The sequence below is a fragment of the Pagrus major genome, chromosome 7, assembly GCF_040436345.1.
Source record: "Pagrus major chromosome 7, Pma_NU_1.0".
Classification (NCBI taxonomy): domain Eukaryota; kingdom Metazoa; phylum Chordata; class Actinopteri; order Spariformes; family Sparidae; genus Pagrus; species Pagrus major.
Window position 1 is genome coordinate 11,322,753 of NC_133221.1, and position 62,672 is coordinate 11,385,424.

Sequence of the window (62,672 nt, forward strand, 5' to 3'; positions counted from 1 at the left end):
CAGCGAAGCAGATTATTAGGACCGAAGTGGCCATATCAGTATCTTCTTCTAAATCACTTGTGAAGACTTATTTTTATTGAAAGACTTTCTCTTACTTTTTAGGTTTATTTTTATTCTTTACTTTATACTTGATGTTGCGCTTGTGTCTTGCGCTGCTCTATTTTAATTCATCCATTGTTTTTACATTTTTATATAGGGTGTTTATTATCCATTGTTCTTAGTCTTCTTCTGCTTTTATTCCTTGTGCTGGCTTCTTTATCCATACACTACTGCGTATTTTATTGTTATAAAGCACTTTGTAACGTGGGTTTTGACAAGTGCTATGGAAAATACACTCTTTTGTTATTATAATTATAAAATGGAGAGTTGTGTTGGGATACCTGCCAGAGAACATTTTGTGTGGCTTGCCTGTTATTAAAAGGCAACTCGAGTCAAGTTTTATCAGGGTCCAATGGACATGTCTCAACAGCAAACATTTCTAAACAACTGTTGACAGACATGAGCTACACACAAACACAAACACACACACACACACACACACACACACACACACACACACACACACACACACACACACACATACATAAAAAGGTAAGTTTATTACGTATAAGATTAAGATTAGTTTTATTTATCCCACAACGGGGAAATTCACTTGTTACAACAGCTCGAGAGGCAACAGTACAGTAAAAAGTTAAATAGAAAATAAATAGAAACAAAAACAAGAGATTTACAAAAAACAAACAAGTGAGTGGAAAGTGATTGTTCAGGTAGTGCTTGAGTTAAACAGTCTGATGGCTGTGGGGATGAATGATCTCGGTAGCGCTCCTTCTTACACAGTGGGTGTAAGAGTCTGCTGCTGAAAGAGCTGCTCAAGGCTTCCACAGTCTGGTGCAGGGGGTGAGAGGTGTTGTCCATGATTGACATCAGCTTGGCTAACATCCTCCTCTCACCCACCACCTCTATGGAGTCCAGTGGACAGTCCAGGACAGAGCTGGCCCTCCTAACCAGTTTGTTTAGTCTCTTCCTGTCCCTGTCCGTGCTGCTACCTCCCCAGCAGACCACTGCGTAAAGGAGCACTGATGCCACCACAGTGTCATAAAATGTTCGAAGTAACCCCAAAGGACCTCAGTCTCCTCAGCAGATGGAGGCGACTTTGGCCCTTCTTGTACAGGGCATCTGTGTTATCAGTCCAGTCCAGTTTATTGTTAAGGTGAACACCCAGGTATTTGTATTTTGCCAACATCTCTACGTCCAAACCCTGGATGTTCACTGGTGTGATCTGTAGTGTCTTCCTCTGGAAGTTGATTACCATCTCCTTTGTTTTACTGGTGTTTATATGCAGGTGGTTGCATTCACACCAGTTAAGAAAGTCGTTGACGACCCCCCTATATTCCTGTTCGTTCCCCTCAGACACACATCCAACAATGGCTGTATCATCATATACATGTTTCAGTCAGTTGATAACTTCTTTTAAGAAGTTTGTCAAACTTAAAATACAGAAATCTGCATTAACTCAGTAATGTATCAGTTTTGAATGGACATTTCTGTCTCCACTCAACAAGAGAAAGTATTAAGTTAGTCCAACTTGTAAATTTAGTAAGCATCCTTTAAAAGCTGAGTAAGACTGGATTTGCCCGTACTTGCTTGCCATGCCTGCTGCCTGGAAAGTGGAGGGGGAGAAACGGAGGTTGCATCATTTCAGGGTAAATTTACTGGGTGAGTGCTAGTTTTGCTTTGTTTAATTTGCAGCTCCTTATGACTGTTTTAACACAGTGCAAGGGATCTTTTTTTACACAATACTAAAAGCAGGTGTTTTTGTTTTAGAGCATGAGTGCAAGTCATTATGAAATGTTATTTCATCACACACTTTCACAATTGCAAAGTTCAGAGCGGGTCATTTAGAGTCTGCCGTAACTGCTTCTGTCCTGTTTATCCTGACTGAAAAAAGACGCTGTGATGAATTCTGGCGATCAACCATCAAAAAACAGTCACGGTCAAACAGCATTATGAAAGTGCCAGTGCGTCATAATCGTTTCCCCATAAACCTCCCCTGGAAACTTATGGAAATTCATATCATATTACATAAATATTAAAAATGTCATCGTTACATTACTTGATGTATTTTATTATAAATTTTGTCTGTATTTAATAATTATTTACAGTGTATCATAATGCTTTATTCCCTTACGTGGATATTTGTATTTAAAATCAAAGAGTTTGTGTTTCTGCTTTTATACTATGAAAGCACACAGGAGGACCTATCTAAATAAAGATAATCATCGTCAATAAATCCGGTAACATACAGTAACATGAGAAACTGCATTCTCACTATATATTTGTATACTTTGTACACACCCAGCTGCTATGAAGATTTCCTAACTTCCAGGCTGAACCTATAAGAATGATTTAAACGATTAATTAAGACACCTCCCTCTCACAGGTTATTAGTGCCAGACCTGGCATTGGCAAGACATTCATTCAGGTGCATTCCAGGTGGAGTCTCTTATCTAAGGGAGTAACTTCTCACACGCACAATCTGAAAACAAAATGGAGGCGATACACTTCAGTCTCTTTGTGATCCTGGTAAGATTTTTTCTTTCTGGACATAAGTGATATAATACATCTGCACAATGCTAACATGATGATTACTTCTTAGCCTTAGATTCTGAAATGATGTATTGCTTTTAAGAAAACTGCTGTTTCATCCGATCGATTGCAACAAAATGAATGACAGAATGGGAATTCTTTAGTTTTTGTACATGTAACAAAAAAAAAAAGGCACAGGTACAGGTACAGGAAAGATCTCTCCAGACTGTATACTGCTGAAGGATGATTCTAGGCAGAACTAACACCGTACTCAAAGGCAGCTTTGACTATCAGCATGCACTGTTGCTAAAAATATGTTGTTGGTTAGGTGGCAGCCGAATCATTCTGTGATAGAGATTTTATATATGGAGTGCTCTGTTGCTTGGATGAATGGGGCATGTCAGGTCATGCTCGAGGCTAGGACGGAGGTAATTAGATGGAAACATGATATGAACTTTTATTCCATTTCGTTTTCATTTTTACGCTGCAATGCACCATTGAGTAAATTCTCTGCATGTACAGTGGAATTTAGAGAAAGACCCATGGGTTGTTGCTGTCTTTGTCAAAACTGTCAGGCTGTATTGTGATTAATATGTACATTAACACATTTATTTAGAGAGGGTGAAACGATTTTATGTTTTGTTTATTTAGTGGTCTATAAATGTCTTGATTAATGCCTTGATATTTATATAAGTTGACAGAGGTAACTTGATGTGTACCTGCAAATCGTGTAGAAAAGGGGTAGGTTATAAATACAAAATTGGTCACCCAAAAGAAAACTTGCACAGGTATATGACAAGATGTTTTATTCTGATGGTCAAGAAACTAACAGCTAAGACAATTTCAAAATTACAAATTAGATATTCATCAGTAATATTGACAACCAATGCATCAGATGCAGATTACGCCTGTCTACACTTTCCTATTTCTTAACTTGTTTTAATGTTTTTGTTTTAATGGTGTTTTTTAAAAAAAATGCTTTTACTGTAATTGTATGCGCCTGTAAAGCACTTTGAGTTGCCTTGTGTCTGAATTGTGCTATACAAATAAACTTGCCTTGCCTTGCCTAGATGAAATAATAATAATAGTAATAATAATAATAATAATAATAATGATAATAATAATCAATTCTCAAATGTACTTAATCCAATGTAGATAATGCATTTCTTTTTGCAGTGCTTGGGAGTTCACAGGTCATCTTCGGAAATTTTACAGCGACAAAAAAGAAACTGGATCATTGATTCCTTTAAGATTAATGAAGGTTATAAAGGACCTTTTCCATATTCCCTTGGCGTAGTGAGTATTTACTGAGAGTCATGATGCATGTATAGCACGTATGACAAGTTGAAGGAAGATCATTACAAAATTTTGCTGCTGTTCTGAATTTACTCCCTACAGATTAAAATCGAAAAGGACCTGAAAATTTTCAAGATAATGGGTCAAGGTGTTGATAAGGAACCCATAGGCGTATTAGAAATCAACAAATATACGGGGAACATAATTGTCAAAAAGCCAGTGGACTATGAACAATACCGAGTTTTGAAGGTAAGAAGGAATTTACTGAAACAACATTATTACTGTGATCTCCTGAAAAGCATAAAGGATGTGTTTTGTTTGTGTGTGTGTGTGTGTGTGTGTGTGTGTGTGCGCGCGCGCGCCGTTACAGCTATAATTGTGAGAATCAACCTGAATTTTAGACCGTGGGAGTGACAACATCTTGAGTGTTGAATACTTTGGCTCACTTTCAGACAGACCTAGATTTAAAGGATTAAGATATGGTTTTAGAAATTAGGTTAGAATTAGGTATGGCTTACAGTAAGGGTTGGGGTTAGGCTGTGTTGTGTTGTGTGATGATGGTTACGTTAGGGTAAGGGGCCGGGGAATGCATTATGTCAACTAGGTTGCGCAACGTAATAGACGTACTGTGTTTGTTTCATATTCCACAATTCTTTCCTTTCCACTACAGCTAGTGTTTCAGGCCTACAAAACAGAAGAACATGATATAGACATGCAGCTGGGAATTGAGATTCAGATTATCGACGTAAATGACAACGCTCCCAAGTTTGATCACGAAAAGTACAATGTCACCATACACGAGTCAACAAAACAAGGTAACCCACTCATTTTTAACAATTTCCTGATATAATCTTTACCACTACTGTTATGAAATTTCATTTACATTAAATGAAATTGTTGTGGATCTCACCTTGACCAAAAGCAAACCAAAAACTTTTCCTCTGATACTAACAGGCACTGCACTGATTACCATTAGGGCAAGTGATCTTGACACCTATAAGAAGGATGGAAAGTTTGACCTAAAAATAGTCTCCATCCACCCTGAACCACATGATCTGGAGTTCACCTTAGAACACATCAAGGATACTGAAACAGGAACCATTTCATTCAAAGGGTGTCTGGACCATGAGGTGAGAAGACTGAAGGATTGCTTGATAGCATAAATTTAAAATAAATTGTTGTTCTTGGAATTTCAATCTCCTTATACCTAAATAATATAATATGCCAAAATTAAATATGTTTGATTCAAAACGACTATTCTTATAACCAATCAGAGGGCAGCGCAATACACGATTATAGTGGAGGCCAAAGACCGTGGAGAAAAGACACAGCTCTCCAGCTCCTGCACCGTCATAATCAACATAGAAGATGGCAATAACCACCTCCCTGTGATCACAGGACAAAATGTGAGCAATTACTTCTTTCAATTATCTTGAGGAAGGCAATGGCAGTCATTGTCTATAATATAACAGTCTATTTAATTTTCTTTTTTTTTTATCTCAGGGTCCTGGGAGAGTGAAAGAAGGAGAGAAAAATGTTCTTGTTTCACGTCTGCAAGTTTCAGACGAAGACACCAAGGGTACTGACGCCTGGAGAGCGAAATTTCAAATCCATGGAGACACAGACAACAACTTCAAAATCACAACTGATCCTGAGACAAACGAGGGGCTACTGTATGTGGAAAAGGTATTTTGTTTGTGACCGAACATACATGTTTTTTCAAGCTACAGTCCAATAATTATTTTGTGATAACACACACATGCATATATATATATATATTTCACCACCACAAGCTCTTAGAACCTCGGTGCAGATATCATTTTCATAAACCAGTTTAACAGAAAAAAAATTGCTCTCAAACTTGTTATTTGTACTAGTCTATTAATTTCCTAAACTTAACCCTAAAATAGTGAGGGAAAGCTACACTGGCGGCAACAATATAAATAGACAAATTCTCAAAACTATGCTGCTCTGCTACTCCTTGCAATTTGCATTTGGCGTTTAAGAGTTTTGGGGCATTTCCATCAGTTTGGGATTTTTGCCCGAAGACTGAACTTAGTAGCATTGGGTGGAGAATTTTGCTGGGTGTGTTTGGCACACGTATCAGTAGCTTTGTGCATTCTGGCACTACTCTGGTGTCGAAGCCATATTTTATGCATGATTTATCGCTTGCCGTTTGAAAACACCAATCAAAGTCAGACGCCAACACTTTGGTTTGGCCAGCTGCCAACCGAAAGTGTTGACAATCACACATACCCCTGAATGTTATGTTTGGTTGTTTAATAAAAAATAATGATTTGAACTTATGTGTGTACTGGGTTAAGGAGTGGCAGTATCTATCCTAGCTGCATGTAGATCATGAAAATGAGTAATGACTGATGATGTTATCAGTCACTACTCATTTTCATCCAAATATGCCAGGGAGCAAGTGCCTGGGTCTACCCCTTTGTAAGAGGTCTCCTAAAATAAGCTCCTGAAGCATCATGTTTTTATTTCCAACAGAGAAAGGCCCATGGCTGTGATGAATACATCTTTCTCTTTCTCACACTACCATTGTGTTAGGAACTTAATAGATCATAAAACGCTATGTGAAGTATGATGTGAAGTTGCATTAAAGCATGGATTTCAAACCAACATTTGGTCTTAACTTCTTTGACAGTCTCTGGACTATGAAGACGGTTCTCTGAAGAATGTGACAATTACTGTAGAGAACAAAATCCCCTTCCACTTATGCAAAGTGGAGAGTCGCAGCTCTACTGGTTTGTGGAAAGTAGTCACAACTGGTGCAGCTGGTGCTGGTGGTGTTGCAGTTACTACAGCCGGTGGAGATGGTGCTGGTGGTGTTGCAGTTGCTACAGCCGGTGGAGATGGTGGTGTGACTGGGACAGGGATGCTAACTCTGTCCAGCCGCCTGGTGACAGTGGCTGTGGAGGATGTCAATGAGGCTCCATTCTTCGACAAATCTCCAAAAACAGTTACACTGAGGGAGAATGTTGGAGCAGGACACTATCTGGAGACATTCACAGCTAAAGACCCTGACATTGCCAGCGCAAATAAATTTATGTAAGTCATGAAGATGCTAGCTACATGTCCATCTTACAGGACTACAACATCTTATGTTAGTATGTCGATAGATAATTTGAAAATGTCTAACACTGCACATATGTGTGTCTTTCAGATACCGAATAGGATACGATCCAGCGGGTTGGGTCAAACTGGACCCTGCAACAGGAAAAATAACCACAAAAGGGTCCTTGGACCGAGAGTCAAAATTTGTGAAAAACAACATGTATAATGTCACAATACTTGCTATTGACGATGGTATGACCTGGAGCTGTTTATACATTCTGTGCATACTATTAATCACATTTTATTAATCACGTTACTGATACTGTACAACATGTGTTCTTGGTCCCCAGGCAAACCTCAAATGACAGGTACTGCAACCCTCAACATCAATGTTATCGATGAGAATGACAATTCTCCAACCGTGAATGTAAGTAAAGTTGACATGTGCCAATTGGATGGAGCCTTTAGAACCAACATCACTGCCTTTGACTTGGATGACGAGCCCTACGGTGGACCTTTCAGGTTCAGACTCCTTGGAGAGAATGAGGGCAAGTGGAAGCTTGAACCTCGTGGAAGTAGTCAAGGTCAGGCTCTAAATGTTACTGCTATGAAATCAACCTCTCACTCTGGCTTATATGTCACAATTATTTTTCATGATATGACAATTTGTTTTGGATTTACAGTGTACTCAGTCAACCTGGTGAAAGAGAGCACAGTTCATTCAGGGATATTTCAGTTGATGCTCGAAGTATCTGACCTTCAGCACAAGGCCACTGTCCACAACTTGACAGTTACTGTGTGTCAGTGTTTAAACCAAGCAATGCCAGATTGTAGCATCCGCAAAGCTTCTGGGTCGACTGTGGGAGGAGGCGCGATTGGGATTGCTTTTTTTGGTTTACTACTGCTTGCAGGTAAGATATATTCCCAACACACTTTGATCATTGTGCACAATATCACATTTTTTTCCCCTTCAATTTTCACAGATATACATTATCTTTTATGTTGAGCGTATAAAATAAAGATAAAATAACAATAGTTTCATATTTTCATCATGAGCCTTCCTTAAAAAGATAAATAGCCCCATTAACGACACAATGTATGATTTGATCATCTTCTGTGGTCTTTCTATCTAAGGTCTGCTGCTTTTGGCTTTTCTGGTGTCCTGTCAGCGAGAGATACCAATATTTCCAGAGGAACCAGATGGTTCAAATCAACATATAATGGAGTGCAACACTGAAATACCAGGAACTGACTGCTCAGTAAATACTTTTATTACAAAATTGCCTGTATTTGATAATTACTATAGGCTAATACAAAGACAAACACAGTTTTATTTCCATCACTCCACTGACTAACATTCATTTCTTGGAGACGTAACCCCTCATCCTAACCTTAATCTAAACCTAGCCCAAGACTTGTACACAAAAATCTATGATTTGCATCTTTAAATGATTATGTTGTTGTTTTTAATTTTCTCCAAGTTGAATTTAAAGTGTAAAATTAGATGTGCTAGGGCTTATTGACATAAAAATATATATACATATGTATATATATATATATATATTTATTTATCTATTTTAGTAATTGCCATAAGCAATGTCATTTTGCTTTCCTAAATCCTACAGCTGTAGTATTGTACACACTAAAATAATTGTGACTTGGTGCTGTAAAGACTGATTCTGCATTCAAATTTTCCACAGGTGTTTATTAAGCCAGTGTACGAAGTAAAAGGTCAGGAACCAATCCAAAAAATACCTCCAGTTCAAGTGATTGTAAGTGCTGAAAAATATACAGTCATTTTGGCATTATAAAATACCTTTTTTTCCCCAGTTCATTACATGTGATCATGACTTGACTTAAAAATGCCTTTTTTTTGCAGAACATTGGCAACACTGCGATGTTGGAATCAGCCAATTCAGATCTCAACGTGTCTCTAACTGACCAAAGGCAAAGGGACAATCGGAAATGGGTATGGGTTATATATTTATTTTGTCAAAAATTGCACCCTGCTGATCCTACTAACAAGTACTGTCTGTGTACTGTATCCACAGCCTGATATAGCTTATCCCCCTTTGCCATAGAACTCCATTGTTCATATCTAATATTCAACACTGCACTGAGAAGCATGCTCTGCCACTACAATGCACACGGGCACCTTGCTGGTGAATACTCACAGCACACCAAACCCCAACTGAAATTAGTCTTAAATAAATGATTTACTGTTTACTACTGTTCATGTATGTTTGCTACAGTACCCTGCTGTTCTAGTGAACCTTTGGATTTTTCAAAATGACAGCACATATTCATGAAAGATTTGAAACATTTTTTATTTATATTTTCATTCAGAATACGTGAGCCTGGGCTTAATTTACAGATTGGGCTAGGAAAGTCAAAAAGACAGACTAACACACTCTTGGCTTTGGTGTTTTCCTTTGTTGACAACCAGAAAAATATGGAATAAATTGCCAGCCTTATTCTAACAAATGGACACTAATGAAAATTATTTTATAAGTAGGTGGTTTGTCATGGTATGACATTAATTATATTTGCTTTCCTCAGCAACAAACTGTAAATCTGAGATCACAAGACCAGTACCTGGGCTTCGGGGGACAACATTTCTCACGACGGGATGGGTTGCGCTGGGTACTGATATTACTATTATCATTATTGTTGTTGTTGTTGTTATAATTATTTTTATTATTACTATTAAATCTGAGTAATACTGAGAAATTTGAAGAAAGCTGCCGTTTTGGTACCATATTAACCACTGAAATGTTTGAATTTCTAGTCAACAGGTACATCATCAACCATAAGAACAAATCAGAGCAGAAACTCATTTATGCGCAAGGTACTACAATCTACACTACTATGAGCCCTTTTCCTGTTTAATTTTTCATTATCTAATGTTTTTATATCCATTGTGTTAAAACATACTACAAGGAACTTTCAACTGGTTATCAAACTGCCTCAATTTAACAATGATGCCTCCATATGGCCTACATGCAAGACCATCAGCAAGAAGACTGGCTATTTCTGCATAGTTATTATAGTTATTCTTATGCCTGCCGTTGGGTAGGATTCCAACTTATTCGGGTTGGATAAGTAAAACTTTGTTTCCAAATGGTCATATTACATTTATTAATCTTACATAGCTACAAATAGATACAGACCCTCATCTCCATGCAACAGCATTGTTTAAGAAAGAAAAATTGTGTCAAAAATACATTGCATCTTTCTTTCACTTGCTCCTTGTAGCAGCTTTAACTATGAAATGTTATAGTAGACTTCTGATGTTATTTACTGAATAACTAAAAAACATACAACTAACTGCTTCTTAATTTCCCAGATGAAAGCCATGAAATATACTACAGAATATGAAATCGGTGTCCACCGTGAATTTCTGTCCCAAGCACTATATACGGTAATGACAGAATTTAATCAACCCTACCAAGCTAGAGTAAGTTTGTTTCTTTCTTTAAAAAAAAAAATTAAAAACTTCTCATTTTCTTTTTTCCCCTCTGTATAATGTAGAAGATGCTCAATCTTCAGACACTCGAAGAGGAGCTGGGTGATTATGATCCTCATGTGTATGCTGATGAGGAAGACACAGAGACCAGAACTCAGCTTGATGCCATCTCCATGTCTGACTTCACCTTTGAAGCCGACTGGGACCAGAAGTTGGATTTCAAGTTCAGAACTCTGGCCTCAATCTGCATGCCATGTGAAAGCACTGCCTACAGTGCAAAAACCTCCTACGTGACAGAGAACCTTGAGACAGCGACTCAGCTCCAAATGGAAAGCCAAAACTCTACCATGAACACTCTATCACACATCTATCAATTGGATGATTCGCATTATCTTTCTGGTGACTCACACCTAGTCATTCCACCTTTGAGCAACACTGAAAGGGTTTGTTTCTCTTCTGTAGATGCTGTGTCTGTCAACGATTGGCAAGAAAAACAAATTTTTGTCTGTGAAAGTTCTTCGTTAACACCAGGCACACATTACCACTGATCATTGGTCATGTTACACAAACCATCAGATTGTCTACTTTGTGATGTATGCACATATGTTACATCTATTTGGGTTTGACGAGTGTTTACGTTTTGGTATGTTTTTCATTTTGTATATTTTCTATTGTATGCAACAGCACTACCTTTCTTGACTAAGATTATTTTTGGACGTTTAGGCTTTCTTATTTCATACAAGCAATGGTGATGGTGGATAAGGAATTGGCCACTGATCTTTAATCACTAGACAGAATTAAATGGCTCTGGTAAATGGTATATAACTGGACTAAACTGGGAATATCTTGGGCATCTCTATTGCGATACTTTTAGACTAACTGCGTCTGACTTTGAACACACAGGGCTCATCAGAAGCCATGAATAAAAATCTGTATGTTCAAAGGTGCCCTAACAGGGACCGCATTGTCTAGAAGGCACAAAGAGTAATAAAAGCACAGAGAGTAAGAGAAAGACACACATCTCATCAGGCAACCTCAGTGGAAAAATTGCTTTGGCCTCTGATTTCCTGCAGAAGTCCATGTCAATAATTAATGTGATCACTGTGTTGAAACTGTATTCCATGACATGACAGACAGTTCAGTGTTCAGCAGCTGTAGAGACTTAAAAAAGACGATACAAATCAAGGGTGAGGGTTAATGCATGATTACATAGAAGGGTGTGTAGTGTGGCAGAGTCATGGTATGAGAAGATGGAATCTTGTAACACAGCACTTATAATGAAGACCGGGTATTGTGGGAACGGTTGAGTTAAGTCAAAACTTTATATAAAGCACTTAAAGGGTCAATGTGGTGTATTTATAAAATTAAAAAAAAAAAGTTTTTTAGCCTTTTCTAAAATATAGTTAAGCTTGTCATTTACTCACTGAGTCCATTAGAAATGCTGTTAATGTTTTTTAGGGGGCAAAAAAATGTGTAAATGTCAGATATACAGGGGTGTGTCATTGTGTCAATAAAGCACTTCCATGGAAGCTTGATAATTACTGTTCCAGCATCACAACTTCACAGCAGTTCCAGTGAACTGCAAACAGCTTGACAAACTGGTTTTGTGTTGTTGTTTTAGGTGTGGGTTTGGGTGTGTGCGTCATGCATGAGTCTCTGTGTGAGTACATCGCCACACGTTTATGACATAAAAAACATAACAAACAATTTTCCGCATAACTAAAGATTCAGAGGAAGACGTGTTTATTTCACTAACATTAAATGGTTGGCATATAAAATATATAATGATTAGAAGCTGCACGAATCAGAAGTGATTTTGTTACTTCGTAAACTTTCTAAAAGTGCATATATCCAAAGCCATTTACTGTAGACATGAAGATATGCCTTCTCATAAACATATATCTATATATATTTACATTTTAATATGTTAAATACAGATATTAATATATATATATATATATATATATATATATATATATATATATATATATATATATATATATATATATATATATATATATAATTAAGGTGCTCTAACTAGGAGTGACCTTATGAATTCACCAATCTGGAAAAACGAGGTATTCACAGTGAATATGTTGCTCACCTATTTTTTGAGTAATTTCTTGAACCTGATTTAGGTTTAAATTCATGCTCATGGCTGCAAACATAGCTAAAATTATTATTATTATTATGAAGGGTAATTAATTGTTTCAAAATTATCGTGGAAAGATTGGTATATATGAACTGTCCTGGGTCACAAAAACAATATGGAATTCCTTATGTACTGTGTTTCTAATAACTAAAATGTTTGGATGTTTCTCTCATGGTGTGGGCCTCTCTGAATGATATCCAAACCTCATTTAGTTATAGCTGCACCAACACTGGAAGCAAAAAAAAATGTAATAGTGTAGGGGTCTCAATGATGTGATAAATCACTGCAATCTTTGCTCCAGTAAATACAGTATGTGTGGTTTACTTGGGGCTGCAGCCAGCCAGGAGGATCCAGAGGTACGCAGACAGGACACTGGGCTGGAGCTGCTGTTCTACCTGGAAGCCTTTACGAGGAAAGTCCCAAATTGTCTTCATCACAACTGGACAAGGAAGCTGTAAGAAAAATAAATAAATAAATAAATAAATGAAATAAAAGACAAGAGCCCAGGCATTGATTAGCATATAACAGCTAACAGCAGACCATTTTGATCACACACAGTGATGACATTAAAAGATGAGTGACAGAAAGCAGCAAGCACGTAACAGATGAGATCAGAGGCTGTGCTGACATTTGGGTGAGGATATTCAAAGGGAAGAAGTCAGATTTGAGTGTGTGAGCTCTACCTCATCAGGCCAGTGACGCACAAAGATGGCATAAACCCCTCCGCTCCATGTAGGACTGCTGCACAGAGATCACCCTGGAGACTGTGGTGGAGGTGGAAAATATGACAACTGCTAACTGAACAAACAAAGCTGAAAAATGAGAAAGCATCTATTTGTGAAGTCAGGACAATTATAATAATTAAACATGACTTTTAGTGTATGGCAGGTGGTTATATTCTACTGCTTCGTTTGATATGAAAAATGCTATATCACTAATTAACAGGCACAGCTACAGATCTCCCACCTGGAGCTTTCTTCTCCTCAAGGACACTTTGGGATGAGCGAATATTCTCTCCAGTGTATTTTGCTTCAGACTTCAGAGCACAATGTTCCTCCTGGGATCCCCATCCTGAGAAATGCTCAAAATGGATCATGGAAATGGGATCATTTTGAACTCAAGTTGAGTCTGTTTAAAGAGGAATCAGTCATGTAGTCGTGATCAGATGCTTCAGGGTTTGTTTGGGGTCTTGTTTTGACTGACGTTAGTGCTGTGTGTTGTTTGCGTTTTCCTGCTGAGTTGTGTTTCCTTCCATGGCGGTTGCAGACTAGCTTAGACTATACAAATGTTGTGGTATATGGCACTGGTCCATGCTACTAACTACCAGAAAAGAGGGATATGCTCTCACTGACCTCTGGTCTGGAGCTGCGAGGTGCAGAGAGAGGGGAGCATCCTTCCAAACAGAGAGCAGCTGACCTCTCGGCAACCTGCAGGTTATGATATCCCAGACAACAAATATGTATGCTACTGTAAACAAAAAATATATTATATCAGTTGGAATAATTCATTCACTAGTAGTAACTTCAACACAACTGCCACAATAAATGTTAGCAAAGTATGGATTTGTTGAATCTATGCATTTCTTTATGCTGCGACATAATGCTTCTATAAGTTCAGGTCTCAATTTTATGTTGTGACAACCCTGTGCTTCAGGTCTGCTGATGTTTAGGCACAAAAACCAATTGGTTAGGGTTAGGAAAAGATCATGTTTTGGATTAAAATAGTTTTTTTGTCACCACAAACAAGGTTGGAAATTGTCCCGAGGTCTCCTTAAATATCCAGTGGTTTCACACTTACCAATGTTCAAATGCAGGGCAGCCCCCACACCTAGCTGTGACTCCACCACCATCCCCTCAAAGTCATGTCATAAACATGTAGCTAATGTTAACATGATAAGACACACTGTGAAATTTTCAATATGGTATGTATGACAAATGTTACAAATGTCAATGTGTTAGTGGCTTGCTAAAATGGCAACTGCCAACATTTTATTCTGGTGACTGGGCTAACTGTTAGCTTACCAACAGAGAATTATAATGTTACCCTGAAGTAACGTCATACTGAAGCTAAAGACATAATTATACTAATAAGTACACAAACATCTCTGCCATATGACAGTCCATCCATACTTTTTTTCCAAACAACGGTGCTGACAAAAGTTGTCCCACAGGATTCTGGCCCATTTCTCACTCTTTTTGTCCATTCCTCTCACGTTCTGAGCTGTGAAGTCAGGGAGGGATATTTCATAATCATAAGCCACACTCCAAAAATCAAACTAAACTTGATGCAAGAGCAGCTCGCTTTAGTATTAATTGCATCCCAATGCAGTTTCATGTGAAAGCACAAAGCACAGCACTTGTCACAATATCAGTGAAGCTGATCACTGATCAGTCATGTAAAGCAATAGAAAAAACAGTATGTGACAGCAGCAGTTCACAACAGTGGCTTTCCACTCAAGCTTTAACCTCTTCAGCATAAAGGTACAGCAGTTCAAGCCATTTATACATCTATTTATCTGATGTGTATCCAAAATGTATGAACCATTTCTTCTGATAGCTGTTTAATATTAGTTTAACCAGTCTAATCAGAAAGCAGTACAACACTGACTATTCTATCATTCTTTTGTTAGTTTGAGCAGAAGCAGTACCTATTAAATATCCAAAACCTGCTGCAGACACAACAGTGACAAGAGGTCAGACAGCAGTTTTGACTCACCTTACTCCTGTTGTTATTCAGCCTTGAAGGAAACATCTCCCTCGACCCTCTGGATTGACAGCAAATGCACAATCATAACAGTTTGCTTCTGATTTGCGTATCTACCAACTTACTGCATTCATTTCAATGTTCAGTTTTCTCCTATTACTTTAATAAGCAAGATTAGCTGAATTACTCTACAGGCACTGATTGGATAAGGGACATCAAACCTCACCAATGTCATTATTTGGACTCTACAGAGCTTTATTTACTAAACGTCTTAATTGAAAATGACACATGCCCTCTGCTGGTTCATTAAGGAATTGTTTACTCTCATTGCCAACCTATAGCCCTGATCCTTATCATGCTGTGGGGTTTCCCCAGTGAATTTCAATGTCCAGACCTTTTCTCAAAATAATCCTTAATCTCTTTATGCACCGAAATGTACTTTAATTAACTGAATTTTAATGATTTGTCTTAATAAATTGACTAAAGACAGGCATTTGTTAATCCTAACACGTACAAGTGTAAATCTACTGTCTATTCCAAAATGTAATGTCACCATCATCCAAAGCTGAACATGTTAAGCATCATAAAGCTGTTATAAGTTAAAATAAAGGTTTCAATAAATCCAAAAAATATTTCTGTGTATTTAGCAATATGCTGCAAGTCACTAAAATGAGATAAACATTGGATTTTGTTTCATTTATATATTTATTAAGAAATTTAAACACATTCACTATCTGCTAGTATAAAAAGACATAATAGAAAGTACAGCAAGAGGCAATGTTGCTACCACCTTGTGGGTTTCCTTTCCCCATTGTCTTCTCCTTGGAGGTAGCCATCATACAGCTCTCTGAGGTGAAGAATGAGTTCCTCTGTATTCTGTCCCGTGAGAGCTGACACGGGAATGACCCGATGCGTAACGAGGCCCTTTAGAGTCCCCAGCTTCTCCTGGGCCTCAGGTAGGTCCATTTTGTTGGCTATGATGGCCTGAGGCCGCTTGGAGAGACCAGGCTCATACTGGTCTAATTCATAGCGCAAGTGCTGGAGCTGGGTCCAGGGCTCCGGAGTCGACAGGTCCAGAACAAAGAGAAGGAAACGACAGCGCTCTATGTGACGCAAAAAAGAGATGCCCAGGCCTCGATTTAGATGGGCTCCTCGAATGATGCCTGGGATGTCAGCAACTACAGTCACAAGGATAAAAGTGGAAAATTATCCAGAGCAAGGTCGTATCAAAACTTTATTATAATGTTGTTAAACAATAATAAAAATTCCATAATATATTATTGGTTTGCTCAAAATCAACTACCTGCCACTTGCTCGTGATCCCTGTAGTTGACAATTCCCACATGTGGGTTCAGTGTTGTGAAGGGGTAAGCAGCCACAGCAGGTCTGGCATTGGAGATGGCTCTCAACAAAGATGATTTCCCGGCATTAGGAAACCCCACCTGATGGCATAAAGATAACTGTTACATCTGTGGTGTTGAAAAGCGATACACCAATGCTATTTTCAAACATAAGCAGCTTCTTCTCACCAGTCCAGCATGGGCCATGGTGCGGAGCTCCAGCTGAAGGACCCTCTCCTGGCCCTGCATTCCTGGGGTTGCCATCATCGGAGCCCGGTTCTCATTGGACAGATAAAATCTATTCCCCTTCCCACCTGCCCCTCCAAAAACAGCCATGTACTCCTGGCCATGCTCAGAAAGGTCCACAACTGCCTTTCCCTGTTCCTTCACCACAGTGCCCAATGGTACCTTTAAGAGAAAAAAAAGGAAAGGTTAGGTAGTAGGTTGGTGATGAAAACAGGACCAAAGTAAAAATAGATTACATGAAATGTAATGCATGGACTCACAGAAATATATTTTGGGCCGCCATTCCTGCCATAACAGTTCTTGCTGCCTCCTGATTGGCCATCTTCTCCATTGTAAACTGGATATATTTGCGCCAACGATTTGACAAACCGGTCAGCTGAAAGCATGCAAAAATAAAGGATGTAGAAGCCGTTTGGCGTGATGCAGCAGAATCGAGCTCTGTCGAAGACCGTGTTGACATGACACCTTCTTAAAACAAATTCTTGGTCAAAACCTGCCAAATTATTTCAGATTTTTTACAAAGTCTAACTATGTTCCAGCTAGTAGGGTGGGCAGTCCTCAATTTTAACATAATTTATGTTAATGGCTATTGCAGGATATATATGGCAAACAGACTAGAGTCAGTATACATTTCTTGAACCAAACAGAAACCCAACTTACCTTTTATAATAATGCTTCCTCCATCACCTCCATTCCCTCCATCCGGTCCACCCCACTCCTTTCGGGGCTCACTGTGAAAGCTGCAGGCCCCTTTACCTCCTGACCCTGCCACCAGCTTCACATTGCGGTGGTCTACAAAGTGCTTGGTCTATGGGCCAAACCAAGAATATTTATTTTTATTTACATCACTATTTATGACAAATATTGTTGAATACCTCTTTGATAATCTTTTTTCATTTTCTGAATATGTCTCCAAAGCATGGGATATAAGGACAGTAACATACAATAGATTAACTCCTCTCTTTTTGGACTGAAGACTGTATTTGCAGACTTGTGAACTGAATCAAATATACAGAGTTTGGCACTAATGGATGCAGGTGTAGTTTGTATTGACACACACCAGCTTCTTCTCGGACAGCTCCGTCTTCTTGGTGTTTCCTCGGACTTTGGCACACAGCACACAGGAGGTGCCGACACCTCTGACACCACCACCGGTGACTTTCCGCCTCCAGGCTGCCGGTACTGAAGAACAACTGGGACTGAACGAACTCAACTCGTTTCTTCTCACCTCTTGTCCTAGCGTGTATCCCAAAAATATGTCTGGAGAAAGCCAGCGAGGGCTTTTAACTCTCGTCAAAGTCGCCAACATTGCAACGTAAATAAAGCCAACGACGGTTTGACAATGTCACCTCGACCGTTTGCTTCAACACATCTCAACACACGTCACTGTTAGTACGCAAAAGGGTATTCTGTCGAGGAAATAACTACTAGACAGCTGGTAAGGTTATAATATCAAGTCATGGTGGACATACATTACTTGGATAATCGTGTAGGTATGTCCAGATCTACATTAAGTTCGTACTACTCAGCTCCATGCTGACAGGCAGCCCTAACAATACGGAAGCCGTGAAGGGACAGTGTGGAAACGCGATTGCCAGTTGCAGTAGCTTTGCTGCTGCGTTTTGGTCCTCTAGCGCCATCTTGTGTCCTGGAATGTGTGTTCAAGAAAAGAAAAGAAAAGAAAAGAAAAGAAACTTTTTTTAATTGACCTATTTCTGTATTACTTCATATAAGTTTGCAAAGTTTGAACACTTCTCAGGGGCAAATGTGCCAATGTCTACACTGATTAAGTTGACATTAACATTGAAACTTGGACTTAGTCATTGTTTTGATGACTTGCAACTTCACTTCACAATAGGACTCATGACTTGAGTTAACCCGATGACAGGCATAATGACTCAACTTGTCTGTGTTCATATCTTCAGTATCTTTCGGTGACTTGACAGGGCTTGACTTGACACAACCTGTGACTTGATGTGCCTGAGAGCAAATGACTTGGGACTAGTTCGAGACTTAGACCAAATGATTTGATTAACATGTCTAGTTACAACCCATCACAGTTTATAGGAATACAATACTAAAAGTGTGGTTGTTGTCCATACTATAACCATGCTCAGTATACTACTACTACTACTAATAATAATAATAATAATAATGATAATAATGAAAAGAAGAAGATGCAGAAGAATAAGTAATAATTTTCATTCTGATCCATAATAAATACACAAAATACAGACATACAAAAGGTGAATGTCAGTTTATTTTTATATAACAAACAGTAACAAAAGACAGCAGAAAAGATCAGGCAATGCAGTCTTACAATAGATAACTACATAACATTCATATTTGGATTATACACACCAAACTCTCACTCACTCTTTCTCTCTCCCTCTCTTTCTATTACACACTCACACACACACACACACACACGCACACACACACACACACACACACACACACACACACACACACACACACACACACACACACAAACACACACACACACGAACAAACAAGGTGCACCACCCACATCAGTGATGGCACACTACACAGAACTGGAAAAGATGTGTCATACATGTTCAGTTCACACTTAAATGAAACACTGATACAAATTCAATGTAGTATAGTGAATCCTGTGATTGTCACTGTTGAGTGGTACATAGTTATTTAGCTGTTTGACAGCCAGGTATCTCGCATTCTTGATTAACCCTGCAAAATGACTGCAAATATTGATTTACTTTACCCCTCTGAGTTAAGTTGAGTTACTTCAGGATATACTGCAAAGATGGACCCTTATAATCCGTATTACTGCTCAAACTGTAAGAAACAGTGCTTAGTGAAATGATGATGTTGTCTGACTCATTTTAAATAAATAAATCAATAAATAAACAACATAATATAGTATATATTAGATAGATAGATAGATAGATAGATAGATAGATAACATAAATACAGTAAATATGTAAAATAAGGCAAGTGTGCTTATGACATGTACACTTATCTAAAAATTTCCCTCCTACATCTCTTTAACACTTTAACACTTTCACTATTAACAGTATTTGGCAACACTTTATAATAAGCATAATGAATACATTTATAGTATATTAAACATTAGTCAATAGTTATATCACTGTCAACAAACAAAAATGCTTCATTAACTATTTATAAAGCAATTGTTTGTTTGTAAAGTTGCAACTGATGTTTTGTTTTGTAAATAGTTAATAAATACTGTGTAGTCCATCTACAAACATTATTTGGATGGCCGTAATCAAATTGCAACTGAATGATGAACTTCCTCAAAAACAGACCCCAGACAGTTCGGACTGGCGGTCACACGTCCTCCTGTCCACCCTCCTCTTCTCACTGTACACCCATGACTGCACTCCCAAGTATAGGGACGACACCACCATTGTCAGCCACATTACAAACAACAATGAGAGGTGTGTGCAATCCACTGCACACCGTCAGCAAAATCCAGGAGCTGATTGTTGATTTTAGAAAAAAAAGGAGGTGAAGACACACACCCCTGTCTACATCAGTGGAGGTGAGGAGGAGCATACAGCATTTCATTGTTTAACAGTCAAATAACTATTAAGTAAATATTAATTATGTATATTTTTCCTATTATTGATGGTTATTATAAAGTGTTACCCAGTATTTTCTCCATCTAATACAAAGTGTGATGGTACAGGTTTTCACTAAAAAAAGGACACGTGAGCTTGTGTCGGTGATGAAAGATTTCACATCACTCGTCCACAAGTCACGGAGATACAGAAAATAATTTTCTTAAATATGACTTGTCAGTTAAAACCTGCAGCATACCATGTAACAACATTAGACAAACCAACAGTTGTCTTTGCCACCATTGAAACTACAGATAAAGACATACAGGGTGAGTTCACCATGACAACCAATCTCAACATGACTGACTGAGTGTATTGCACTTAATGAAGTCGAGGTGCGGGACCCGTTACTGCTCTGTTTCTGTGTTGCTTTGGCTTTTTGAGGATCATTTGTTAAAAACAGCCTGAATTGCACTACAATACAAAATATCAGACAATACATACACTGTCACTGCAAAATAAAGTGCGAACAAAGTGGCGATATGTTTTTTTTTTAAGTAAAATCATTACTGATTGGCAACAGAGTAGTGTGACCCCTCATAACTCTGCACAATGCACGATATGTCTGTGCGTACCAATGCCACTGAAAATATAGTGTCAAAAATACTACCACGATGTATGATTATCATGGACAATGATACACACTTTTAAGTCTGGATCAGTCAGCTACCTATTGTGGCTATTACTTCAGTAAGACATATGTAGAGAGTGAACACACATAATGTTAGACCACACAGCAACACATCACAGTTTGACTAACACAGACAAACCCCCTGATCGAGTCAGGTTTAAGGACCAATGTTTTACCTTCATAAAATTAACCTCCCTTGTCGTACGATACAACAGTGTTTCAGCTAGGAATGAAAGGATGAGCTGGGCCTAGCCTATAAAATAAACATCAAGGAACATTTCCTTCAAAGCTAATTTGCTTTTTATAGCCAAAGTCAAAACCATGGACCTGCTCTGTGCATAAAAAGAAGAATGAAAAAGAGACTTGTAAAAATAAAACAAACAATAAAAGTCAAGTTCAGGATGAAGACAAGTGAAAAGCAAAGACAGAAAATAAAGAGAAGGATACAAGGAACATTCTCAGACTCGTCTAATAACTTTACAGCTCCTTTTTAGTATCATACTTAATCCATATGGAAGGTTTTATACTAACTGTCTTGATTCTACAAGCACCCTGACCTTTCGTAAGGGTGGCCTGTAACACTTCAACCCCTGTAGCCAGAACAGATAATGTTTCATATGTCTAAAATGGTTATTCTTACTGTAGCTAGACTGACGATTAATGTGAGGATAATAAATCTGATGAAGCCAGATCTTCTGCTCCACCGCTGAGCCAGCGCTTCACTGTTGAACCGTTCCTTTTTCATTTTTAAGGAAAACAGTGCAGTGCCTTATTGCTGATAATTCCCGTACTGACCCTGCAATGTAAAGACATATTTACACAGATTAGATTGTATTTCATACATTGTGTTGTTCACTTTTTATTTTGTTTTCTGTTATTGGTGAGACACACACAGCACAAAGGTATCTTTTAAAGTTTCCCAATTATTCATAGTACTGATTTTGTAAATGGAGTCTGGTGGACTTGGCGGGAGCAATATAGCAGCTGTTTCTGTATTTCTGTAATGTTGTCAGACACTAAGAATAACAATCTCAGCCTGTCAATTGAAAAAACAAGCACTTTGAGTAGATGTACTTTGACGGTTTGCCCACAAGGAATGCATTGCAGTGATTGTTGTCTTCCAAAACTACAGTGTGTCAAAGACATTTTAATCAGGTAAAATTAGCATCATTAGAAAAAAATCATGCATAGTATGAAGTACCTGTTGTGGCAAGTAAAAGATTAAAGCCATTATTTCTTACTGTTTTCAAATTTAATAATTAAAAAAATGGCTGCTGAGTTCCATTTAAAAATAAACCATTATTATAGATTATATGGGCAATTTCCCATATGTTAGATGGGTGGAAAAGTTCAGTCTTACATAACCAGTTTCAGAGAATCTGAGTAATCTTAGAAAGTATGCTCTAATGTGATGTACCTGTTCATATGCATAGGGCCTCTGCGTCTGTGCTCCAGGGCCTCCCTGGGAGGAGCGGTAGGAGCCGTACTGTTGGCTTTGACCCTGTTGATACTGAGAATACTGAGAGGATCCACCCTGGGCAGGACCTGTAGCGGAGCGGTTACATTCAGTTTATTAGTGTGTGTGTGTGTTATTGTGAATGCACAGAATAGATTGTATGATTGTTCTAACCGTAACCCTGTGGCTGTCCGCTGTAGCCTTGTTGAGAGGAGTACTGCTGCTGGCTGAAGGGCTGCTGCTGGCCAGAGCCTTGCTGATACTGGGCCTGCTGTTGACTGTACTGAGAGTTACCTGGAGGCATATATACACATGTACACATGTCAGTGACTAAATATATGAGGTAGTACTTTACTGCAGATATGGTTGGACATGTTTACACAAACTGAGGTTGCAGGAAAACATATTTAAAGGAGACTAGTTATGCTTTTTCATTTTTTTTTTTTTTTGCTTTTCTTCAGTGTTTTCTTGATTCTTGTGCATGTCAAAGATCTTGAACATTATAAAGGTCTGCACCAACAGAAGCTCCTCTCTCCCACAGAAAACACCGCTCCTGAAACGCCTCGTCAGCCCGCCTTTAATTCCGTGACTTTGTGACATCACACTACGTCACCATGTCACACTTGTGCATCATTTATGCCCAGCGACTAGTTTGGCACGTAAGAATTGATTTAGCACAGCTGCTCTATTGTTGGAGGTTCTGGGTCGGGCATGTGTTAGTTGACCAATCAGAGGAGACTGGATATTTTCTGGAGCGGGGGCCTTAAAGAGACAGGAGCTAAAACAGAGCGTTTCAGACAGAGGGTAAATACAGTGCCACAGCACTGGACTGTATGAGAAAACTGATGTGTTTTTTGAGTACTAAAGCATGTAAACCTATTCTCGCAGTAACCCAAACAAATTTTTGATCCTGAAAATGAGCATAATTTGTCTCCTTTAAACCACATGCTTTAAAATGACATAATGACAACTGTTACCTCCTTCATAGTAGTGCTGTGAAGATTCATCAAAGGACCTGTCATAGCCTTGCTCACCATATGAAGACTGTTGATACGAGTACTCCCCGTGACCTGTAGAGAACACATTTCAACACATGCAAAATCTCCCCCGCCAATGCAAAACCCACTTACATACAGAAGAGAAATAATTATTCAGTTTGAAGCCAAAGCATTCATAATACATGTGCAACGACAATGACAAGCACAAACAACATTTTCAAGGCTTCTCACTTCAGTATTATGCACAAAGAAACACCCTGGAGGAAGGTTGCGCTCTTTCCTCAGCACACTGCTTTAGCACTCTCTGAAATCTGAAATTTCGGCACACCGAAGGGGACAGTATGGACACAGACACACTGGGAGGAAACAGGATTGAGACCAATGTCAGCTTTTTTGTAATTTCTTTTCATCTCCCACAATAGGGGAACAAGACGATGACTGGGAGGAAGAGCTGAGGCCTCAGCACTGCAGTAAATCTGGCTCAGGCCTGTGAGATAGCACTAAAGGGAAATGGCATGTACTATAATGGGGGTTTGTGTGTTTGAGAGCTGTGTATGAAGTTTATGGATGTGCATGATTACCATCAGGGTAATACTTCTGGTTTATGGGCTCGCTGGAGCTCTGAGTGTGTCCATACTGCTCTCCGTAGAACTCGTCTTGTCCCATGTACTGCTGTGCAGATCCTGCAAGACAGGCGACACCACGATTGGTTAAACAGTTGGTTGGACGAATTGGCCGCTGAGTTGGGGGTAAAGGGGTCGTGCCAGGACACTTGGGAAATTTAGGCAACCTGAATAGGTGTGTGTGCATGCATCATGTGTGTAATAAAATATTTTAAAAGACAGCTTTTTTGGAAGTCGTCATTAAGTTATGATGTTATTATGAATAATTATGAACAGAGTGAATTAATATGACATGAATATGATTTTTTTTTTTAAGAATTATGTGTATTACAATTTCACAGGTGATGATTTTTTATGGGTTGAAATAATAATATGAAGGAAGCTATTTTGGGCCAACCAAAATTTTGGAAGCACTAATTAAAGTGGAGCAATTACAATGAATAATTCCAAGACAAATTACATGAGATGTAATTTTCTCTGAGAAAATGAGGATTAGAGAAAGCCAGTTATCAGGGAGAATCTGATCTCTGCTTGGTGGTGGTGTGCAGAAACTCCAGATTCCACTCCTTCCTTTTCCCTTTCAACTTTACCCAACAAACTCAGAAAACGAACACACAAAAACTCTCTGGAGGATGCATCGAAGAGCCATGCACAGTCTAATCGCCTTTACAAACCAAAATTGACCCAAACGTTTCCAAATATAGAGATGAGCTGTAGCATAGCAACATATCTGATTGTTTCCAAAATGACCAAAGAGCCCTAGCTGAAAGAGAAGCCCTCACAGCAGACCCACAACTAATGACTGGGGAGCGAGTCACCCATCTATGGACACAACAACTCCATAATACAGTTCTATCTGGAAATACTTCATCCAGTCATGCAAGGATACATGTGCAACAGGGGGAATGAGGACTTACAACCATGTCCTGTTGCCCTGGAAACAGTATCCCATCCTTTTTATATATCTGAGTCACTATGTGCCTTGTCGACACCCTTCAAAAGACATAACAGGACAGGATGGAGCTATTATTAGGTGCATGCTGACACAGCACAAGTTAAGTGATTCACAGAGACAGGAACCTAATGTGACACGAGTGATACATCTCCAGTCTGCTTGTAAAAGTTGCAGCCAGGAAGGCAACTGGGACAGACTAATTTGCAAGTCTTCAATATCACTCTCATTATGATCTTTGAAGGCAAAAACTAAAAACTGTGCATGCAATAATACTTCAGCAACAGACGTAAAGGAGACATATCATGTATTTTCAGGTTCATAATTTTATTCTTGGTTACTCCTAGAATAGTTTTACATGCTTTAATTATTCCCCCTCTGCCTGAGATGCTCTGTTTGAGCTCCTGTCTCTTTAAGACCCTCCTCCCGAATACGCAGTCCGCTCTGATTGGTCAGCTCAAACATGCCTGAGCCAGCACTGCTTACCGAGTCTCTAGTCATCTCTGTCTACTTATACTGTGAATAAAGGCAAAATTATGCAAATGTGCAACATGGTGACATAGTGATGTCAAGAAGTCACAGAATTAAAGGTGGGACTACTGACGAGGCATTTCAGGCACCTCAGCAGCAGTGTTTTCTGTGGGAGAGAGGAGCTCCTGTTGGCGATGGCTTTTTTAACTTTCAATATCTTGAACAAGCACCAGAACACACTGAAGGAAAGGAAAAAGCTGAGAAAGCATAATGTGTCTCCTTTAACATTTCTATCAATCTGGAAACTGTGAGACTGGCATCCAGAGCCAAAGTTAATGGAAACCTGTTGACTCTTTCAATCAAAACCATTAGTTTGTCAGTCCATCTATGTCCTCTATGCCCTATGAGCTCTAACAACCTCATTGAGCCCACTGCCACACCATATTAGCAAGAAGAAGTCTTACCACCTACCTTGCTGTGAGGAGCGGTAGGATCCCATGGGCCTCTGAGACATCATACTGTTTCCTTGACTGCCCTGACCCATCATGCCCATGGCCTGCTGTCCCTGATAGTGTTGACCTCCAGCCTGGGCTGAGGAGTAGTGTGCAGTGGCAGGCTGTTGGTGCATCATAGAGACTGGGAAGGAGGTGGGATTATGAGGAAGGGGAGAGATCTCATACATTAATATACACAGACACACTCTATGCACAGACCAGCATTAGCATTCAACAGCATTCTCAGAACTGGGACTGGCAGAATTGTGCATAACAAATGTCGTAGGAGGTACACGGAAAAAAGGGGGCAGGGTAAGGCCAAAAGGGGTCCATAGAAGTCTCTTAAAGAAAAATCTCTATGAGAAGATGCTGCTTTGGGATATAAATGCAAGCAAAGCCAGTGGAGTCAGTGCATAAACAGAGGTACATTCAGGGAGAGGAGGGCTGCATCTCAGGGTCAGGAGTTAGGGAGTAGGAAAGGTTAAGCCTGGAGAAGAAGGAAGATGAGAGGAGGCAGGACACCTCTCTGATGAACTGAATGTGTTTGCTTATTTTGTTGGTTACACTGAGTGCAGATATGCATGTGAGCAAATATTTTAAGCTAAATTAAGGAGGATGTTTGGTGTAAACACATTCACAGGTACTTCAGAAATCATCCAACTATTTTACCACTTTGTTTATACCTCATCCTGAACTCCTGAAAGGCATTACTTTTATCACTTCCTTCCTCTAAATGTAACAAAATAAAACCAAATGAGGCATTTTACAGTATAGTTTATGAGTGTTTTTGTGTTCAATTCATAACCCTGAAAGTATTCCCAAAAAGGCTCTTCTGTACCTGGCTCACCTTGGTTGGACTGCATGTTGAGGTTGCTGCGGGAGGAGGAAGAAGAGGATGAGGATGTGGAGGAAGAAGAGGAAGAAGACCCATAGCCGGGCCCAGGGCCCTGGATCATGCTGCCCTGGGAGGAGGGAGCAGCGTGGCTGTAGCCGGACGCCGAGCTACCGTAGCTGCTGGCTGGTAGGCTGAGGGATGCGGAGGGAATAGCCGACTGCACCTGACCAGACTGCTGCTGCATGGGGGCATGGCTGGGGCCTGACGACACACATGCACCAGTCAGAGCAGCCAGTTCCCATGTGGTGCCATGGCATGTTAATAATGGACCCACATTCAGTTCATCTTTACAGAAGGTTGCATGGTAGTAGAAGGATTGGGTAATGAGTGTTGATCATGTGTGTTAATTAGAAAAAGAAAGAAAGAAAGAAAAGGTTGCCTGCTGCAATCTGACTGTGACAGACAAGACTTGGTGTCTGCAGACAAACATGCAGCAAAGTCGGGATCAGAGGAGCACTCAAGACAGGCGACAGACAACAAGATGGAGCTGTGTGTGTGCACACCAAGTATGGGTTTGTGTGGAAAAAAATGTGGGCCAGAGTATATCTGAGAAATGCACATTTGTGTTCACATCTCACCATTGCTCATTTGACTCTGCATCATTGATGTGGGGGGCAGCCCTGGTGTCATGTTGTCATTGAGATTGCCTGGAGCGTGTCCCCCACTTTGTCCCATCCCTCCAGGAACCATGGACATGTTGGGAGTGGGAGGCTAGAAATGAAAAATACAGTTAATCAATTAAAATAATAATTAATCAACAATAATTGCTAACCTCTATGCCCTCATGCTGACTCCTATTTGTCTGCTAAATTGTATTATTTTTGTTGTGTGGCTATGTTCTCAAAATGAAATTATTATGAATACTTTCTTCAAAAAAAAACAGGGAACAAAGGTCAAGGAACTTAAAAAAGAAGGAAGGGTGCCAGACTGTGGTGACCTATGGGAGTAAATGGAGAAACACACTAAAACCCAACATATCTATGTCGTATGACTTCTGATAAAGAAATGCCTCCACAAAATGAAAGAAGACCCTTCAGGGCTTCAGATTTTTTTTTATCAGTGAGAAAGACTCCTGCTCACAGTGTGATTACAGTGTCATCAGCAATGTTTTGTCGGATTTGCCATTTCTCATCATATGACGTAGATATGTTGGGTTTTAGTGTGTTTCTCCATGCATCTCCCATAGACTTCAATACAGCTGTCACCGCAGTCTGGCACCGAAGCAAGATTCGGTGATGTAACAACCCTTCTTTCTTTTTGAGGTTCCTTGGCGAATGTGAGAAAATAGATGGGATGGCAGGAGCAGAATGCACCTGACGAAGATGAGAAATCTGCTTAATTGTTCCTGAAATCACATGAATGACTCACAGCAGGTAGTAGTGACTGCATGTTCTGATTCGAATCTGCTATTGTGGCCAAGTAAACAAGATTTCTGTGCAGGATCTGCTGATACCTGTCAAAAAAAAGGAGAAAATGACACAGAGCTTTTTTTTAATTTCACCTCAGTGTGACATTTACAAGGTACAAATCAGGGAAAGATCACTTACTGTGTGCATTCAGCTGTCTTGCCTTTGCTTTGGTAATCCATTATACATTGTATTAAATGGTGATTTTCATCCAGCATCTTTGGGAGACGACAGAACAAGCTTCAGTTCACAGTATCAAGTGCAGGCTGAATTATACACTGAAATATGCCCTATTAAGACATTGCAGTGATGCTGTCCTGGATTCTCAGAACTTCCACCAGCCTTGGAAAAAATTTCTAGGTCAGTTTTTTTCTTTTTTGTTCATAATAGAGTCTAATGAAGCAGCAGCTTCTCACAGTCTCTATGTAGGACATCGTTTGAAAGTCTCTAACTTCAGGATGGGAAGAGCATTTTATTCTTTTTTCATTTATTTATTTATTTTTACAAGAAACATCCATATAAACGGTTCAGCCAAGGATAAAAAACCAGCAGCAGTCAGGGTTGTCCAGGGTTGCTCAGTTTCCCTCCATCCTACTACTAACATGCATTTGGATGTTTATAAACCCAAATGGGACGCTCTCTGACAAGGAACCTGTACCTATAGGCTCATTAATAAAAACCGTGGCAAATGTGTTGAGCTTTAAAATTCTTGCAAACAAGTCACATCATCTAAATATGATTTCACACATTAGAAAATGCATGATTTGTCAGTGGTGGGGGGGATGATGACAGCATCACAAGGAAGCAGCGGCAGTAAAGCGGTCGCCTGCAGCCCCGTCATGGCTTTGTTTGGTTCGCACCTTCAGCTGACTGTAACGTTACAATACCAGTTGCCATTTCTTCTGATATTCACCACAGGCTACTTTCCCTGCACTGGCGGCGGAGACGCACACTCCCATCCAGACGAGAATATTCAATCACAAGCGCCGCGACCCGTCAAGACCTTTTTCTTTTTTGATTTCTTACCTTTTGAATCGTTTGCTGTGTCACCTCCCCTTTACTCCTGGGGCGAGCCGATGAAAACGCCACCGACATGTTCTCATATGGGAAATAAAAGCGCTTCTTTTATTCTAATATTTATTATCTTGAGCGCAGCCCTCTATTTGGTTGCATAGTTTGTCCATTGCCGAGAAACAGGGGGGGTGGTTTGACGATGCCCATCTCTCTGTCATCAAGGAAGGGGAAATACAAAACACTGGATTTCTCTGGATGTACCTCAACGTATCATTTTGCGAAACTGTTATTGATCATTTGCGTGCAAGCTATGACATAGATAGTAAAATATAACACAATGGGGGGAAAATCCCTCTCCCTCAGTTTTTGGTATAACCCAGACAGTGAGTAGCCTACCACTTACTGTAGACGGGGTATCCTTTGATTCATGAGAGCCAATCAGTCCACATTGTGTCTGTGAATCGCAATTGTGGAGAGAGGCTGCAAAAGTTCAGAAAAAACTGAATGCCACAGTGCAAAACCATGGTTTCATTGTCCGCGTGCATCTGACATCTGCACAGCATTTCCCTCCAGCCTAAAGGAGCAGTTTTCACATCGAGAGATATTTTCTTATTTGCGATATTGGCAACGTTAAAGGAATATTTAAGGATAAATTCACCCAAAAATTTAAATTCAGTCATTATCTACTCACCTTCATGGCAAAGAGGAAAAGTCGGGTGAAGTTTTGTAGTCCACAAAATATTTCTGGAGCTTCACAGCCAAAAAACAAATCCCTAATCAACTGAAGTCAATGGGTACTTATTTTGAAACGTCAAGAAAAAAATGAAATGAAAAAATAATATGGCTCCATCCAGGTTGTCTGGCGTAATCCAAGTCACATAAACCCTGAGATCCCAAATGGATTTGAAAAGACAATATTCAAACCACTGACATGCAGTTACGCTCATGCACACCTCAGCTACAGCGAAGATTTTGGCTTTAGAAAGGGTGTAAATAACAGCTTTTAAAAACAAATTGAGGTCTTGGGAATTTTGGAAACTTGGATTAGGCTGGATGAGCTGTCAGGAGTCATTTAATCCCTTTATTTTTAACGTTTTAAAGCAAGTCCCCATCTACTTCAGTTGTTTTGGGGATTGCTGCAATGCTATTTTACTGTGAAGCTCCAGAAATGTTTTGTTGACTTTGAAACTTTCCATCAGCATGAGGGTGAGTAGATGACTAAATCTTCCTTTTTGGGTGAACGTGTCTTTAAAACAAAAAACACCAATTCCTTATTAAAAGACAAGTGAGCTTAAAGGATACATTCACCCAAAAATCAAGATTCAGTCATTATCTTCTCACCCCAATGAGGGTAGAAAGAAAAAAGAAATCCCAAAGCAATTTGAGCAGATGTCATTTACACACATTTTAAAGCCCAAATGGTCACTGTAGTTGCTAAGCCAAGAGCATTAGCGAGCACTTGTCTCAAGTGGATGCACAACCTCGACCGTGCATCAAGGGTCTTTATAAAATCATCTGGGGATCTCAGGTCCTATGGAGACTTGGGTTACTCAAGACAAGCTGTAAGAAGTAATTTTAGTTTTTTCCAGTTGTGTATCCTTTAATACCTTTAAAACACAAATCAGGATAATTTAGCAACAATTGAACGTCAAATACTCCCAAAGACAACAAGACAAGCACATCAGCAGTTTCCAGTTTATTTACATTACACTTGTTGCTTCAGTATGACAGAAGCAAGCAATGCACAAGCTTGAGCTTTTAAATACATTCAAGTTCAGTTTTATACGTTTATAATAGTGTGTAGTTTGCAAAAGTTGAGAAATAAACTTACAAATTAGGATAAGTATTTACAAGAGGAAAAGCCAGACGCTTTAAACATGAAAGCAATACTTTTTAGGAGTGAAACTCTTCCAGGGAGCAGAAAACAAAACAGAACTTAAGCATTCACTTCCCCTTTACTTGGAAAAAATAAACTTCTGGCAAAGATTGGGGGGGAGGGAGGAAAAAAACTATAGTCACATACAGTGGACCCTTTAGTGAGCCATGCATCCATATTCAAAATGGGTGAAAAGGACAAATACAAGTACAATCTTGGTAATATGAGGGCAGGACAAAAAACAAATAAAAAAAAAAAATCCTTCTTACAGTGCCATTAGAGCTGCTTTTGCTCACTGCAATGGGTAAACACAGTCCCATTTGTTTAAAGGGAGATAATCATACGAGGATGTGGTTGCTTTCCTGCCTTGGTATCAAACTCTGGCCTCTACAGCTGTCCACCCCTGGCTCTGTAAGAAGACAGAGTCTGAGCAGTTCCCCGCCCTCTTGGTCCTGCATATCCACCTCTGAAACCTTGGCCCCTCAGGAACCGTCCAGGGACCCCAAAAGTCTCCAGATTGCGCTTCCGCTCCTCTGCCCATGTTAGTCTGTAACACACAAAGATGGACAAAGCTTGTAGTCAAAACACACAGAAGGAACCAGTGTTTGAATGTTGAGGATAAAAAAAGGCAGTTTACCTGAACTTCTTATCAGATGAGATGTTGTCAAAGAAAGACTTTGCTTTGTCATAGTAGCATTTTGGTCCAAAATGATTGTCCTCTGCAGTTGGGTGCAGCTCCTCTTTTTCTTTGTCTTCTACCTCATGAGTTCCATCTGCAGACAGAAACTTGTACTGTAAAAACTGTAGAAGGATACTGTGGTGAGACCAAGCTGGGTACGAATGTGAAAGGCCAGTACAGTGATTTTCAAACTCATGTGCTCATCCAAAACCTATACCAGATAATAAAAAATAAATCAAAATTACATACAAAGCATTGCTCGACTTTTCCTGATTTTTTGTTTTTGTTTAATATTTAAAAACACTTGAGCCAAAATGTAAAATTAAAGCTGTGCAAAGCTGGATGAAAAAGGTTTGAAATCAGTGTCAAAAAGCAGAAGATAAAAATGCTGTGGTGCATATCAGCTGATGAACCAACCCTTTATGTTCATGTCCTGCACCGCCTGTTCCAGCTCCTCCTTGATAAACTGTGCATTTGAGGAATCGAAATCAAAGTCTGTGTCAAACTTAAGGGTGGCAGATGGAACATTAGTCACCATCAGCTGGCCTCTACTACGGTTCCTGCGCCTCCGAGCTCCTGAGATGTTTAAAAAAAAATTATCTTTTACAGGATTTTTCTTTGATGGACTATTTAAAATCGAGAAAATTCAGATATGTCGTTGTTTTACAAACCTACCTTGTCTTCTTCTGGGTGGTGTTGGCCTGTTTTCATTATTCTGCTGCCGAGTTTCACGCTGAGCTCTGGGCATACCTGGGCCTGACTTCACTTTAATACAAAAACAACATTTACACTTACTTTTAAGATTGCTCTCAGTTGCACCGATAGACACAACATCCCGAACAATGTTTTAAGACTGTTAAACAACTCAAGCTATTCACTTTTTGGTCAATTACTGGACATTTTATTTTGCCTTTCATCATTGCAATTCTGTATGCTTACTGGAGGCTCCAGTGCCCCTTCTGGTCTGGAAACTCTCTCCTCTGGTCCTCTGAGGCCTCCTTCTTTCCCACCGCTGCTCCTGCTCCTGGGATTCAGTCGAACCTCTCCTCTGCCTAGATCTTTCCACATGGAGGGTTTGAACAGCCTTTTCCACCATGGGGCCCCTTCTGAGATGTAGGCCTGGAAGTACAGGCCCTGCATTTCAGAAAAAAGCAATATGTTAACAACCCACTTAAAAGTATTCACCTATATCATGGTCAGTTAACTTGAAATACATTTGCATTAATTGACTTACCAAGGCCAAGAGCTGCAGCATACTGTTGATTAAGCAGAGAGTTGGCAGCAAGCTGGCTGTAGGCAGGCATCCTCAGGGGGCTAAATGGCTCACGAGCAGAGTAGATGCCCGAAGAGCCTGCACTGGATGACTGAACAAAAGATGTTAAAACAATTTAACATGTTTTCTGGGTATTAATTTGCCCACTTTTAGGGTCTGTACATGCAGTTACTGTGTACCTGTACTATTGCAGGATCTGGGGGTAGGCCGTGGTGAGATCTTGGAGCTTCACACAGTGTGATGTCCTTAATATCACTTCCCCGGAAAGTGATGTACTCATAGATATCATCTTTGGGTGCCGTTGGTCTGTCAGTGGGTCGTCCCTCCGTTCCAAAACACTTGACTAGATGAGAAAAAAGCAGTTGATAAAACTAAGAGTGTTTACTTCTTCATGCTGACAGGCCTTCAAGCATGGGCATGCACCACTTACCTTTCGCCAGCACTACTGTGGAGTTCACTTTATCAATTGTATACAAAATCCCCTCATAACGATTCTGGGCTTTTGAGACCAGCCCTATTTTACAGCCAATGTACGGTTTCGCAGAACTCATGTCTGGAGAGTATTCGAGGTAATTGCCTGTCAATACAAGAACTCACAGCAGGTAGCAGTATTCAAGCCATGGAGCGACTGGTAACAATTTATAAGCGTCCTCAGGTGACCTGAAGCCCCGCCCACTGATTGAGGCTTTAAACGCACCTGGCGATGAGCCGGCCGGCCTCAGGTGGCTACTTTGCATAAACGCCCATTATGATTATTTGTAATACATTTGTGGTCAGTGTGTGAGTTGTATGATACTTCTTACAGTTAAAGTTTTATGTTGCTATACTCAAGAAGCCTTTTAAACTGCTAATTGTTGCTATGCACTCTCGGGACTTTGATAGCCCAGATGTCTGTGAGCGCTGAGGCAGCTGCTGCGGTTCCTCTGGAAAAAAAAAATAGCAACAACGCAGCCATTTTGAGTCGTCTACGATACAATCTAATGGATACAAAATGCTTCGGTACTGTGCATAACTCTGCAAAGGTCTGTTATACGACACAGACACTCTCTCAGAGAGTCTCCTCAGTGAGATAAAGTCCCACCAGGAGCGGCTCTGCGAGTGGTATCGTTGTTTTCCCGTGGAAGTGCCAGACAGCGCTGTCACTCCACACTGCAGCTCACAACCATTTGCTCCAACCTTTATTTTCTTCGAGGAGCCAATCACAGCGCCCGGAGAGGCCGCGTCACCGAGGGCGCATCCAATCGGCGCATGCGTCTCACGAGCGAGCGTAGCTGAGCAAAGATGGCGGCGGGCTCCGATTTGCTGGATGATGTTTTCTTCAACACAGAGGTGGACGAAAAAGTAGTTAGTGATCTAGTCGGGTCTCTGGAGTGTGAGCTATCAGGATCAGGTCGCGTCAACGCAGCAGTCAGGGTCCAGTCTGCAGCAAATTACGTCGGCAACCCAGCTAAAGGTAGTAATTCCAATGTTCAGGGCAGCAAAATGGGACTTTCACAACAAGAGCTTGCTAAAGCAGGTAAGATAGCTGCCCACTCCGGTTAGCTAACATTAGCTAATTTTGGTCACGTTGTTCAACTGATAGTAAGCTAACTTGGCTTCACTTGTGTGTGTCCCGAAACTAATGCGAATCGGAGACTTGCTCGACACCCCCCTGTTTTCATGTGTTTCCGCTGCTGTAGGGACAGGAGCGCAAGGAGGTGTCATTAACAGTACGGGGTCCCACGGTTCAGGCATGGATGGAGCAGCCGGGACCACATCGTCGGCGGCGGGACAGAGTGTGACAGCCGCTCAGAGTCAGTCCAAGCCGGGGATAGCTAGCGGAGTCGTTACGGTAGTGTCAGATGCAACATCTGGTGTTGCGAAAGCTGGGACGACTGCTGTTCAAACTTTGAATGGAAGTACCGTGGTGGTGAACTGTCATATCCCCGGAGGCGCGTCTGCTGACAGCAGCGGCCACAACTCCCAGCCCGCTGTCGCGCTTGTCAACAACGGACCTGTGTCCGTGAGCAAAGGAAGCGCGGCGGTCTTGTCCTCAGCAGCCAGCACTATTATACGAACTTCCTCGACAAGTGTGCAGAATGCTGTGATCTCGTCTCAGTCCTCTGTGAAAAGCGTCCCTACAGTCACACTTGTGAGGCCACCTATGCAAACTCTCACCATCACCTCGCAAAGTGGAGACAACCCGACCACAGTTTTAACGTCGCCAGCCGTCAGCGTCAGCAGCGCGACGGCTGTCAACAAATTCGACACCACGAAAACTATAATTCAGACTGGGGGACACGTTGTGGCTTCAACTGTTGCAACAGGGACAACCGCGACCATGAGGAGTCCGACTGTTTTGCAAAGCTTGAGGACTTCAGTGCCGTCAACAATCGCTGCCACTCCTCCTGGTGGAATACGAGCTATTGCTCCACAGGTTTTGGCCCCTCGACTCGCCCAGCCTCAACAAAACGTCCAAAACATCCAGCTGCCTCCAGGTAACTCACTCCAAGTTTACAGCATGTGGAAACTTTGCTTTATCAAGTTAGATGTGAAGTGTTGCCTCTCAACTTGTTGCTATCAAACATAAAAAGCACTTGCATTTACATTTGTGCACGTTTCTTTGCTGCTCTTGTGTGTAGAGGCAGGACAACGTGTCAGACATATTGTAGTAAATAGACAGGAGGCAGAATTGATCGTCTTTTGGGGCCACAAACATCAGATTAGAGGAAAAAACTGCACACCAGTTTAAAAGCCAAAAGACTGAGGGCAGTCAGCCAATTTATCCCTGAAGTTATATCAATCTAGCTTTCAGTTGCAATCTGTTGATTCTTATTATGTTGTCTTGTCAGACACAATAACAAACTGTTGTCATTAACAGCTATTTACTGTGTATCTATCCCATGTGTCTGTGAGGATGATTGACTGTCTCTGACCTCAGTTATTAATTCAAGGTTTTGCTGTGGATTTTAATTTTACCCTCAGCAGCTATTAAGAGAGAGCCAATAAGGTATAACAAAACAACTCAGCCCAAAGAGTTTTTGCCTTTGGCATGCACAGTGGTCCTCATTAAATTATCAACTTTAAGAAAAAAGTTTAGCTTTGTTGTTGTAGTACTGTGTTGTGTTTGCTTAAAACATCTAACTACATGTTGTCTTGTGGTTTGAAATGTTTTTGGCACCATGTTTTCTCTTTTTGGTCTGACCTGTCGCTGACTGGCTAGAAATGTCTGAACATACAGTAGTCCTCCCAACTGAAGATATATCCAAGCTTCAATAGACCTATGGATGAGTAATTAACACCCTCTCATGTCAGAAACTCCATACAGTATATTGATGAGACCGATCAGGACAGGACAAGCCTGACCTTTTGACATCATAACCCCCCCCTTGACTTGTGCTTCTTTCAGGCATGGTCTTGGTTCGCAGTGAGAGTGGGCAGCTGCTGATGATTCACCAGCAGACCTTGGCTCAGATGCAGGCTCAGTCGCAGTCCCAGAGCGCCATGACACCACGACCTGCAGCCCCCACCAGCACTCCACCTGTCCAGATCACTTCTCTACAGGTACCGGGACTGCTGGACACATGATCACAGAAAATGTGACTCATTAATTTTAGGTAGTGACGCACATATCTGATGTACAAGGTCAGTATTAGCAGATTGGGTATTAGCCAGATGTGGCTGATGATAGTTCCTCAGTGTGGGTTTGCAGATTTTAATCTGGAAAGTAAAGGCACTTTCGTGGAAGGAACACTCAGTATTGGCTAGTACCCTGAATTTGTATCAGGACTGCTATCAAAAGAGAAAAACCAACAAAATGAATTTCTTGTGACAAATTATAGAGAGAAACACTTTTGTTGATCTGATAAATCTTATCAGGCAGCCTGAATTAGTTACATTTCAGTGACTGGTTTCACATGCACACTGTCTGCATGGTCACTGAACAGTTAAAATCAATCTCAGAGTGGACTCATTTCATTTAACTTGTGTGTAGTATTGCATCAAACTTTTAGATGAGTGAGGAAATTGAAAAGAAAAAAAATTAAGAAATATAAGTGAAAGAATATTGACATCCTCTGCTGCTCTGCAGGCTCCAGGCACATCCCTACTCGCTCGTCCGGTTACTCCCACCACCATTATTAAACAAGGGTCCACGGTCCAGACCACTGTGACGGCCACCACCACATTGCAGAGGCCTCCTGTACTGCAGGTAACCCCACCACACATCCTTTTTGAGTATTTAATTCCATGTGCAGGGTCGTTCATTTGATTTAAAAGACTAAGTTCGTTACACAAAATCTTGTTTTTGTGCTGACGATCAAGTTAAAGCAAACCCTTTTCTCTGTATGAAACAAGCTGTTGATTGGCCACGTGTTATACTGTGAGAGCAATCCCTTTGGCTTAAATTTTGCTGCAAACATAAGTCATTGCAGCTCTGACTGGTAGATCATTTCTACCTGCTACTCAGAATTTTTACCTGCCACTTCTGAAATCATTGCACAGCTAGCTGATCACCTCCAGTGATTCAGAGATGCCAGTGAAATCGGTGACGTCAACATCATAATTGCCCTCCTACTCTTTCTTGCCCACTTCACTCTAGACATTAAGTGCGTCCTCGATGACCTTCTCAAAATCCAATTGGCGAAGCTCTTCCCCTTTACCTTAAGTCCATTTTTCACTTAGTGTTCCTGTCCGCCAAGCACCCACATGTAGCCCCACAAATTAAGCTTCAGTCATTGTGTAAAAAATTGATTTTCCCAGGAACAAACTAAATCATTCACAGGAAGTTCGGATCCATTTGTTTAATGGTGCTTGTTGTTAGTTCAAATGAATTGTTGTTCATATTTCCACTCATCGTGGAATTTGTGCACATTTGTCCACCTGCTGGGAACAGCTCTGCAGCCTCTCCTTAATCCTGGAGAATATAGAAGCAATTTCCTAGAATAAGACGGTAATATAAAGCTTTTAGTCCTGACTACAGCAGGGATAAATGCATCTTTCTTGGACCAGTTAGGATTGATTTCCTACTGAAATGCCTGATAAAAACAGGCCCTGGAGCTGTTTCATAGCTTCTGTTGTCATCTCGCTTTGCTAATAACTGTGCAATGAAAGGAAGGGTTTTTGTATCAAGGTCTGCATATTTGTTTTAATTTCTGTGTATTCTCTGGGTGTGCTGTTTATTTGCTCACTTTGGAAAAACCTCCCAGGTTCTGTAAATCTGTCTTGTTAGTTATGATTTTGTGCAGGTTGCCATGGCATTTCTTTTAAAGGTTACTACATTTTACACAATTCATTAATAGGTTTTCTTTTTCTGTTTTGCACATCATGTTTTGGAAGAAGACAATTGTTAAGATCCCAAGAGTTCACACTGTACACATAGTATAAATATCAGTGAGTGTCCTGTGATGGCACAAATACAATATCTAGCACAGCTCTTTCCTGGAAAAATAAAGCTTGTGGAAAAAATTGTTCATGTCTTTGGAAAGTTGAATGGAGTGTGCCCGAGGTCCAGACATGTCAAAGCTGTTATTCTGACCTTGTCATTGTCCTGAGTCTCATCTCATGACTGTACATTCACTGACTTATATAGAACACCATCATGCTGGGAGGAACTGCCACCACCCCGGGACAGCCGATAGCAACGCCCGCCACAGTGCAGCCTGGATCTGCAGCCACAGCAGTTACACAGAGGGTAGGGCCCCTCGGGGCCACTGGGACCCCTGTCACTCCAACAGCTATCACAGCTGTAAGAGAGAAGTACTAACGCTGAAAGCTTTTGTCTTTATAATCTTTCAAAGCTAACTTAACAGATATTTATTTTACTATATTGCTTTTTTCTGATTCACATTTCACACTGTACATCTGATCGAAGAAAAAAAATCCTGTATTTGTCTGTATGTGCTTGTAGGAGACGCTGGAAAATGTGAAGAAGTGTAGAAACTTTCTGTCGACATTGATCAAGCTGGCATCCAGTGGAAAACAGTCCTCTGAGACTACTGCCAATGTCAAGGAGCTGGTCAAGAACCTGCTGGTAAGTTTCTCATCTCTGTGTTAAAACTTGATCTCTCTGCCCTCATCTTCATCTTTACCTTTCTTGTCTTTTCTTCAAGCTTTTTTCTTGACTTATATTTATGTTGCTGCTTTGGTTAATTCAGAGACATGTCTATTATTTGTTGTTTTTATTTTATATTCTATGTTTCATCGTTGTTTTTTTTATCACTTGGTTTATATATCCTCCCCACTCCCGTTTGATATGTACTTATTTGTTGTTATTTAACTTTATTATCGTCTTTCTTCTTTATCATTTTACTGCTTTTATTGTTGTATATCATTATGCCAGACGTGCTTTGCTAGTTACTGCTTTTATTGAACTGTTTGCTCTTTATTGGGCTTGATCATTTCTTTATTGTTATTACCAATGGTTTGTTACCATATCTGTATCCTCCCAGCCTGTATGAATGTGAATTCAGGGCACTGCTGAGTTTAATGCTCAGTCAATTTTCCCTGAATAAACATTGGTTGAATAGTTTATTTTGTTCTGGTCCATCCTTTGTGTTTATTGTACAACAGGAAGCCAAGATAGAGCCTGAAGATTTCACCAGTAGGTTATACCAGGAGCTCCACTCCTCACCGCAGCCATACCTTGTGCCTTTCCTGAAGGTGAGATCAGTGACACACTAGCACATTATGCAAATAAAATTTATGATGCTATATGTTACAGGCTGCGTCAACTCAGAGCTTGTTGGCTTTACAATTCTGCTCCACAGCAGGGTTTGCATTACTCAGCAACGGTACATGTTTTTGATAATAACTATAGTTTACTTTATGGTTACTGTTAAATTGATTTAATAGTAATAGTTCAGGTTTACTGTAATCCTCTCGCAGACTTTTAGCCCTCTTAACCACATCATTTTACCACATTAATGTCAGAGATTCAGTGCAGTGCGTGTACATCCCCAGAGAGTTAAGATTTCCTTTTCACAAGATCGAATCATAAGACCAAATAATTGATAATAGTTCCTGTAAAATGACATCATTTCTCGTAAACACTGGTGCATTGACTTTTAATGATCTGAAAGTCAGCTGCATCTAGCAAACACATTTACACACATACTGGTATAACTGTGGTTTGGCGCTGGAACTGCTGCAGAACCAGGACTAATTTAAACAGTTACGACTGAGGAATTGACCTTTGACAGCAGCTTTGGTATTAACTTTTACTTTTGAACTTTTATTACTTTACCCTTACGAAGCACTAGTGGGCATAAAAAGGTAAAAAGAGAGGAAAAGGGAGTCTCTTCTTTTAAAGTGCGGTGTTCGGTACGGCATTTTGCTACCTCTGACTCCTCTTGACAAAAAGGCACTTTGTGCTCCACAAAATAAGTGTACAAACATTAGTGTCATTGTGCACACAGATGGTGATATCCTCAGGACTTTTTCCTGCCACCGTCAACCAACGGTTTCTTAGAAATCCTGTTTCCAACAATTCTCTCTCCACGCCCTTGTCAAAACATTCTGGGAGTGCAACAGATAAGTTGTCATCCTTCCAAGAGTTGCAACCGACAGATGGTTTAAGCAGAAGCATTCCAATAGAAATAATAGGTTAAATGTAGTTCTGTGTTGTTTACAGTAATTTTGTGTTGTGTTAGGTTTGAAGGTAAATTGAACAGTTGTAACAAGAGTATCTAAACATACAGTTTGAAAGCAGAATGTATATTGACAGGGATTTGGTTGGTTGGTGGTTTTGTTTGAGTGAGAAAACGGTGCATGAATTTTAAAAGTCGTCATTAAATGTACTTTGTGTCAAAAACAATAAAAAGTGATCCACAGGTGTCTGTTTTGATGACTGCGTGAAGAGTTTTGAAAAAGTGAACTCAGTTTTTTGAGAAATACGTGTTACCAATTGCAAAACAACTGCCACAAATTTGAAAAAAAAGTGTAATCATTGAGTACATATTAAATTCAGGTAAAGACAGTGCTGCTAGAGTGTAGTGAAATTACAGGGACTTTCATGTGCAACGATGTGAGAGGACAGTTGTTATCAGGCTTTTTTTTTGGGTCTGCATGAGCTCCATGAGGGCTTTTTTAAAAACTTTTTTAATAACCACATAATTAAATCAATTTAACCATAATTAAAGTCAATCTAGAAACATAATCATCAGTGTCTTATTTGTTGATTTTCAGTAGGGAATGCTGTTAAGTAATCATCTTTACAAATAGCACTGTTTTCTCAGTGGGATGTTAGATAGATGGAAATAAAAAAATGTGAAAATAAAGCACAAAAAACAAACTAAATTCTTTATGCTTCTTTTTGTTTTCAGTTCAGTATGTGTGCAGCTCTTTTAAATTACAGTAACCAAATCTATCCTCTGTGGACTGAACTGAACGCATGTTCACTCTTGTCTGCCTACAGAGAAGTCTCCCAGCGCTGCGTCAGATGACCCCAGACTCAGAGGCCTTCATCCAGCAGAGCCTGCTTCCTCAGCCCAGCACTCCAGCAGCAGCAGCAGCCTCCACACCCCTCACCGCAGTGGTGCTACGACCCCCCCTCTCCACCGCCGCCACTACGGCTACCAGCACTGCCGCAACCAAAACCACAGTTATCAGCCTCACTCAGTCACCTCACTCTAAACCCGGACTGGTAATTTTGCTGATAGTGGGAATAATTATCCGTGTCTCAGTTCAGACATTGGCATGCACATAAAAGTGTGGAAACCTTGCATGTAAGAGTTTATTCTTCTGTTCTTGTCTGTGCTTTTAGTTCCTGTTTCTCATTCTTGGTCTCTGAATATGCACAGATAGTGCCCCAGCAACAGGGGACAATAGCAAGGCCACAAGTGACCCTGGCTCAGTCTCCCATGGTAACACTGAGAGGACAATCTCATAGCCGCATTATTGTGGGCCAACCGCAGGTTGTCAAACAGCTACAGACAGGTGTGTCTTCAACTTACATTATTCCCTCTTTTATTTCTGAACTGAATATGCGGTTAATTGTTTGTCAATAGGATTATTAAATCAGTAGTAATGCCCTGAATGTCATTATTGTCTTTTTTTGGGACATCATACCGTAAACAATGGGCATCTTCCAAAGAATCAGATGCTGAACAAATGCATTGGGGAAAAAAAGTCACTGAAAAACACCAAAATACATTTGTCCCTTCTGCTGTATTTGGTCTTTCACTAATTCACTGTTGGACACTGTGGAAGTGCTACCACCTTGTGGATACTGACTGTAATTGCAGGATATTAAGCTTATACAAAGGTGTCAAAGAACTTAGATTTACATCACAGTGCATGTTTTAAACTGTACAATAACAAACTATATGTTTCTCAGATGGTTGCAAAAATCTGAATTTTCTGTCTGTCTCTGTGTGTCTGTTAATTCCAGCAGTGAAGCAGACGTTGGTTTCAGGGGCCAAAGGAGTACAAGTAGTCGGTCAGGCCGCTCTTACTGCTGCTCAGAAGAACAAGCTGAAGGAAGCAGGAGGAGGAACCTTCAGGTTTGTGACACATTCAGATAAATATCATTAGTGTCTCTTAAACACTGGTCTTCAAACTGTCAGTATTCAATTTCCAATTTTCCAGTTATTATAGTTGATGTCAACAGTTAGTAAAGACATGCCAACTCACTTTTCTCTCCATTTTTCAATTCAATTCAAAGTAGCTTTATTGGCATGGGAGACATATATTTACATTGCAAGTTGGAAATAAAACAAAAAAACAGCAAAAAATAAAAAGCATAAAAATTATGTAAACAGAAGAAATGTAACTTTCACTATTAAAAATCTACACACACATACATACATACATACATATACATATATATATATATTATATTATATATATATATATATATAATATATATATATATATATATATATATATATATATATATATATTATATATATATATATATATTATATATATATATACATATACATATACATATATATATATATATATATATATATATATATATATATGAATACAAAAAAGGAGAACTAAACACTGCAACATTTCAAGTGCGTATGTTTAAGAGCTGTTTCTTCTTCTAGGTTTGTCTCTAAAGAGTTGCATTCATGTTAAAGCTGGAAGGATTCATTGATTAATCAGTTGACAGAAAATTTGTGGGGAAGTATTTTGATAATCATTTAATTATTTTAGTAACAACTACATCATCAACTACCCTCTGCCTGTAAATTGTGAAGATTTGCTGCTTGCCTTTATCTTATGTGATGGCAAACTAATTATCTCTGCATACAGCATACACAGGGCATTATGTCATCCTGCTCTCAGACGTTTGCGTGCGTTGATTTATTTTTGTTAACACTGCATAACGGATGATAATGTTATGTTTTGGTGGAGATCGCCTCTTAAATTTTCATGATGTGGAAAGACTAATTTCCTTGTAATGGAGGTTATTATGCTGTGATATGATAAAGTCATCATGGTCAGATGTTGTTTAGAAACAGTGTATTTAAAGTGTCTCTTTCAGTTTATTGTCCTGGTTCTGTTGATATTTAACCACCCTTGTGTTGCTCAATGATGAATTGGTTGACATGGACGCATTTGCTAATTAATACAGTAATTATCTGAATTAATGACCCCATAAGCATAACTGGTCATGGGTAATATATCATGGTAGTTACACCTTTTCTGACACAGTGTCACCATAAACAATTTTCTGCATTTACAAAGATCAAGTGAAGCTTTAATGTCACCTTGGGGCAATTCAGCTTGCAGACAGCGACTGACAGGATTTATTACAGGGCTATTTTATTGGATTGCATTAGACTGTACAAGTGTAACTAATAGACTGGTTTATGATGTGAAGCGAATTTGTGAGCATAAAATAGTAATATGATTGAAGGGCCCATGGATTTCTGTTCTGCCTTGTGTATCATGTAGCTGGTGATAAAGTTGCTGTTCCATAGCTGCCTCACAAAAGAAACTTTGAAATTTATCTCAATGAAAACGTCCATTTAAATTCCTTCCCTAAGTTGATTGTTGTTGTGGACGTTTTGTTGTTCCATGAACGGAAATGTGAGGAAGAAGCTACTTAACGATGCATTGTGACAAATGTGATTCTTTTAACTTATTATAATATCATGTGATTGTATGATCAGATTAAGTAATCAGGGTGCCTGATGAAGACTAACCCAGCTAAATGAAACAGTTGAGATCATTTCGCATAAATGTGAAAAAGAGACCTCAGTTTTAATCATTTAAATTTTTTTTTTTATTCCATCCAGGGATGATGATGATATCAACGATGTGGCCTCTATGGCAGGAGTGAACCTGTCAGAGGAAAGCGCCCGTATCTTAGCAACCAACTCTGAGCTTGTCGGCACGGTCACCCGTTCCTGTAAGGATGAGACCTTCCTTTCCACCCCGTCACTCACCCGGAGAGCACTGGAGATCGGTGAGTTAACTCGAGAGAAAATGTACAGCGCGTCGACGCGGTTTCACTCACTGTCTAAATCCTTATCCACACGCTCACCGCTGTGACAGGTAAGAAGTTTGGCGTCAGCGAGTTGGGCACAGACGTGATCAACTACATTTCCCATGCTACGCAGCAGCGACTACAAAACCTGCTGGAAAAAGTTTCACAAGTGGCACAGCAGAAGAACATAAACTTAAAGGTGATAATTATGTCCAGTAATTTGAGAGCTGGTGAGACACATTCACATTTACTCTGTTTAATTCCTTCTGTTTAATTCCCTTCTGTCCTTCATCCTTCAGGAGGATGAGCGGTACGAGCAGGTCGGCGATGTGCGAGCTCAGCTTAAATTCTTCGAGCAGCTGGATCAGATGGAAAAGCAGAGGAAGGAAGAGCAGGAGAGAGAGATTCTCTTGAAGGCTGCCAAGGTAACATTATATAAACAAGGACACACGCTATCACTGACAGGAAGAAACCCTCACACTTAATTGCACTGACAAAGCGAGTGAGTGATCTTGGGCAAGTGCCATTTGTATACATTTCTTCTGCTAACTGCCAGGAGAGAACAGGTCTGCTAACTGAGTGACTGAATGAATAAAACTGTTGAATAAATTGAACATATCCATCTTGAAATATTAAAATGTCCTCTACCTTATTGCAGTCTAGGTCAAGGCAAGAAGACCCTGAGCAGCTCAGACTTAAACAGAAGGCCAAGGAGGTAAGTGTATGCTACAGTAAGTGCCTGTGTGATTTCATTCATTGTGAGGCAGCATGATGAGCAGGCCCAGGCGGATTGTGCAGATTTCTTTTTACAGTTTTTAGCGGTAATCCGGATTTTTGTTCTTGTAATGTGATAGATAATATTCCTTTAAAGGTACAATATGTAAGAATTGGCCACATCTTGAATGGGGGCAGCGTATCATCAGAGTAACTGCCCACTGCTGCTAACTCTAGCTGTCGTTAGCTCAGTTAGCCGTGCAGCCAGCGGTTCGGACTGGGAGCGACAAGTGGTATTGCGAGAAAAGACTGGTCAGGGCTAACTGGTTAGCATGCTTACTTCAGTAGATATCTCTTTAACAAAATCAAGTCTTTGACATGACATCAAAATTCGTATTTCTTCACATATTGCACCGAGCAAAAATAAGCAAACGTAATACATTAAAACAACCTATAATTGCCTTAAGCAAACTAAAATAAATGCTTAGTAGATTTTAGTAGAACCTATGAATTTGATATTTGATTTCATCACCAACATGAGGGACTTTAGATGCTCCAGCACCATCTGTCTCCTCAGGCAGTCCGACAAGTGGCGACACACTTACCAGAACAACACTCCTCCGTGGTGCTGTAGGTGGGCCACAAGAGGACATCTAAAGTTTTTAATTTTCAACTTTGTCATTAGGTTTGAACTTACTGTAAAATGATTATGATATGATTAGATATTTAGATTTAAAATAGTTAGTAAGAAGTGATAAAACAGACTGTAGGACAGATGGAATGGATCTTATATAATGTCAATGACAGGGATTTTTACTGCTGCAAGTGTACAAATTGTTTCGTGTATGCAGATGGATTATGAGTTTGCGCTGCATTTCCTTAGGCCTGTTTTCACATAGAATTGTTCTGTTTATGAAATAGAAAATGTTTTGGGGAAATACTTCATCCTCTTGTGTGTTGTGATTTAAAGTTTGGGTGGGCCCCAGAAGACTCCCCAGTTACAAATAGGGCTGCATCATTCTTAAGTTATAATATCTGCATCAGAAAGTTGATTTGCCCGATCCCTTGACACATTGTACCAATGCACCACTAACTTTAAAACTGAAACCAAATATTAAAATGTGTTAATGTTCTGAGTTTTTGGAGCATTATCCTCATTAGTTTAAAATCTGCGGAAAATCTGTGGCGTTGTCGCCGGAATTCTGCGGGCACAGATTCTGTGTGAGCCTGATGATGAGTTTTTGCTGTTGGACTAATCTGTGTTTTACTGCTTGTATTCCAGATGCAGCAGCAGGAGCTGGCTCAGATCAGACAGAGAGAAGCCAACCTGACTGCGTTGGCAGCAATCGGCCCGAGGAAAAAACGGAAAATGGACTCTCCTGTGAGGGGTGCCAGTGCAGAGGTGAGAAATACAGAACCATTTGCCATAGAAGGGTTGAGCTTATTGTGAATTATGTCAAATTTGCAGAGCCAATAAAAGACTAAATGTGTTTCATGTGTTTGCTCCGTTTTCCACTCCAGGGCTCAGGGTCAGGCCCCTCCCAGCCTGGAGGCTCCAGTGGAGCAGGCTCCAGACAGTTTATGCGACAGCGCATCACCAGAGTCAACCTCAGGGACTTGCTCTTCTGTCTGGAGAATGAAAGGGGGACCAGTCACTCACAACTGCTGTATAAAGGATTCCTTAAATAGCACCCGCATTATAAAATGACAGTGGCATTCAGGAAGCAGAGTTGACCGTCATTTCAGACCCTTTCTGTCGGTACTTTCTTTGATCACCCACTGCAGAATGATGAGACGTCATACTGTGGGGGAGAGAATTATCTGGAACACTGAAAGGACGTCAGCTTTTAAGAGCCTCTTAAAGCACAGGCCTTTTTGTATTTTCAGCGAGGAGGTGGAGCAAATATTGGAACTCCCAACCACACTTCAGTCATGCACTGCCTCATGCTGCAAAAAAAACGTCTTTTTAATGAACTGAACACTTCCGATCTGATAACCTTGTCAGGGTCATTTCACTGGCATCCGTTTTGTAGCAGCGACTCTCTGTGAAGTGGTTTTTAGATTAATGTGCGACGTTCAGGTGCAACAGCAACATTTTACAAAACTGCAGTATTGCTAATTTTCTTAACCATGTCGACATAAACACTCTGTTTATTTAAGTTCCTTACAGAGATTTAAATCTATTACATTTATACTATATTTTATCACCGTTTTAATGCCTATGGATTGTTTTACAGAGACTAATCACTAGTCTTGTCATCTGCTGAGTTGCCTTCTTACCAAATGAAGCCATATGGATTAGAATGTGTTGATCAACTTCAGTAACTTCATTTATCCAACAGTTCTCTCCAGGTTTGTAGTATGTGTGCTTTTTATTGTTTTGTTACACACTTCCTCTGTTTGTCTTGGTTGATTGAAAACAAAAAAAGGTTATTTGTATGTCATGAGTTTAATATTTGAACTCTCACCACTGTGAGAGTTTTCGGACACGGTGGTTTAAAGCGTATTTCCACTTTTTATTCACGTTATAGCACATGAAATATACAGACTACGTAGACTTTACATTCTTTTTGATAATTTCTGAAGCACAACAATCTTTGACTTTTTTTCCCCACCTCCCAAGCGATCAGCAGTGTTTATTAATTTCCTCAACAATGATGTTGTTGTTTGTCACGTACTGGTTTAAAAAGTCTGCAGATTTTTTTAAGTATACTGAAACACTTAAAACATGAAAACAATATTGTGGATTTGGCTTTGTGTTTGACTTTAATAATATCACCAAAAAGCAAAGGTTTCAAGTCATTTTCCAGCCTTTCATTAATGTCACCCGAAGAGCTACAGACGTTGACAGAAGTACTTTCTGAAAAATATCTTTTTGGCAGGACGTTTACTGCGATTGATCGCCTTCTGGAGAACATTATAGCCTTTGCTTTGTGTACCAGAGTGGCTGCCTGATGTTACTTAAAGGTCCAGTGTGTAGGATTTAGGAGCCTCTATTAGCAGACATTGAACACAATTTTCATAATAATGTTTTTACTAGTGTAAAACGTGAAAATAATAATCATTGTGTTTTTGTAACCTTAGAATGAGCCCTTTGTATCTGCAGAGTGTAAGGAAAGGAGTGCTCAGTTAACTGGACTTTTTTAAAAAAAAATCCCAAACTAGTTTGGTATAATTTGGAAACAATGTGGTTGTTAATAATGTAAAGTATCCAGGGTCTGTAGCCCCATGTGCTATAATGTGAATTTAAAAACAATGGAGTTTATCGAACTGAATCCCAACAATGTTATTGCTTGCAGTCATTTAAGAGAATAAAACATATTCCACATTTTTATATATTTATGAATGATAGAGGTCATGTTGAGTAAACATGGGCGTGAGATGCAGCGAGGACGGCACTTTGACAGATCAGTTTTCTAAAAGCAGTCGATCAGATGAACATACCCACTTTATAACTTTTTATATTTTTAGTGCACATACTGATTTTGATCTTTATACCTTTTATCATTTTATGAAAGAATGTTTATCTGCAAGTTTTATTACTGTACATAATTAGGTTTGCTATTTGTAGATTTATCAGTTGACAACTTCTAATTAAGCATGTTTGTCGTATCTTTCATATATAAAGATATATGAGAAATAAGACAATTATATGCTTTCTTGCCAATATCTTGTAAATTTTGCACAGCCTCTTGTTTATATGTAAATATCTGAATTTAAAAAAAGTTTTTAATTGCTATTTTACAATGGATTGAGAGAGAATGATCTCTATTAAAACAAAAAAAACAAAACAATGAATATCTTGTTTGTCTTAATTATTGTGGAGGGTCGGGTCTTTCAGACCTTCGTGCAGTTTTCAGAAAGCACACAAGTGATGGCAACAGCGTCCTCACTCAGCAATGTTTTCTGTGACCTGTCAGCAGTATGTGTGAACACTGACAGTCAAAGTAGTAGTTATAATAGCCGTAAAAATTTAGTTCAAAAGTGAAAGTGGGCTGTAGATACAGTGATGATACACTGACATGAGCTCAGTCACAACAGCGAGCCAGAAACGGATGATAGTGTTTAGCAAAACACTTTTAAGATATACAAAGAGCTTCGAGAGCAGAAGCAAGAATATGCTAGAAATGATGATGCTGTTGTGGTTAGCAAATTTTGTGAGTGTGGTGTTTTGATTTAAAGTTGAAAAAAAATGTTGCTGTAAGTTTACAAGGACGAGTGCTCTATACGGTGCACTTGTAGTATTGATGCAGCTCCATATAAGATGAAAATATGTTCCCTCTTTGTGCTACTAAATGGTTGAATAGTGCACGATTACACGGTTTTAGGTCTCTGAAAATGGATGTTTTGGAAAACTCCCTCCAGGGTGGATAGGTGGATAGATAGACTCATCTGGACAACAGAAATAGAAAGTAGCATCACTGGCAAATGTGAACTAGGAGTAGGCCAATGTGTTATGATACTGGGTGTTCTATTTAGAACGGACATTGACAATACAGTGATGGAAAAGAGAGACAAAAACGCTTTAGTCTGCCTCTGCGTGCCTGAATGAAATTAATTCTTGATTTAAAAAGAGCCACCACATGAAACTTAATAGTTCCAAGCATTTCATTCTTCTCTATCTTGAGCGCTCTGATTAAAATGATAATTTCAATTCCTAAAACGATCATCTCTCACAGCGCTTTGGTGTCTGCTCTTTAAAATGAGTCTGTCACAAACTAAAATGTTGTTTGAGAAAAAGAGAAATGTTGTGTTTTGAAAGCCTATCAGGTCTTTAGCGACTGGACAAATGGCCAGGATGCAACTGTTAGGACACACTTATTCCTCTAAAAACATCATTTTTAATATTCGGTGCTTATTATGCTTATTCAGTATCCCTGCAAAGGGAGAATGAGGACAAGTCCTCAAATAAATAATGAGGAGCCCATTACTGCTGGATAAGACACAAAGAATTAATTTCCCTCTAACCTTGAAAATGATCAAAGGTTTTTGTCCGTAATGAATAACATTTTAATCATTGGCTCTGACTATCTCCCCACATGACAAGTTAAGCCGGAAGGTAATGGTAATTAATCCTGTCTGAGTAGGTTAAAAGTTTGTGACATTAGAGAACACAATTGACAGATCAATAACTTAACTAGAGTTTAGCGGTTTGTTCAGATGTCATTAAATGCACTATGTTCCTAAATCCCTGTGAATACTGAGTATTGATTGATTGATTGAAGGAGAGAGAACTAAGGGGTTGAGGGTTGTACTTGAGAAAATAAGAGATTACACTTCACAGTTTGTACGTGTTCAGTCAAACAAATTCAACAAAGGGTTGGCTGATTCATTCACCACAACAAGGGCCTGAAGGGGAGAGTGATGCTACATCATGCAAGCCTGGACATGATACAGTTTTCATTTATTTTATATTTTATTTCTGGATGCAGCTACAGTACTTTTGGTCTCATTGTACATCATTTCATTATGATGATTTGACTTATAAACAGCAGAATATAAAAGAAGTCTAAAATTCACATTGACCTTGGTTACTGAATAGACTGTGAGTGAAACTTAAAAAATACATGAAAGAAAGAAAAATGTCTGATTTTTAAGGAAGCGTGTGTGTTATTCGAACATTAGTTTGTGCATAATCGGCTGCTAGAAGGACTTGAATGGATTCTCAGAGCGGCACAGCAGTCAGGATGAGATCGTTCAGACCTGATATGAACATGCTTCCTGAGTGATCCGATCACAAGTGGACAGCTGTAAGTACCAGTGTGGTCACGACACATTCTCAGGTGGTCTGTATGCATGTGTCCTCGCCCACACTGAACTGACAAGTTTCCATTTGGTTCACTGTAATGCAAATGACTTGTTTGGGCTCTCTTAACCTGCCCATGTTAACGGTGAATTTTACAAATAGAGTAAAAAGTGACCAATATAGGCAACTTCTTTGTTGTCCGTGAAGAAAGTCCCCAGACCTCTTTAAAAAAATCGCTCTATTTTGTGATTTGTGGAGCTCAGAGAAACCTTATAAACTTTGTGCAGCATTGTCTATGAAAAATTCTTCATTTGGGCCATCTTGTTAATTCAGCAAATGTTATATATGAAGATATTTCTCTCGTGTAAAAAAACATTGGGCCCATTTGTGCTAGTGATGTACATGTTTATCTGCATATAGAGCAGATGTGATATCCGATCACAAGTGGTCACTTGAGACGCATGGCGAGATACATGTTAATGCCAGGTGTGAACTGACTGACTTAGAGCTGTTCACACGTGATCGGATCATTCAGGCCGGATGTTTATACCGTTTCTGAATTCCCTTGATGAGGACCAGAGGTGACAATATGAGGCTGAAAAATCAGAGAAGTTGGAGATATAATATATTTATTGTGAAAAGAAGGAAAATACAACATTATGGTGCTTAAATCCTGGCAGGAAGTAGGTCACCATGGAAGCAGTCCGATGAATTAGGCGTTTCTGGCAGGAGACTTCCCGCCGCAACCTCGAGACTGGTGGTGGTGGAGCTCGATGTGGGACAGCTTCATGCGAGGGTAAACGTCTGATATGAGGTTTGAATGGAGATTTCAGGCACCCATGGTTGAGGTGTGCTTACAGTGTTGAAATGACAGCTGAATGACAGCAGAGGGAGGGGGCACATTTAAAGTTTGACAGCTACAGGTGATTGGCGAGACGACGGTGTGTCAGCTTGTGATTGGATGAAGAGGAGATTAGGGACAGCAGGAGACTGTGCCTCTGATTTAGAGGGCATGCGTGAAGATCTTCCTGACTGAACTGAAATGTCTCATCATCTCTTCTATGGCAAGTGCACTTTCATCACTATAAATTCATCCGATGAATAATAATGAGCCTGTAAGATGTATTAGACCTGATTTTATACCTCGATGACAAAATAGACCTAAATCATTGTGTCCTTTGTCTGGAAATGTTCTCAAAAATGGCTTACTTTATCCTTGGGAATAAAAAAAATATTTATGAGCTCTGGGATTGAGTTGATGAAGCTGTTCGTGGTACAATAGTTACAAAATTACATTGTCATTATTCACTCGCTGGTGTGACTTTTTATGGATATGGGATATTTTAGAGTGATCTACTGCACGGTAGAAGGCATTTTGAGTTACGTTGATGCAAAGATACAGCAAACACTGGCTACAAGTTCAGTATGGAGACTTTTTTTCTTCTGTATCTCAGCAGTCCACATTGTTTTTGCCTTTCAAAATCTCACTGTGTTGACGCTTTTCATCGTCTGCTATCCATCATTACACTTGGCAGGCCTCTGGTCAGTGAAGGAAGCAGATCTAAGGTGTTGGAGCCAAAGTGCGCAGCAGCGTGGCTCCAAAGGAGGGCACTGTCGCACCACCTTTGAAACAAACACAATCATGCCTGGCAGTCACAGAGCCTGAGAACATGTGTCATCTGTCATCATAGCTTGTATGGCCTGGGTGCATACATTGTATATGCTGGAATTAAAAACTGAATCCTACCAATTAAATCAATGATTTATTTTAAAATGCACATTAATATCTTACTTTCGTTTCTAGGGAGACAAGCTGCTGTTTGATTTTATGCAGGCACTGACTTCCTTACTTATGCCGCCTGGAAGATCTGAAGATCTCCTACACAAAACATAAACACACACACTCACACAGATGGACATCTCCGTTAAGGATCACACCAAAGCACTTGCTTGTATTCCTCCAGATTTGGTGGATTTGTGGCTTAGAAAGTTGTTTGTTCTGTTTCCTCTGCAGACAAGGTATCTCATGCCTGTGGTTGCACACAACCGTTGTCTTCATTGTCTTGATATCCATGCATAGGCAGACTTCTAAGTCTTTTCCAATATGAGTTGTCAGGCTGTATTTGCTTATGTTACTCAGGGACACCAAACTCAATTCCACTGTCTTGTTTGATTTTGCATAATAAGAGGCTGCTGGCTGCTCACAGGATAATGTGTTTGAGTGACAGCTATGAAGATGAGCGAATATATTTCACACATTTTGATATATTCTAGAAAGTGCAATATACACTCTTAAAATTGTGGTGAAGGAGACTCTGTATCACTTGCATAGTCTTGCATGTGGTTTAAATATAGCACACAGACACCTGTCTCTGGTGATTAGAAATGAGGTCCATAACTTTTTGGGAAGAATGCACTTTGAAACATAGATTATTGGCTGTGACCAGGAATAAAGTGAACATTACTCTTTTGCCGGGAAGAGATAATGAGCCAATGATACAAACTAGACCTGTTTATCAAATGAAAATGGTTGCTAATAGTTCAACACTGACAGCCCAAGATAGAAAAAGTCTGTGTCAGGAAGTAATGATGCACAGTGCAGCACAGTTTAAAGTGGTTTTCTAAAGCCGTTGCTCATCATAAATGTTATTTTACTTAAACTTGGTTTCAATAATTTTCTAAATTAAATATGTGTAATTAAAGAAGAAGAACTTAATGATGAAATTACCAAAGCACACCCTAAAAACTCTAATCTGCTAATTGGCTTCATCAGGAATATGCATGTGTGGTTTGATACGTTTTAACTGACAGTGGTGTCAACCTGACAACAACCGAACTGTCAGATTCTGTTTCTCATAGTTAAACACTGATTGATGTGTAGTAGTACCTGACATAACCTTTTCCCATCACATCAGCTTCAAACCAAAAGAATAAACAAGCACACAAACACACTCAGAGTTTAGAGCCACGCTAGCCGCTGTGTGAGGCTGTATCATTGACGTATAATGCGGACTGGATACAGCTCTGGACCCACTTAGCATGCACACTCGAGACTTAGTCACTGGTTACTTGAATGGGTATAAAATTACTTAATTGTGCGCGTCTAGACTTTTGAAATGTCATCGGACTAAATGGATCAAGGTATGACAATGAAACATGTCATTTTGCTGAAAAAATAAATGTATCAACCATTTTACAGCCACTTCTTTCACAATGTAAGCTGATGGGAAAAGGTCTTATTGGGCCCCTGTGCATCACAAGATGTTGTAATTACACGGTTCAGATGTCAAACTGGCTTTAAAGTCTGGTGCCCCTCCTGGGGGCTTTGGTTGGACCACATGTGCCGTCAGAATTATCAGAAAAACGTTTTTCTGACATGGGAAAATTCACGTGAAAGACCTTTCAAGTCAGAGCAACAACTCGGACAGTTGGAAAAAGATTTGTGGTAAACATTGGGTTGAAGGTAAAAAACTTACCAAAGTAATTTATTGTATAATCATTGTATCATTTGCTTTGCTCTTCCTTGTTACTCAATTACTGGAAACAGTCGTTAGCGTGTTTAAACACTCTGAGGGATAAAATGCAAAACAACTTATTTTTGGCATCCATGTTGCTCCCACATTTTGAAATAAGATAAGATAAGATAAGATAAGATTGCCTTTATTGTCATAACACATGTGAACACACCGAAGTGAGAAGAACAACTTCCCAACTCGGAAAATGGGACCATCCGAGGGGCACATGAATGAAGGCACAGCTGTGCTTTGAGCTAAAAGCTAATGTCAGCATGCTAACACACTCACAATGCTAACATGCAGATGTTTAGCAGGTGTAATGTTTGCACCGTTCATCGTGTTGTATTCGTGTGTTAGCATGCTAACATTTGCTAATTAGCACTTAACACAAAGTTAAACTGAGTGGGAGCAACATTAGCTTTGCAGGAATATTTGGTCGAGAACATACATTAAATGACAAGAAATTCAGTCTGGACCAATGAGGTGGACAGATGACAACCATATGGCTACTGTGGCATAGAAATTTCTTATGTGAAGAAAACAGTGTTGTTTATGGAGCAACCTTATTTACAATTCTGGAAAGTAAATACAAATACATTGGCGTAGGAGCAAGCTTTCCCATCAGACCACATTATTCTCATGGACAGTGTTTGTATTCAACAGTTTTTTCACTGCCCCCGCTGTGCTCTCCTTAACAGTGTATTTACAGAACACAACACTAAACGATATGCTGCTACTAAATATGGTTTGCCACCATTCAACTGTTGTCAACCGTAATCAGAACAGATGGATAAATGTCATCAGCAGCAACAGTCCAGATAAAAATATAATGCTTATCTCTTCAGCAGAAACTCAGCACGACTTGAAAATTCTTTCAGGTCTGATGCCAGGCTTTGTTTATGTCTCTGACATTCTCTGTCGGAGGATTTCAGAATTCATACTGGAGGTTTTGGCCTTACAACTGTCAGCTGTGCTGTATTTTGAACTCTGCTCCCATCACTTGTGGAGTTGGAGCTGGTTGAGACTCGGCGGTTAGGAGGTGCTGATGGAGCGCCAGCTATTGTAAAGAAAAAGTAAAGAAAAGCTTTTATGGCCTGTAAATAAAAAACGGCCAAAACAATGAAAATGAATAGATTAAAATACCCCTATACCAAATCTTCTGTGAGCAGACAGCAGTCCTCCTATAGGATATAATGTTAGCAGTGAACACCACTGGATATTTTTAAGGGGCACCTGCGGACATTCACAGCTGTTTTAGTGGCAACAAAAGTGGGTGCTTTTTTAATTAGACCTGGGGATATTTCCAGATGTTTCTGTTGCATTAAAACTTGGTCTTTTTTAAAGGAAACCTGCAGACATCCAGCCATTTTAAGGACGACCAAAACTGGCTATTTTTCACAGGAAGTTGGACCGTCTCTATCCGTGCTTGTGGTGACCAAAACAGGTATTTTAAGCCAAACCATAATTTTTACCTAACCCTAAAAAAAATCAACCCTAACAAACGTAGAGTTGTGACATAAAGAAACACTCAGTTTTACCTTATCTGTGGTTTTGCAGAAATGTACTTAGCTGAAATGTATTCTGGCATCTGGTTTGCCTCCTAAGCTATATGACTGTATATAGCTTAGGTTGATTTTGTTACAGCAGCAACCAACAGAGTCCTCAGTCGCAAAATGTCCTCTGAGCTGCACCTTTGACATTTTGAAACTGAGGACTCTAAGGACTTGGTTTGGATTTGGAGCATCTCTAATGCTGGAACAAATCAGGAAAATATTTTAAATTGCATGAGGAATGACTTGAACCCTGCTCATCCCAGCTGCAGGTGAATGAGTACAATCTAAAAATATTAATGTATATAAGTTGCAAATGCCAAAATAATGAATCGATAAATGGCCTCAAGACAGGGTGTGCTCTCTGTCCACACAATGGCACTTGTACATCATATTACTGTAAAAATCCAAGATAGCTCTGGCAGCTAATAAGTCCTATGATAGAATATAAAATTGGTCAGAATATAAAGTAAAGACAGACCAGAAGTTTCCTTGCACAAAAGTAAAATGAGAACTGCCTAAAAAAAAATTTAAAAAAGTCTGACAATATCTAAAATCCAGCGCTGAAAATGAACAGATAGATGTCAAGATTATATATTATCTCGCTGAATCAGACATGCCAGTTTGATTTCCAAGTTAATAAATCAGTCGGGGGAAAAAAAAGTCCGCCTTGACATTCTGATGCTGTCAGATCTGAAAGGTTTGGTTTAGGATTATAATGAGAAACATCCAAGATTTTAAATACTTGCACAGTTTGCTACTTTTCACCCAGCAGTGCACTGTCAGTACACTGTGTGTGTGCGTGTGTGTGTTCTTGTGTGCACGCGCTTGTGTCTGTGCGTAATGTGCGAGTTCGTTCACGCTTTTTAAATACTTGCAGTTTTCTACTTTTCACCCAGCAGTACACTGTCAGTAGACTGTGTGTGCGTGTGTGTGTGAGAGAGAGAGAGAGAGAAAAAAAAAAACCTGTGAAAGAACAATGAGCTTGTCGAAGGAAATGTATTTTTAAGTTTTCTGCAATTTTAAAGTGATCCTGGAAAACAGAAGAAAAGCTAAAAGATTAAATGAGCAACCATAATTATCAGCTCTAATTAGCGGTGCACATATTATGTACGGAATTATAGCAGCACATTTCAGCAAATCATTGTTCACTGCAGATATAAAAGAACTACAATAATAGTTGAAAGAACACAGCCTGTGTTCACAGCCTTTATAATTTGCTTTCAACAAAAATAACCGCTTTTAAATGGTTTTACGGGTCACGCTTAGGTCGCAAACAACTGGTTATTTCCACAGATGATTGACTGGTTGGAGTGGTTGTTGCACAGTGACTTGGCAGCCATGCAAGAGACAGGTTCCCAAATCAAATTTTTGTCTGAAAGGTCAGAGTAAACCCATGCTGCAGAGGAAACTTCACGGCATTAAATCAATCCAGGGGCTAGACAACCTCTCATCGCTAACAGTACAACTCTGAGTGATCACCATCATCCCATAATGCACTTTTCTTGTGTATTAGATGACATTACTCCACTAAGCGAGGCAGGCATGGTTATCTGGTGGTTTCTCGAACATGTCCGTGGTGTTGGACTGATGATGCTGCATTCTCACAGGCCTTGTCACACTGGATCATTTGTAAGGAATATGCTACATGAGATAGCATTTTCAACCTGCTGTCATAAAGACAAAGAGTCTAGTGATGACTCAGAATAACTATGTTGGCACTAATTCATAATGACTGTAAAAAATAAATGTTCCTGCAAGTCACATGACTTGACTCGAGTCAGACTAGAACCATAAATTTGAGGACTTGAGACCTGCTTGACTAACAGTGATAAACTCGACTTCACTTTGACTTGGTATTCATGACCTGAGACTTGAGACAGATGACTCGAAAGTAATCTTCAGCTTGTGTTAACCACAGACCTTACTTAGGGCATCTAACCAAAAACCCATTGAAAAGAAAAAAACATTTAACTTTGAGACGCGATGGCCAGAAGTGCAAAAAGGCTAACTTTTTCAAAGGTTTAAGGACTAATTTCTGCGGCACTCCACGGAGAGGGGAAGTAATCATCACACCAGTGGCTGGAGCGGGTCCTGATCCCCGTCCTTATTCATCACGGCAAATGCTGCGAGGACTGCAGCACACCCCTCCCTCCATCCATCTTTTCACTTTCAGTCATTCTTTCAAACTGAACGATGTTCAAGCTGCTTCAACAGAAAGACTTAAAAAAAAAGTATTAATAAGCCAACAGCATCAACTTAAGCACAAGTGAAGAGGGGCGAATATTAGCGTGTTTACCCGGGTGTTGCGTTGTGTTTACATCACCGGAGCCAATAAATACCTGTTAGTGCTGCAGAGTCAATTGCCCCTGGAGAAAATGTCAATAATAAAAAACAAAAGCCAGATGTTAGTTGGTAGAAAAAATGAGGAGTGCTGCAGTGGGTCAAGAACAAAAGTGACGTTATACTGAAGTAAAAATCAGGAAAGGGCCATAAAAAGGATGTTAATGGTTGGCAGTGTGAAAGGACTCTGAGGCACTCTGATAATAAGTATTACAAATCTTTTACTAAATCATGGATAAATAAACCTGTCTCAAGTCAAATAGTCTTCATCAGGGCAGAAGAATTATTCCCTGAAGAAAAATGTCAATTTATTTTATTACAAATGTCAGGACAACCTGTTCAAGAGGGGTTTGTTCTGGCAGGCTGCTTCATTGTTTCTAAATAGAGAATCTAAATAGAAGGAACAGGAGATTCTTCATCTGAGGGTGAAAACTCAAGAAGAAATGTGAAATCCAGTGTTATTATGGGCCAGGTTAGGTAGGTGGGCCGTTCAAAGACATCAGTAGGACGCCTGAGTACATTTTTATGACTCAATATAACAAAAATGTAGGAATTTAACACCATTTTATCTGGGGAAATGTTTCATGTGACAACAGGACTCAGGAATAAAGTAAAGTAAAAACTACTACTGCAGGGTTTATCTTGGTTGAAATTACATGTTAGTGGTAACTTGGGATTTGCTGAAGACTCGGAAGATTAAGACTTGAGATGTGCTTGAGAGCTGTGACTTAGCCCCATCCCTGCCTGCTGGTGTTGTCTGTATTTTCTCCAGGCTTTATACTATGTTGGATATGGATTTCCATTACTCAGCTCATTCTGAAAGCAAAGGGACAGGAGAGATGAGGTCCCCCTGGGCTGAGAAACAACCTCCGCCTGCATCCTCTGCGCATAATTGAACAAATTAGCTATGAACAGCTGTTACCTGTTAAAATGACCCGCTTTCATTTTATCGCCATGGACAAGAGGTCTGATAGCATCTGCATGCTACAGCTGTCAGCCATTCTGATTAGCTTGCCGATTCCTGCTTTCAATATATCATGACAAACATAATTACCTCAACATCTCTTTTTATGGATTCTACAAATCGCCAGGCGCACAGAGCACGCCAAGTGTCCATCAATTACAGCCCCATTCTGCTGGTAGCCCATCCACTTGGCTGCTTGGACTTTGTCAAACCACCTTCCTTTAAGAGAAGAGGGTCTTTAATGTTAATGAATGCCTAATGCAGTTTCACTTTAAAATTATGATTATAGAGTGTGATCATAGTGCTGACCTCGCAGCCTCCCTGCTAGGTGCGTAATGGTTTGAGTTCCAATCAGGGCTTAAGCCAAGAGAAAAACATCGTACTGATCAACACAGCTAGATCAAGAATGGAGACTTTGGGCAATAATGGCCATTCATAAAGTGTCGGCATTCATATGGTTGACAGTAAGTGGTTGTAAAAGAGCAGTTAGAATCAGGAGGGAACAGGTTAATTGCCTTAAAGTGGCTTTACAGAAGTGACCCTGCGAGAGATTTGAAGTGTTATATGAGGGAAGAAATTTGTATCCATTAATAAGTCTCCTGCTAAGGTCACAGTTCACCTGAAATTCTGATGAAATAAAGTTGCTTTTTAATGCACATGTCATCTTGGAAAAAAAGAAAATCACAAAAAGAGCTGCAATTATGACTATTCACAGACTATTGTCTATTATACTATTACACTATTATATGTCACCAATGGATCAAATGAAAGGGATTGCTATTAGTCATGAACCCACTGAGGAATACAACCACAGCTCATTATTTCAGTTTAATAGCTCACAATTTCTCTCTCACATTTCAGGCCACAGCAGGAAAGCTGTACACGACCTGTCCAAAGTGCAGACAGACTGACACAGTAAGCGAACATAGTGGAGCGTTTAGCTGATGAAATACAGAGTCAGATATTTCTGAAGGAATGGCTGAAGACCGAAGTAGAGGTATTTAAGGAGACAAAATATTGGACGTATTTTTGTAGGCAAACTTTTGTAGGAAGTTTGGATCGCCTCGGTTCACTCGAGAAAAAGCCTATGGGCTTTTTCATTTCAGCTTTGTTTATAGCTGACCTTATCTCAGGTTTTTAACTGAAAGCCCATTGAAAAAACATTGATATAGAAGTGAGGCAACCAGATTTTAGGACTCATTCCTGTGGCACTCTGTAGGTCAGCTCAGTGTTTGCAGTCTATTGCGTAGTCCCCAAGCAGCAAAGAAATAAATCATTTTATGTTTTAAGTGATCTGAAAAGGAGGCTGTATCAAAAATACATTAAACATGTTATTTTCCTATTAACTTTTCTTTCAGTAAACCTTTTTCAAAAATGTAATTTAGTCTCTAATCATTTTCTAAAAAGGATAATGCTGATGAAAGGTGGATGATAAATGGACTACAATTATTTAGTGCTTTTTTCCAAAGCGCTTTACAATTTGTCACTCATTCACATGGCCATGGTAGAAAGCTGCCAGCTACCAAGTGACAACATCCATTTAACACCAGGTAAGGATTATGTGAGAAGAATATTTTTCTCTTTTTGCTTTTGTAGGATATGTTCTGGCTTTTTGTAAACAAAAAGTTATGTTTATTGTCCTGAGTGCAGAGTAAATTTTCATCATCCATCAATTCTGCTTTAAATTACTGTCTTTGCTAGATTTTCTACTTTTCTAAATAAAGAAACTAAAGAAGCTGTAACCAAATTCTTACAATTCAACTCACACCGTAACCTGCAGGTGTCTTTTTACTGTCAGTTTTTCCCAGGAGCAGAATAACAAGATGTCAGTAATTGAATTATGCTTTAAAATAAGCACTAGCTGTGTTGTAGCTGCATGTGCATGTACTATATTTTGACTTATCACTTGACGTAATGCTTGTGTCATTACCCTTTCCTCGGAGCTGGTGAAACTTTGCCATAAATGAGGACATGAGGAACATCTTTTCAAAGAAACGCATTGTATCCAGCCTAGCCGCTTGAAATATTGCACATTACTCTGTGAGCTAAATGATGCCTCATCACAGAGGCGACTCAAATCATCCTCTTCCTTGATTATGTGGTCACACAGTGCACCAATCAACCGCTGACCTTTTACTGCAGGAACAATCGTAAGCTCAGCGGGGGGATGTGGGTTTGATCTGTGCATCTTTAGCTGTCAGAGAGAAAGGGGTGAAGCAGAGAGGATTGGTTATCAACAGATTGTCTCGTGTATCATTTGGACAAAACACTGTTAAAACTCCAAACTTGGAAACTTCCAGTTCTAGCGGCTGCGTTGATTACACAAACCGTCATGACATTTATTTAAAAGAGCTCGGTCGTAACATAAAACCAGCCAAAGGAAGATAGAGACTCAATTAGTTAAGTCTCCCATAAGGGAGACTGTAAACTCATGAGGCCCTATCTTGTGTGCAAATGAAGAAAATGGGAGCTTTGGAAGCGAGCGATAGCACAAAGGGGATTTGAATGTAAGACATTTCACACCCAGCAAAACAATAAGAACATTCTTTTTTTTGTAGGGGGTTTTCTCAGCCTGCCTATTGTACTTTTCCAATTCCCAACGCTGTATGTTCAGATTAATATTTCAGGACTTTAGTTATAACAGCAAAACGCCTATTGTCACACTAAGATCTCATAAATCAAACATGTCAGTCCATTTCTTTTTTTGGCGAGCATTTAATTGGAAATAAATTGCCTGGATGTGGATTGTTTATTCCTTCCACAGACGTGCAAGAGAAAAATCTAAAGATTTCATCAGAAGATGCAGAAACGCTGCCGTCCATGCTTGTTAATAAAGTCGAATGTGTTGATGCAACAATTTTTAGTCCTGCAGCTGTTTTCTAAGCCAGAGCACGCACACAGCAGAGAAGATGTCAAAGCAATAGCTAATACAGCGGCTCCATCAGGGCCGTATCTTGAAGCCTTGTGTAGGTAAGTACTGACAGATGGTCGGATCATGTTGACAGTGTGTGTGTATGTGAGTGATAGATAGCTACTCTGTGAATAGCTGTGGAGCATAATATGATTTGGATGTAAGAATGGAATCTAAATCTGATTTTAGGCAGTACTATAGGCCCAGAGCTTCGCTCCTTTATCTCTGTCCCTCGCCAGCTATAATGTGGTCAGCTGC

The 62,672-nt window shown here is 39.7% G+C and overlaps 5 protein-coding genes across 6 annotated transcripts; 2 read left to right on the forward strand and 3 right to left on the reverse strand.

Moving 5' to 3' along the window:
* The first annotated feature begins 1,649 nt into the window (after positions 1 to 1,649).
* cdh26.2 (cadherin 26, tandem duplicate 2) lies at positions 1,650 to 12,103 on the forward strand. The gene is made up of 15 exons (XM_073469717.1): positions 1,650 to 1,703; positions 3,763 to 3,882; positions 3,985 to 4,131; positions 4,553 to 4,697; positions 4,837 to 5,012; positions 5,157 to 5,288; positions 5,386 to 5,568; positions 6,542 to 6,683; positions 6,771 to 6,945; positions 7,061 to 7,203; positions 7,302 to 7,526; positions 7,635 to 7,862; positions 8,086 to 8,210; positions 10,483 to 10,672; positions 12,039 to 12,103. Exons 1-15 carry the CDS (start codon positions 1,650 to 1,652, stop codon positions 12,101 to 12,103), a joined length of 2,250 nt encoding a protein of 749 aa, XP_073325818.1.
* A 3,855-nt stretch (positions 12,104 to 15,958) lies between these two features.
* On the reverse strand, positions 15,959 to 18,379 carry mtg2 (mitochondrial ribosome-associated GTPase 2). The gene is made up of 6 exons (XM_073470290.1): positions 17,919 to 18,379; positions 17,519 to 17,666; positions 17,119 to 17,234; positions 16,802 to 17,020; positions 16,576 to 16,714; positions 15,959 to 16,450 (listed from the first exon to the last, which is right to left on the reverse strand). The coding sequence occupies exons 1-6, from the start codon at positions 18,165 to 18,167 to the stop codon at positions 16,056 to 16,058; spliced, it is 1,266 nt and encodes a 421-aa protein (XP_073326391.1). The 5' UTR covers positions 18,168 to 18,379; the 3' UTR covers positions 15,959 to 16,055.
* Positions 18,380 to 21,881: 3,502 nt separating this feature from the next.
* Positions 21,882 to 29,502, reverse strand: LOC140999766 (calcium-responsive transactivator-like). The gene is made up of 11 exons (XM_073470291.1): positions 29,434 to 29,502; positions 28,549 to 28,625; positions 28,370 to 28,454; positions 27,580 to 27,712; positions 26,954 to 27,202; positions 26,084 to 26,248; positions 24,148 to 24,249; positions 23,546 to 23,638; positions 22,743 to 22,862; positions 22,530 to 22,657; positions 21,882 to 21,908 (listed from the first exon to the last, which is right to left on the reverse strand). Exons 1-11 carry the CDS (start codon positions 29,500 to 29,502, stop codon positions 21,882 to 21,884), a joined length of 1,248 nt encoding a protein of 415 aa, XP_073326392.1.
* A 1,600-nt stretch (positions 29,503 to 31,102) lies between these two features.
* Positions 31,103 to 33,874, reverse strand: lsm14b (LSM family member 14B). Its single transcript, XM_073470393.1, has 8 exons — positions 33,680 to 33,874; positions 33,429 to 33,592; positions 33,211 to 33,340; positions 32,916 to 33,110; positions 32,652 to 32,741; positions 32,394 to 32,552; positions 31,935 to 32,070; positions 31,103 to 31,844 (listed from the first exon to the last, which is right to left on the reverse strand). Exons 1-8 carry the CDS (start codon positions 33,798 to 33,800, stop codon positions 31,685 to 31,687), a joined length of 1,155 nt encoding a protein of 384 aa, XP_073326494.1. The 5' UTR covers positions 33,801 to 33,874; the 3' UTR covers positions 31,103 to 31,684.
* A 656-nt stretch (positions 33,875 to 34,530) lies between these two features.
* LOC140999845 (transcription initiation factor TFIID subunit 4-like) lies at positions 34,531 to 49,183 on the forward strand. 2 transcript variants are annotated; one of them, XM_073470391.1, is made up of 16 exons: positions 34,531 to 34,765; positions 34,929 to 35,726; positions 36,638 to 36,792; positions 37,319 to 37,438; positions 38,819 to 38,974; positions 39,137 to 39,259; positions 39,799 to 39,888; positions 41,642 to 41,869; positions 42,027 to 42,162; positions 42,617 to 42,728; positions 44,481 to 44,650; positions 44,740 to 44,870; positions 44,971 to 45,096; positions 45,330 to 45,386; positions 46,668 to 46,787; positions 46,907 to 49,183. In XM_073470391.1, exons 1-16 carry the CDS (start codon positions 34,531 to 34,533, stop codon positions 47,072 to 47,074), a joined length of 2,925 nt encoding a protein of 974 aa, XP_073326492.1. In that variant the 3' UTR covers positions 47,075 to 49,183. The 2 variants fall into 2 exon arrangements, with proteins under 2 accessions (XP_073326492.1, XP_073326493.1); XM_073470392.1 differs by having other exon boundaries at positions 42,620 to 42,728.
* Positions 49,184 to 62,672: the final 13,489 nt, after the last annotated feature.

Bases quoted from the DNA above. Each gene is read 5' to 3' on its own strand.
- lsm14b (XM_073470393.1), bottom strand. From the start codon at position 33,800: ATGAGTTCTGCGAAACCGTACATTGGCTGTAAAATAGGGCTGGTCTCA. The intron at 33,341-33,428 runs GTACACAGTAAC...TCTTTTGTTCAG, and splicing joins CAGATCCTGCAATAGTACAG to TCATCCAGTGCAGGCTCTTC. The intron at 32,742-32,915 runs GTAAGCATACAG...TTTGTATTAAAG, and splicing joins AAGGGGCACTGGAGCCTCCA to TGAAGTCAGGCCCAGGTATG.
- LOC140999766 (XM_073470291.1), bottom strand. From the start codon at position 29,502: ATGTCGGTGGCGTTTTCATCGGCTCGCCCCAGGAGTAAAGGGGAGGTG. The intron at 24,250-26,083 runs GTAGGTGGTAAG...CCTGTCTTGCAG, and splicing joins CTACCGCTCCTCACAGCAAG to GATCTGCACAGCAGTACATG. The intron at 21,909-22,529 runs GTACATCACATT...TTTACATTGCAG, and splicing joins GGCCCTATGCATATGAACAG to GGTCAGTACGGGAATTATCA.
- mtg2 (XM_073470290.1), bottom strand. From the start codon at position 18,167: ATGTTGGCGACTTTGACGAGAGTTAAAAGCCCTCGCTGGCTTTCTCCA. The intron at 17,667-17,918 runs GTGTGTGTCAAT...TTTGGCCCATAG, and splicing joins AGCTGTCCGAGAAGAAGCTG to ACCAAGCACTTTGTAGACCA. The intron at 17,021-17,118 runs GTGAGTCCATGC...TTTCTCTTAAAG, and splicing joins GCGGCCCAAAATATATTTCT to GTACCATTGGGCACTGTGGT.
- cdh26.2 (XM_073469717.1), top strand. From the start codon at position 1,650: ATGCCTGCTGCCTGGAAAGTGGAGGGGGAGAAACGGAGGTTGCATCAT. The intron at 3,883-3,984 runs GTGAGTATTTAC...TACTCCCTACAG, and splicing joins TTCCATATTCCCTTGGCGTA to ATTAAAATCGAAAAGGACCT. The intron at 6,946-7,060 runs GTAAGTCATGAA...TGTGTCTTTCAG, and splicing joins GCCAGCGCAAATAAATTTAT to ATACCGAATAGGATACGATC.
- LOC140999845 (XM_073470391.1), top strand. From the start codon at position 34,531: ATGGCGGCGGGCTCCGATTTGCTGGATGATGTTTTCTTCAACACAGAG. The intron at 37,439-38,818 runs GTAACCCCACCA...TGACTTATATAG, and splicing joins AGAGGCCTCCTGTACTGCAG to AACACCATCATGCTGGGAGG. The intron at 45,387-46,667 runs GTAAGTGTATGC...CTTGTATTCCAG, and splicing joins TTAAACAGAAGGCCAAGGAG to ATGCAGCAGCAGGAGCTGGC.